Source organism: Acipenser ruthenus, chromosome 4, assembly GCF_902713425.1.
Source record: "Acipenser ruthenus chromosome 4, fAciRut3.2 maternal haplotype, whole genome shotgun sequence".
Taxonomy (NCBI): Eukaryota; Metazoa; Chordata; class Actinopteri; order Acipenseriformes; family Acipenseridae; genus Acipenser; species Acipenser ruthenus.
The window spans coordinates 68200695-68269963 of NC_081192.1; the positions used below are offsets into that span (position 1 = coordinate 68200695).

The 69269-nt window shown below is 36.5% G+C and overlaps 4 protein-coding genes across 13 annotated transcripts in view; 2 read left to right on the forward strand and 2 right to left on the reverse strand.

Moving 5' to 3' along the window:
* The window catches only part of tfap2a (transcription factor AP-2 alpha), a 16976-nt gene extending 5765 nt beyond the window's left edge, over positions 1–11211 (reverse strand). The window contains exons 1-4 of one of the 4 annotated variants that reach the window (XM_033998563.3): positions 11090–11211; positions 4398–4817; positions 2505–2556; positions 265–496 (exon numbers count right to left, since the gene is read on the reverse strand). In XM_033998563.3, coding sequence (XP_033854454.1) covers positions 265–496; positions 2505–2556; positions 4398–4817; positions 11090–11122 — 737 coding nt within the window. In that variant the 5' untranslated portion in view covers positions 11123–11211. Of the gene's footprint in view, positions 1–264; positions 497–2504; positions 2557–4397; positions 4818–5749; positions 6263–6413; positions 6889–8154; positions 8325–11089 lie in introns of those variants that run through there. The other 3 variants (XM_033998562.3, XM_033998560.3, XM_033998564.3) reach the window with 3 other exon arrangements.
* A 25256-nt stretch (positions 11212–36467) lies between these two features.
* On the reverse strand, positions 36468–49076 carry LOC117399596 (tRNA selenocysteine 1-associated protein 1-like). 5 transcript variants are annotated; one of them, XM_059022691.1, is made up of 9 exons: positions 49029–49076; positions 46835–46932; positions 46569–46668; positions 43068–43120; positions 42181–42312; positions 40022–40141; positions 39434–39641; positions 38470–38521; positions 36468–38061 (listed from the first exon to the last, which is right to left on the reverse strand). In XM_059022691.1, the coding sequence occupies exons 2-9, from the start codon at positions 46918–46920 to the stop codon at positions 37919–37921; spliced, it is 894 nt and encodes a 297-aa protein (XP_058878674.1). In that variant the 5' UTR covers positions 46921–46932; positions 49029–49076; the 3' UTR covers positions 36468–37918. The 5 variants fall into 5 exon arrangements, with proteins under 5 accessions (XP_058878674.1, XP_058878675.1, XP_033854772.1 ...); XM_059022692.1 differs by lacking the exon at positions 49029–49076 and adding an exon at positions 48435–48519; XM_033998881.3 differs by lacking the exon at positions 49029–49076 and adding an exon at positions 48269–48426.
* LOC117400575 (p21-activated protein kinase-interacting protein 1-like) lies at positions 48660–60694 on the forward strand. The gene is made up of 11 exons (XM_034000729.3): positions 48660–48810; positions 49037–49199; positions 49393–49513; positions 50076–50150; positions 50237–50289; positions 50489–50634; positions 53093–53190; positions 53846–53945; positions 54075–54201; positions 58820–58867; positions 60103–60694. Exons 1-11 carry the CDS (start codon positions 48733–48735, stop codon positions 60222–60224), a joined length of 1131 nt encoding a protein of 376 aa, XP_033856620.3. The 5' UTR covers positions 48660–48732; the 3' UTR covers positions 60225–60694.
* Positions 60695–62343: 1649 nt separating this feature from the next.
* LOC117400456 (transmembrane protein 14C-like) overlaps positions 62344–69269 on the forward strand; it is a 22644-nt gene continuing 15718 nt past the window's right edge. For 2 of the 3 annotated variants that reach the window (XM_034000466.3, XM_034000465.3), the window contains exons 1-3: positions 62426–62531; positions 62999–63048; positions 68549–68633. In XM_034000466.3, the coding sequence (XP_033856357.2) occupies positions 68558–68633 (76 nt within the window). In that variant the 5' untranslated portion in view covers positions 62426–62531; positions 62999–63048; positions 68549–68557. Of the gene's footprint in view, positions 62532–62998; positions 63049–68548; positions 68634–69269 lie in introns of all 3 variants that reach the window. The other variant, XM_034000467.3, reaches the window with a different exon arrangement.

Consider the following 69269-nt stretch of genomic DNA (forward strand, 5'->3'; position numbering starts at 1 on the left):
TTGGATTTATTATTATTATTATTATTATTATTATTATTATTAATAATAATAATAATAATAATAATAATAATAATAATAATAATAATAATAATAATAATAATACAACATTTAAAATATAGTATAAAGATCAATTGTCAAACATGGGTTTATTGGCTACTTCATGAGAAATGCTATCGTTTTCCTCATATGCTATAATTCACAAATATAAACTGCAGTGTTTATAAACTGTAATCCCAAAGGTATTGTTGTATATCTGGCTCTTACCTCCTCAGCACTCCTCCCAACAGAGAGGCGTTGAGGCACTCAGGCGGTGAGAGACGTCTTTGCACTTCCGCCACCGTGACCTTGTACTTTGATGTTGAACTGAGAAGAGACAGGCGACCCGGAACTGAACAGAACACTTCATTGGGGTTTACAACGCCGCCAAAGAGACCGTCCTTGTTGATTGGGACAGCGGACACCGCACTACTGTTGTTTTTGGATAGAGAGACGGGGCCTGCAATTCAATTAGGATTCAGTTAAAAATACATCCACTGAGTAATAAATAAATAAATAAATAAATAAAGACAGTGTCAATCAGAGCTGCACTGCAGTTGAGTGACGAGACTCCAGAAACCAGGAAGTGGGTATACAGTAGCTGCAGACAGGACGGACTGGATAATTACCAGTTTGACCAACAAATATGTAGGCCTGTTTAAACAAAAACAACCTACAAAAATACTACAATAAAAATGCATCGGAACCTCCCAAACAGTTCCAACAACCATGTGATCTCAAATATGGTTTCCTTGGGTTAAATCTAAAATACAAACATATTTGTATAGAACGATAACTGAGTAGACTCGGATTTATTTCGTTGAGCAGATGACATTTTAAAGAAATGCTATTAGTAATGCATCTACCAAAGGCACTTAGGAGTATTGTATACTACCCACTGGCGAAATAAACGTTTTGCATATATAACCATGAATTATTATACATTTATGTTCTTTTGTTTGAGTCAAATGTGCATTTACTATGAGGAAAAATGCGATGTTATTCTGCTACACATATAGCCTTTCAGTAAGCTACATTACACGTAGCCGAATCAAATAAGGAGGCATAACAAATTATGATTTCTTAGTATTTTGTCGCATCTGCTTATTAGTGGCGAAATAATAATTAAGCAAAATGGTGTTTTAGATGCAGTTTCCTCCAGATGTGTATAACTTGTTTAAGGTAAAAACAGTGACAGAAACCACACAGTCGCCAATTAACCCCAGATTCGTGTCTGTAGGGGACCTGAGATCTAACCCCTTCAAAAACGCACACACAGGCACGCCCAACTGGGGGACATGTAATTAACATTTTAAATATCTTATAAATAGGCTTTATCCCTGTATTTCGTCTGTTTAATTATTTTATTAATTCATATCAGTAAATGAGAGAATCCGACGATCTACACCTATGCTTTCGTAAACTAATATATCCATGTTATACAGCACATTTAACAATATGCGGTGTTTTCCTTTTATTCTTATTCTTATTATTATTATTATAGAAGTAATATTAGAAATCGAGGGGTTTAAGATTAGGGCCTATCTATGGATATTCTAAGACAAAGGGGCTAGTAGTTTTGGATAGATCGCTTGTGACATTAATAGCTCAGGGGAGGCTAATAGAGACAATAGGAGTTAAACGAACTCTTGAGATTACTAATATAAGAGCCAATTATCATGTCTACGTGGAAAGAGCATCTCTTAAGATGTATCCCCTGCACATCTAATTTGACTTGACAAAGGCTCCACAAGCAGAAAGGTGAAACTTTAAACCTGATCATGCATTTCTAAGCCCATCACTAAATACACAGTTTGCGATACACAGCAAATATAGACACATGTATCTGTTGTATACTACAAAGTTTACATTAACACCCCACACTGCAACAAAAATATATTTCAGAATAACATGATACACGCAACCAAGCAACTTCCCATATATTTCATATAGCCTATAGTCAAAACCCACCCTTAATAAATAATAAAAATTAAAGAAAACATTACAGTCACTGACATAAATCAGAATTCATCCACCATTTTCATCAATAGCAATAACGAAAAGCAGGCACTACACAAGAAACTTGGGTATGAAAAATATATTAATTGTCAACATGTATTTAACACCTTCAAAAACCCATACAATCCGACACTAAATAATAATAAATAAATAAATGGTAGCAATATCTTATCGTGTTATCCACTGATGTTACACGAGTGTGTCAATATTATCAGAATAAATATGCTGAGCACTGACGTTAATAATGGGAAGATAATAAACTATCTGCCGTTCTAGAAAAAAAAAAAAACTCAAAAAACCCAATTGCATGTTTGCCTTCTTGTCTACCATTTTGTGTGTATTTTGAGGCAGGTCTATAAACTTCAAATGTAAGACAAAAGTGTAGAATGTAAGCCTCGTGATCTACAGCCTGTAGAAACACGTTTGGTATTTTAAAGGAAATTACTTACCTTTCTTAATTACAGTTTGGTCTGGGATGTTAATGCCTTGATCTTCAACATGCTATAACACAATTACAAAAAAAACTGTTAAAGGGGTTGATGCAGCAATAATTAATTTATATATATATATATATATATATATATATATATATATATATATATATATATATATATATATATCACCAGTTATTGTTTTGTGAGTTATTGTTACACATAGCCCATTATATACACGTCAATTAAAGGAAATTAAAAGTATTATGGATTTTCTTGTTGTTACTGCATCTTGTAAAGCTCTTTGTGATGGTGGTCCACTATAAAAGGCGCTATATAAAATAAAGATAGATAGATAGATTGATTGATTGATATACAATCTGTTTTCATAACTGTTTTATTTTGTTATTTTTCCTGTTAATGAAAAAAGGGATGGACTTTTGATTAAAATTTATTGAGTTCTACATATCAGCAATGATGACATGGTTTTCTGCAAAAGAAAAACAATTGCAGTTTTTACGTCATTAAGGAGTCCAAATGAAATCTTGCCTTTTAATACAGAAATTGACAGGCAGTATAATATCTGACCATGATTGCAAATTAGCAAACAAAAGATGAAATTGTGTATTCTGCGGCCCTGTGGTACCTTAAAAAATCGCGGAAACATTATGTACTGTCTTAGATCTTGAATAAGAACACATTTTCCATTTTGCCTTGAATTTATGACCCTGCTAATTGTGCCTGATCTCAATGATTCCGGGTGGATTGTACTAACTTGCTTTATTACAGGTTTTATTATACTCCACGCTCACATCTGCAACTTGCCCAAAGTGCTTTTGAATCTGGGCATAAGACTTTTTTTTTTTTTTTTTTCAGAAATGACCGCCACAGCTAGTGTTTAAAATTGCATAAGGCACACGCATGTTTCCTTCATAGTTTGATGTAATTATACATACAAACAGAGCAATAGCATTTCATACGGTTATGTTTGAAATTAAGATACTGTGTTTTTAGGAAATTAACATTTGATATCGTTTTTTTGGGAGTATAATTTGCGCATCACCGTATAGGTCCCGCTGAGTAAATTGTAGCCGCGGGTATTCCATTCGGAAGAGAATAGAATACACAATGAGTATTCATTTGTAAATGAGCCAGCTCACGCTTTTATAGTATTTTACAACTAAATACATTTGCATTTCAATTATTATAATGTGCACGTATCAAAATAGACGATTCTGTTAACTTGCAGAAGTAATGTAATCAATAACCTATGCGAGTTTCTTGCATAAACATAAATAAAGAAAATGCTATTGTGTTTCTTTTGGACTTATATACCTGCATTACACTTTAAAACCCAGAGGGGTTTTCATATATTTTCACATGTCGTTTAATCGAATAATCAAACCATATAACAAAAGCTTTAAAACAATCCATTATTAGCATATGGTCCCTAAATATTAATGGCAAAAATGCTAGCCAAGATTACCACTTTTCATTAAACACATGTTTTTGAGCATGCCAATGTAAAACACACCTTATTCTTAGAGTTACAATTGAAGTTTATAGTATTCAAATAAAATGTTGCATTCCATATTTTTTTTTAGTTTTATAAGCGTGTAAAACATGTCAGAGTGTTTAAAGCACACAGTGACTAATACAATTGTAATAAAAATAATGCATATTTACATTTTTTAAAAATTGTCCCATTTCAGTATATTCCATATATTGCTTTATTAAGCGTGTGTTTACTATGAATGCTAATCGACATATGTAAAATAACACAATAAAGAAAACAGTTCTTGGAAATGTAAGCAGCATTATCCATTTTCTTTGGTTACTTCTTTGTTTCAAAATAGGCTATAGTCTTATATCTTTATATTATCGCGATTGTTAATTAATGTATTCGCTTACCTGTACATCTTCCAGAGAATGAGGTATTCCGTGGATGGATATAGAATCTAGTCCAGAATCGAGTCCATGACCTCCGGGCAGAAGAACTTCAGCTCTTCGGTAATCCCTGCACAGCTGATGGGGTAGCCCGCGATGCTGATGCAGCAAACTGGATTCCTGGCTCTGTCTTTGCCCTGGCCAGCCTGGGTGTTGAGGCTGCGGTTGTGCGTGGAGGGAATTCAGGGAGTAATGGTCGTTGACATGAGAGTAAGGGTCCTGGGACTGGGGGTAAATGGGCTGGTAAGGTGGAGGGAAGTAAGGAGGCTGGAAATCAGAATTTGGAGTATGAGACAGCGGAGGGGCGCTAGGATATGGAGACTGACCCACGGACCCCAACTGAGGTAACCTGCCTGTCCCATTGCTTGTGCCATCGTGACGATCCTAAAAAGAAGTAAATAAATTAAAGCAATTTTGAAGGAAACATCTGAATATGACAGCCCACACCCAAAATACACGAATAAAACATTACCTATTGATTAAAATATAATATTTCAAATATATACAAAGAACAGAATATTTAAATAATAAAAAAAAGATTGGACCATATAGTGCCTGACCATTTCAGCAACAAGGTTCAGACAGATACATGTTACCGTTGAATTACAATAAAATAAAATGAAACACAAAACTTTTTCCCCCTAAGATTTATTCCTGTTTAAATGAGTTATATTTAAAATCAACATTCTTATTATAGAACGTGAATCGCATAAATCCGTTTCTTGTTCAGTTATTATTATTATTATTATTATTATTATTATTATTATTATTATTATTATTATTATTATTATTATTATTATTGTAAATACCATTAAGCGCGTTGAAAACGTGATACTTTTCAATAAGAACTAAATAAACTGTATTCGTAAGTGTTTTACATAAATCATATGTTATTCACAAGCAGAAAATCAAAGTATTACGAATCTGAAAAATAAAGTGAAAATAAAAATGGATTTAAAACGATAGAAGTCAGTATAAATAAAATAAATAAATATATTTCACACAATAGATTCAATATTTTACCAATGTAACTCGATTGATATAAGAAAAGGTATACCGCTACGATATAAGAAAATGAATACCATTTTCGTTGCATTTCTAAATAATGGTAAAAGTTCACATAATTTGAAGGGGTGCTAAATTAAAGATTTTATATAATACATAAATTTGACATTTTGTTTAAGTGTAACAGGGTGTAATGTAAAACAAACAAACAAAACAAAACCAAACAAAAAAAACACTAGCCAGTAGCCAGGTACACGAAGCCTGAATACCAACAAAAATGAAATCCTAAATTATATCTAGAAGCAACTCACCATCGCTGAAAAACTGTGCACTAACATGAGTGAAGCGGTTCGAACAATCAAGACGTGAAAAATATCAGAGTTCGAGTGGAAATGAAATAAAAACCCAGCGCTATACTACTACTAAAAGATCGCAACGCCAAACATTCATATGCACCACGAAATAACAATAATCCACCAGAATCTGGTTAAATTCCTGCTGCCATTCATTTGCTTTCAAAATGCAGTATGTTTTCTCTTGCAGGGTTTATTTAAAGTTTCTTATATCCTTCTTCTGTTCTCGTTTTTCACTGAGCTGCTGCCTCGCTTGAGCTCATAATAGCAGTGATCGGCTTCTTCCCCTGGACTCCTAATAGCAGATATTCATGACTATTAATATTACACGAATACTTAATAAGGGAAGAATGGTCGGAAATCGAGCGTGAAGCGAGGAAGCAACTCAAGGCAGAGTCTGTTGTAAATGACGTCCATTGAATGGACAATCAGTGTATCTAATCAGAGATGGAGAGGGAGAGTGAGGGAGAAAGAGAGCGAGACAAAAAGAGGGGACATTCTCTTGCCTTTGACGAATCACAGATGGGGGGGGGGCATTTTAAAAGGTTCCAGGGCATGCACGAACGAAAGAGAGACAGAATGAGGAAACTGGGAGAAGGAAGAGTGAAGAAAAAATCACCACCTCAGATTCTTGTGAAAATCCGGTGTATGCCAGGGACATCTCCACTGGCACAGTTTTGCTGCTTGGAGAGAGGTTGCCTGTGCTGTTTGTCACCTTGTTTTTCATCTCAGCTTCGGAAGACACGAGTTCTGCCGTTCTTTGAGCTTCAATGATGGGCTGATCCATGGCTCAACGGGTTAAAAAGTCAGCAGATAGAGCGAATTGGTTTTAGCTTCAGAGCACAGAAAGGCTCCAAAGAGTTCATTCGTCTCCGCTCACTTTGTTAACACAGCCCACTCCCTGCTGAGCCCCCTTTCAAACTACAATCTTCGGGACTGTATTCTAAACAGTCTGGAAACTCGATTTTTTCATAAAAAAAACACCAAATCTACACTTCTTATGCGAATCAACCACAATATTTCACAACAAGGAGAAATATAAACAGAATCCAAGTTGGAGAAGAGTGAAACCAGACTAGGTTTGTTTTAGCTCCTTGTGTGCCTTCCCGGTTTCTGGCATAAACCCGTTTGACTGGCTGTACAACTCCTAAACAACTCACAAAATATTACATAATAAACTTTGCTGACTGAATAGCGTTACAATAACAACAATCACTTAGGAGTTTGCTGCTCTCAAAAATATGCGCATTCTTAGAATTACATATCCCCGTCCTGGAAACCAAATAGCCAATACATCCGAGATATTTAATCAGACGAGTTAAATGATGCAATTGCTTATATATGTTGTAGGCCTGCATCTGTTTCGTTTTTTAATATTTAATCTTTTTACAATAAAATACATATATACATGTGATTATCATTATAAGCTAAGTAAAAGGTGAACACGCAGACAAGCAAATAAGACACAAAGCTGTTTTTATAAACAAGAATACATGTTATTAAATGAATGCAAAATAATGTATGGACAACAGACTTAAAATGACAAAAATAATCACAGCGTAATGTCGATAAAATGAACAAAAGACGTTTACAAAACAAACTTCAAGGAATATTATAAATATGAGCGAAACAATTTGTTTAAATTCGAAAGAGTGACAGGAATGTATAGCTTTTTGACAACTGCCAAAACTAAGCATTTGAGAACTCGTGTCCTATGCGGGTATAACAATACCAAGGTGGCTGTACTTTAGGATAGACAAATTGCATGTTTATCCTGATAACAAAAAAGGGTGAATTAACTATCTTGATGCAAAAATGACAAGACATGTCAACATTTCAATATATTACACGTTCACATAGACAAAGAACTATGAACTTTAAAACAGAGTTATTATTAAAACGAAGTAAATGTACAGCTCAGATAGCACGATACAATAGGGGGGGGGGGGGGGGGGGGATGCAAGCCTCACAACACAAGCACGCTACTAAAATGCAATGCTTTTTAGGAAAAAAAATACAGTAATAATCTATTTAGGTATAATATATATTATGAGTATGAGTAATATATAATTTGTCTTTAGAAATGCCAAATATATTTCCAGTTTGTAACATGCTTTTAAAAATAACAATTTATTTCCTCAAACTTATTTTTTTTTGCAATATTTTTTTATTTATTTAATTAAACACGATAGCATTTTTATTGCATTGCAAAACTCTAAAAACTTAAATTGCAGTGTCAAAACGAAAAATTATTAGCAAATGTAAGATTTTCGTCCACAAGAAATGCATGCCATATCCCGATCATCTTCATTCTTACAATTGCTTTAAACAGAAAAAAGTTATGTTATTTAACATTTGCTTACCTCACAGTCCTCGTACTTAATATTATCCATTAATTTCCAAAGCATTTTCATGGGTTGTATTGAGAGCTAAGTTGTGGCTTCTCTTGTTTTACAAAGTGAATGTAGCTGAACAGCACAAAATATTTTATCTCTGAGCTCCTGTCTACGCTCTGAGATCTCCCTCTAATGGTCGAAGTAGTAGACACTGCTCTGTACTATAATAACATTCTGATACCCTCATTAGCATATCAACAGCAGTCAGATTCTCATTCAGCTAACGCCAGTGGACACAGGTACAACCCCAATATCAAGACTCTTCAAACGAGCTCTGTCGTTTAATGAAACGTTGTTATACAATTACATTTGTTGCAATGGCCCATTGGTAATGCAAAATCTAAACATGTCGGTTTAAATTCTGTATCCATGATAAAAAGGGACGAGCTTTCTGTATGGGCATCATTGCTCATAAACTATACTTGATAAAGCTGCATTTGTATTAGGTAAAACAGCAAGTTTTGACCAATAATGATTTTATAGCACATTATAGCAATCTCCATGCAGGCTACTGATTAGGATATTTAGATTCGCAGGGCTCTGTTACAGCAATAAAGCACATGCAACCCACATATGCAAACATTTTAGTGTACAAATGTATTTCAATGTTAAAGAATCCACATCTATGTTAACAATCTGTTAGCTTACAACGACCAACCGCAGTTTTATATTTTTCTTTATTGTCTTTAAAGTAAGAAAGTGAGCACTATAAGGTCGTTTTGTTTGCATGACTGCAATTTGTACACCGTGTGTGTGTGTGTGTGTTTGTGTGTGTGTGTGTGTGTGTGTGTGTGTGTGTGTGTGTGTGTGTGTAGCTTATACATTTGGCTATCTAGTACAGAGGATAATATTTTGAGGGATGCAGACATATTTATTAATTATAGGTTATGCACTATAAAAAAATGCCCCATTTCTAAGCAAGAGTCTTAATATTTTTCATTTTTCTTATGGTATCTGATATGCTCTGCATTGTTCTCTTCCACCGATACAAGATGATCCCTCTCATCTTGAAATGACACGACAGTGAACTGTTGTTTTACCCACAATGGGGTTCAAACTGCGTTTAGAATCAACCTGTCAACTGTTATGCAAAAAAACAAAACAAACCAAACAAAAAAAAGAAAACATTTGGGGGTTAGCGCCAACGCGAATTAGGTCGGACCTGATTTTTACATACATAATTAACACAACAAAATGACTTGTTACATTTGAATGCAGCATCTGAGTACAGGTGATCAGCATGTCAGCTCATTAGATGTAGCCAGCTCTCTGGACTGATTGCTGTGAAACATGTAGTAGCCTTGTCCACAAATATAGGCGTTGGTCTGGGGTAAACTTAATTGCCATTTTTGGCGGAGCAGCATGAAAACAACCAAACCTGTTTTAATTAAGGCCTAGTCAACTCAGATGATTATCTTTGTACAAAAGGTAATTCCATGAATCGTGTTAAAACGTCAATGGAACAATTTACAACTAACATTTTCTCACAAGTTCACTCATTGAAAAATATAACTTAATTCTAATAGCAATTTCATTAGAAAGGCCTAAGAATTATTATAAATAATACATTATTATACATACGTGATGATTTATATTTAAACAAATGTAGCATAAACTGTTATAAAAAATACAAATCCAGATAAATACAATTACTTTAAATATATTTTTAAAAAATTAAATATTCAACGCCGATATTTATAATTACAATAAATATGCATTTCGTTGCAATATTTGATTGATTATTTAACTGTTTAATTTAGTTAACTTAAGTTCAGTTCCATATTTGTTATGCTAGGCCAATTCAGGTTCCAATAAAGCACCCGCACGAATATCTTTTGCATAAAATCACTGATTATGTTATCACGGGTCTTTAGGCTTTCAACATCATAAATCATAAATAACGTCATAAATAATCTTAAACGGCCCTTTAACAATTAAACCTCACAGTCCCATAATATTTCTGTAGCATCCACGGGAATACCTAGCCTATATCTGCCTTATTTAATATATTTAAATATAAATTATATTTGCAATCACGTGTGCTTCCTCGCAACACTGTAGTCTGGATCAATTTATTCACACGCAGTATCGTGAACCCTTATTCTTTAACTTCCATGATTGCGTAACAGCTAAATCCATTTTAAGGCACAAATATTCTGAAAGATTGACTTGTACAGCTTGATTTGAAATACATGTACCTCTACGACTAGGATGACTACTACGACTAGTTATACAAATAATACAAAACAGTTATTAGATTTTGACTTGCATTCAGCAAGTAACAACAGGTGTGAAAGTTTTCCTGAACTTTCTGAATAGCGTTTGCTGACATTCTATTTCTGTTTCGATTTTTAGTGTAATGTGCAGTAGCCTAGACAAACGTTTATTGTTTATTGTTTATTGTTTATTTGTGCCGTTTTAGATAGAACATATTCACAAGTTGTATGCATAAGGGTAAATTAATGTACCTGAAAACATATTAGTTTGACCCAACTGTCATTGACAAGGCTGTATGATTGGTTTATTTTGCAGTGTAGGTTATTAATTAAGAAACCAATACTTTTTGGTATTTTGAATTCAGTACAACGTGCCATTTATATTAATCTAAAATTAGGCTGATGCCATGTTTATTATACAGATCCATAGCCCAAATGCGAATATAATGAATTTCGACCCTCTTTTTTAGTTATTTTGGAACTATGTATAACTGTGTTTGAGTACACCATGGACACGTCGTTAAAATATTGAACCGGCATTAATGAAGTTACTGAAAACAATGCCCATATACAAAATGTCAAACCCAGCATTATATGTAATAGTTATATGTATAGTCAGACATCAATAATTACAATGCATCTGCCTTTCAATGCTTTCATTCGAGTTTAATTGAACACATACATACCTGCCAGTCTCCCATTTTTGCAAGTATTGACATTATTTTGCCTTCCTCCTGTGGCTGATGCACAATGTGATCTCAATGATCCTCTGATCTCTTAGACAATTTCGCCGTTTACCTGAACAGGAACATCTCACCTTGTCATAAAGAGTTGGGTGCCACCTGGTTGCGCATGCGCATTTTACAAGGAATGTAAAACACCGACCCAACATTACATGTCCTAGCAAATGATGGATTTACAAGTCATCTTATTGCCCTATATGACTTCTTCCTCGCTTATCTGCATCTCAGGCGCATGAAAAAGGAATTGCATGTTGGTTTGAACTTTTGGTCAATTATTTAAGGCAAGTAGGTGGACATTAATCCTTAAATGAAAGGAAACCAGAGATCAGGAAAACGATGAAATATTATTGAAAAACTCGGAGGAAAGGATTTAAACAGAATACATTCTTCTCAAGGATACTTAATGACGTGAAGAATGAGTTCTGAAAGGTGCGCTATCACTGTTTTTTTTCAATGAATATACCAACAGTGGATGCTAAGAAAAGTTTTACTTTTGTTCATGTCTTTGCAAAATGAATCCTGTTGATTATGCATCTTTTTTGTTCCAACCATATTCACGTTTACTCTTTGTATAGTAACTCTTAAGAGCTACACTGACCATTTTTATTGTAAACGAAAACAAAGTGTTGTGCATTTTATAACACAATGCAATGGGAATATACATATTTTCTGTAATAAAAAAGCTGTTTCACTTTATTTGTGTTTTAAAAACAAATCTCACCCTCACCAACAAAATCCATTAAGTGAATAGTTTAATCCCATTAGGGATTTGTGACTTCAGGGTATCAATACTTTTTGTTAGTTTCTGACTTTCTCGGAAATTCCTTGGGATCATCTTCCTAATCTCTACCCCATTTTCATTTTTCTAACGGCGTATTCTTTTTTTCCCCCGTTGGAACCAGGAAAGAAACTGAACTTTCTTGCCCAAACAATAAATTATTTGCAAATAAAGAAACTGCACCAATATATAGTAATTACATATATTGCAGTTTGTAATATAGATTAGCATTAGTGTTTAAGCAAAACATTCCTTTTTGTCATACCAATGCAAGCCCGTAAACAAGATCGGTTTTTAAATGGTAATGTTATGCTCAATTGTATACATAAAAAATATTGTAAGATCGAATACTACTGTGGTGTAAACTAAACTATATTATTATTATTATTATTATTATTATTATTATTATTATTATTATTATTATTATTATTATTATTATTACAGTTAATAGCAAATTTGGCCTCGACATTGCGCCATAAAATGAATTGTATGAATTAATAAAGCCAAAGAAATAGCTCGCATTTGTGGATAATATAGGCTATCTGTTTCTATAATTACTTTGATTGTCTGTTTTGTACTAAATGCATTGTATTTGCCTGAAAATGATAATAAGCAGAACACTGTGCAAAAATATTGACATTCTTCTTTGGTATTTTGAGCTGCATAGGTACACAGAGGGAGGTGCTGTTTTGTGTAATGAAGCATGAAATGTACAATTCACACTTCATAAACCCACGCTCAAGTAACTTTATACATTTAGATTCAAATTACACATTTAGCATGACCATATAAATACGTACATCCAATGCACAAAGCATAACAGATAGCATACTGTAGGCCTACTGTATATACCGCACTATGCAAACTACAATATATTAATATTTTTGCGCAACATATTGCAATGTTTTTGAAAGTGTCGCTTCCAGATTATTAAACAGCAATTCCTGAAAACGCTTTTATGGCAATATATTGAAACTAATGAAATACATTAAATCTTCTCCTTGAGGCTAAACATATTATACATGTATATAATATACAAAAGGGTAATTATATTTAACAAAATAATAATTTGAGCTACTTTTCAATTAGTTTATGTATTATTGAAATTCGGAAAAAAAGGTCTAAATGTTGTTTAAATGTAGCCATGCTCATTGTTATTTAGATATTGAGTAACCTTCTACTGTGTTTAATGCAGACAACTAAATGGGTATTGCAAAAAAAAAAAAAAAAAAGAAAGCGAAAGGTGTAGTTAAACGTATAGCCTGCATGGGGACAACTTTGTAGACGATTGCATGCATCATAAACAGTGTCCTGGCGTTTGTTTAATTGAACAGCACGTAGTGTTCAGATTTTTTAACACGTGGATTAATGTATTGAGACACATGTATTAATTATGTACAATTAGTAGCCTAATATTTAAACAAAGCTTTTTTTTTTTTTTTTTTTTTGTAAATGAGCAGCCGAAAGTGGTTGGCCTCTGTGAACTATACAATTTCTTTAAAAACTTGCTCCAGTGTGCTGATCTTAATTTGCCCTGAAGTGAACTAATGAAATCCACACAAACACGGTAGGCTATTAATGTGCTGATTTTTTTTGTTTGTTTGTATAACCTATCTTTATACAAAGTCGGCTTGTCAATGGCTTGGTTTCCCCTCTCAGTGATAATTAACTTATTAGGGCCTACTGTAAACTCATGGAATGGAAATTAAAACATCCATCAGATAGTTTTAAAAACAAATATATATTTTTGTTTATTAGTTTAATACCATACACTTTGAGTTTACAAATCAGTAATACTTAATGCAGGTACAGCCTCGTTTACAATCAGTTCCCACAATTTAGTCACCAGCCCATAGGGACATTTAAAAGCTGTGGAGAACTATTAGAAAAATATAGTACTCTGGTAAGCTATAAAATATAAAGGATCTTTGCTCTGTATGGAATGTGTATTACTTAAAACTGAAAACCGCGAGAAAATACCGGCAAAAACTATTCCTAAAATGGAGGCCTCTACGTAGTTTGAAGAATTCCAGCAACGCAATAAGAACCAAACATGGTTAAAATAGTATTAGCTATATGTTGCATTATGCAGCTTTGCAGCATTTTAGATAATGTGACGTGCGAAAACTGTGTTGAGAACGATCCAGGTAATTTTTTGAGAGTCTGCTCAGTTTCTATAAAGTTTCACAAATTATGCCGCGTAAACAAACTTAAAAACTAAACAAATGTAGATCCTTATGACAGCCCACACATTTCAAACATAACTAAAATGGTAAACGTTTGTACGATGTAACAGTTGTACCCCAATCCACAATAAACCCGTTCACAAAATATAGCACACATAGACTGAATGTAATTTCAATGTAAGATTTATGATATAACGTGATCTGGCTATTATACCGAACATTGCAAATAACGTATTCACTTCTAAAGTAGATTTTTTTTTTATTGAAAAGAATAACTATAACACATTTTTTGTCAATGTTATTGTTAATCACCTGCAAAACCGCAAAAATAGCATTTTTGAGAAAACAATATTAATTTTGGTAAATGCCACTGTGTTTTGGAAATCCTTCAAATAATGCGAGCTTTAGTGTAATTTTCATATTGGTTTTAATGTAATTGATTTTTGTTATAATTATAGTGACTCCTACAACCTTTAGAACAATCTTTGGTGTTATAAAAGTAAAAATACAATGGTTTAAATTAGCTGTAGTGGTAGAAATGTTTTTGAGTTGATAACTATAAAGAATGGATATTGAAATTAAATAAATCAGACACGTAGGGCCGAGAAACCCGTTTGAGCAGGTGTGGTAGAAGGTATGTCATTTGCATAAGCTATTATTTCTACCTCTGCAATTATTTGACATCTGTAAGTCCAATTTTTGAAAATGAATACAGGACCAAGCACATTTGTCTTGCGAGTTTTAATGTTGATTCATTACTATGCTGGAACATGGTGTACTATTTATTTGTTCCAGACTTGGCAGTAGGCAAAACTGATTGTTACGTATTTTCTCAAAATATGTTTCCCTGCCACCCGTTTTCTGTCCTTAAATCAACATTTTACCAAAAAGCCTGTAGCTGCAGTCGTTAGTGCATTGTTAGTCCTCTGGCGCCATCATGTGCTTAATTTAGTTTAATATTCTACAAAGAAGCCAGATCATGTGCATTCATAAAATCATCAAATACACTAACTGAAGTATATGCATTTGGGGTAGAAAGGTTTATTTGCAGAAAATGTATTGTTTGTATGCAGAAGCTAGGTTAGCAGAATTGTAATTGGTGAGCAGCTTGTGGAGAGAGGTGGTGGGTGCGCCAAAAAGCAATCTACAATCATTTTAGCTGAAGAAGAATCTAATTGCACACAACCCTTCAAACGTGCAGTGTGCTCTTTTTTTACAATCGTTAATCACCACCATCATCATTAATAATAATAACAACATCAACAACAATATATATATATATATATATATATATATATATATATATATATATATATATATATATATATATATATATATATATATATATATATTAAACAAACATAAATCATTTATTTTGACCAGCAAAGAGCTGGGATATGGAACAAATATATATTGACCTCTTTTTGGTCAGTCAGCAGGTTTATACAGTCCTAGAAAATATTTGATTTAGTGTCGACAACAAATAGTTGGCTTTACAACTTTACAAATATAAACCAGCAAACCACCAGATCTGACCTGCAACGACCAGCGCTAGTGATTGCAGGAATTTTCATAAGGGTGTGTGTGAACTATGCTTCTTTATTTTTACATGTATTCGTGTTAATTTTTTTCTAAACAAACCAGTGCTTCAAACAGGCCTTTTTGAAGTATAACCCTGTTGTTTTCAAACACAACTGGCTCCTCTCTGAGTAATATTAAAGTCTTTTATGCAGTGGATGAATAAAAAATCTTCCACTTTTAGTTTACAGTATAATAAATATTAATACAATTCACAGTGGATGTGTAATTCTCAGCCATTCTTTTGCTAATGAATAGCTTTATATTAGGCATTTCAAAAGTCATGGTGCATTGTAGAGTGTACGTTAGATTATCACCAGCAAAGACAAATGAAACACAAAAATAAAAACTTGTAATAGTCTCTTTGCTGCATCCTAATCTTTGATTTTGGAATATGTTTGATGTTTTTTTCCATTTTGACTTTACCTGCGAGAAATCGCTTTTTATCTAATTGTGTTGCCTTTATATTTGAACTTTGGAAAGCTCCACATTGCTGGTAGTCTGGTGCCATCCACTGGACAGATTCTGCAGTGAATTCTATAAGCTTCTCAGACATCTGTTTTTGTAAAAAAAATAAAAAAAATACCTCTCACACTTTAGCTAAGGCAGAATAGATTTAGTATTAAAATAATAATTCTGTTTGTTACTATTTTTTTCTTTTTTCTGTTTTAATTACATTAAAAATCACACACTGCAATGGTAAGTGATTTTCACTTTACTTACTCATCTGATAATACTGTAGAAAGAGACCTAACACGTGTATTTATTTTTTCAAGAAAATACTGTTGATGTACAGAAAAGGAAATCAAATATAAAAACTGATATCACAGATGGTATCTGGCTTGCTTCCCCATCGACAGGGTGGTCCCATATAGCACACCACTGCTTAGAAAACAACTGCATTGGAAAAACACAAATAAAACACACAGCGAAAACAACTGTGTAGAAAAACACACACAAACACACACAACATTAAATGCCTGTAAGAAAAATACTACTAAAATAATAATTATATATATATATATATATATATATATATATATATATATATATATATATATATATATATATATATATATATATTTATATATATATAGTGCATGCATACTTTCTGACTATGACTAAGAACTGTGCGGTGGGGGTAATGTGTTTTGTGCAAATATTTGAGTATATTGGTCTACATACAATTTCTGTAGACATTTTCATGCATCACCAAGTGAACAGTCTTAACTTAAATGGCTCATTCAGCCAGATGAGTTTGACACCCCTGCACTATTGGAAGTGTGCGGCCAAACCAGGGTCTGGATTTAAAAGGTGGGTAAATCACCTTCTTGTGCTAAAAAGCAGTGAAGATCCCGTTTGTGATGTAACCTTGCGCAACTTTCTACTATAACTAAAGGCCACGAGTTCTGCTGAAAGTAGCCCTGACTAGCTCTTTGACCAATAAAAAATAGCATACAATACAAGGGGTTTAGTGACCTCTTCATTCAGTATTTAGTATGTGACACCAGTTATTCAACATTTCAAATTATTGCCATTTGAGTCATAAAATGACAGTGCTTTATAATTTAGTTTTATAAGCAAGGATATAAAAAAAAAATACTGAAGCTACCATGAATTAAAAAAACACAGCCCTTTGCAATAAATAAATAAATAAATAAATAAATAGACACTGTTTGCAATGCACAGAAATATATATTTACACTTTTATTATCTAGTCTTTTCTGTCCCTTAGCAATAAAATTAATTGTATGTAGCATCTATCATGGGTACCTACCAAGGGCCATAAAAGTCACGTTTGTATCCGAGAAATGTATTAAATTAGCATAACTGGGAATTGAAGCCAGTGACACAAGTGAGGTGGGAAGTGAAGCATTTACAAATCAGTCAGCAATTCTTCTGTCTTTTTATCATAAGACCATAAGACATAAGAAAAGTTTGATAACGAGAGAAGGCCATTCAGCCCATCAAGGCTCATCCCTTGTTAGCACACCATTTTCTCTTACATATTGCTGCACTGAGCTCCAGGATATAATTAGACTGTCTTTATTATTATTATTTTTTTTTTTAACTTTTAATGAACAGTGGCTCTCATTCCTCTCCTCTCAACAAACTCAACCTCTGTTAACTCTTGAGTCTCCCGCCACCAGCTCCCGCTTCTCTCTTTCAAACTGTCATCACCACACCCTCCCCCTTCCTCACTCATTGGTCCAACACTCCCTATCTATGACTGCTCATGTCAGACCTGCTCCCACCCCCCTCAGTGACGCACTCACACACAGGCTGTCCTTCAGCTGTAGTCAAACAAGCATGAAAACACACAGAGAACACTAACAGATCTGAACAAGAATAACAGTTTACACACATTATTTACAGAGTACTCTCATCCCTTTCCCCAGTCCATAATCAGGTCCATTCCCACATTGTCCCCAGCTTTTTGAAGCAACATTGTATTGTTTGCTCACTGACAGAGTTCCAAGCATGCTTTAGCAAGCACATAGCATCTAACAGAGACATTTTATTTACACTGAATTTTCGTGCTGATGCTCATCACTTGTCTTTTTCCAGCCATGCTTGCTTGCTGTTGCAGTCAGTGCTGTTTTTTCAAACTGTAAATAAACCTGACACTGCGACACTGTCGTTTCATGTGATTAACCTCTCACTGGAACGGATCATTCATTCATTCATTCATTCATTCATTCATTCATTCATTTGTATCTATCAAGTGCAGCTGGTTAAAGTATCAGTTCACAATGAGTGAGAAGCGAAAAATGAAACAATCGACAATGTTTGATTTCTGTGTGAAACTGTAAGTTGTTTATTATTGTTTTTGTTCACTGAGTTAGTTCTGTATAATGTACATTTCTGAACTTTTGCTATTTAAGCCGCCAAATTAGACAGAGCCAGTAACTAAAAGTATAGTCAACAGTTTGTGGTTGGATTGTTTTCGTAAAAATAACGTTGTACTTATTTTAATAATTCTTATTTCAATTAAACTATACAAGTTGTACCAAGTTTGTACAGTACTGTATACTGTAATTGATTCATTTACTGCAGTTCTTAAAAACTCTTTTCATAAGGACATTTAACTAAAAATAAACTTGTAAATACTGTAAACGTGTGAGTTCTGTTACTTATATGCATGTTAATGCCATGGCTCATGTGCACCCGTGGTTAACGCGATACCTTGGATAAGTCAACACTAAATGGCATCCTTGCGGGGTGCTGAATTAACCGAGGGTGACTGTATATTAAAACTAGGGCTGTCACTCAATTAAACATTTTGATCGGTTAATTTATGGGCATTCTTTGATTAATTGGTAGATTGATCCGTGCACATTTTCAATAAAGGTAACAATCTTATAGCAGCTGTCCTGCATAGTAATACTAAAAAAATCTATAGAATCTAAAATATATATAAAAAATAAGCCCAATGGGAATTTGGTCTTTTTAAAAGCATTATTATTATTTTTTTTTATTTTTGTAAATGTAACACATTTTCACAGAACTGTTCTTTCTGGCCACTGTCAGTAACATACTAGTACCTGAAAACACAGGTACTAGTATGTGAAAACACATCGGTTGTTTAATCTACCATTACAGCTACGTACTTCCTGTACTTCTGCATCTAGCAGAACCTGAGGCACCGAAGGGATTAAGCCGTTTGGAATCTTGTTACAGGTACCTGAGAATACTGTGGCTATTGACAAGTGATTGCTTAACATGCTGTCATAGTCAGAAATCAGAGAAAGTAATTCCACATAATTACCTCTATTTGAGGAATTGGTGCCTTCATCAGTGTTTTCACGTTTTTCTTTCTTAGCTATAAACAAGTTATTGTGTCATGTTTTGTTTCTGTGAAAATGTCTCTGCCCTTTAAAAATTAAATGCCAGTCTCAGTGACATCACATAAAAAAAAACAAGCAGGCAGTGAAATTCAATCCCCCATCCAATTATATGCGTTAACAAGCTGTACTGCAAAGTATGATGGCCCAGTAAGTCTGTGACAGAGTGGTTTGCCGTGCGCAGGTGGTGACGTCACGGACCAGGAACACAAACCAAAACAAGTAATGGCGGGTGAAAACTGAAGCGCAACGGCGCTCAGCACTTTATTAAATAATAAAACAAAAACAAAAGATTTAAACAAAACAAAAGACATAAACAAAAGGGCACGTTGGCTAAACAAACAAATAAGTATTGTGCTGGTGTATAAACCAACACGCTTAGCAGTTGTTTATATTTTAATCCTTTTACCTCCTAACTCCTCACTCATTCTCTACTCTTGAACACCCTCTCCCTGAGCGCAGACAGCTGCAGGCTTTTATATTCTGGCCGAGGGGTTAACTAGCTATTAATTAATTATCCTATTACCCCTCGGCCATAGTCTACACGAGTTTAATAAGGATGCGTGACTGTCAGCTAGTGAAATAATCAGTAGCTGATCAGTCACGCATCCTCACAAGGTTTTAAAATCAAAACACAAAACAATAACAAAGAATATTGGCTTTCGCCATCATATAAATATATATATCGTAATATAAATAAATAATAAACAAAGGGGCGGGACACTCCGCCACACAGTCAAAGAAACAAAGTGCATTTTTTATCGCATTTACCTGATCACAGGCCCAGAATGACACTTCAGTATGATCGTGTTTACACCATCACGGCCCTTAAAGGGTTATGGTGACAACTTCGGTTTTTCTTTTGTCCCAGGGGTCCTCAGCGATGCCATTGTAGTTAGTAGTGTACTGAAAACACATTTTGTTTGTATAGCTTTAACAACAAGGGGTGTTTCAAATCTTCAGATGTGGCTGTTTATGTGGGTTGCATTTACAACGGCTATGGAACTAGGTACCAGCTCCAATTACTTGGTAATATTTTTCCACACTGGTGAGCTGACGTGGATATTCTGAGAGAGATTGAATAAAATAATGTTTTGGTTATCACAGGAAAAGTATTGACATTTTATAATTGCATAATAATAATAATAATAATAATAATAATAATAATAATAATAATAACGAACTGCCAGACAGTTTTACAGCACCCAAGCCCCAGTACCAGTACCAAACACTTAAGCAACTACTGGAAGAAGCGGGTTTAGTTCTTGATATGACAAGTTTGAAATCAGTAACTTCACCAGTTCTCCAGAAGAAGATTTTGAAAGTTTTTTCCAAAAAATGCGTCAGGCGGCCATCTTTGTTCACGCACAAACACCATTTTTGAAAAAGTTAATTGTACTGACACAGGCATGATGTTTTTCAGGTTTAGACTTAATCAAGTAAACCGTTTTTAAACTGAAGCAGTTTTAAATTTAATTTGAAAATGTAGGTCCGGCAGCCATCTTGTTTAACAAAACAACACCATTTTGCAATATTTGAATTATATTGTCACCGGGATGATGCCTACCAAGTTTGGAGTAAGTTGGTTAAATGGTTTTCGAGCAGAAGCAGTTTGTTGTTTGGTGCGCATTTTGGTGAATTTGGTGGCAGACAGTTTGATAGTAAAATTTATCGCAGCAACTTCTGCTTCGCAAAGTTGAAGCATGTTTGGTTGCTGATGATATATGCCAAGTGTCAGATCAATCACTTCACCGATTCCCAAGAAGAAGATTTCAAAAGGTTTCTAAAAAAAATGCGTCAGACGGTCATTTGGGGTAGGTCAACACCATTGTTTTAAGAGTCAGTTGTATTGATACAGTGACAGGGATGATGCTTGTGAAATTTGGAGTTGGTCAAGTAAACAGTTTGTCAACTGAGGCAGTTTTAAATTTAAGACGTAAATGTCACCATGTTGACATACTTGTATTCCATTTTTACTAGGGTGATGCCTACCAAGTTTGGAGTTTGTTGGTCAAGCGGCTTTCAAATAAACACAGTTTGCTGTTAGGGGTGCGCATTGGTAAAATTTGTGGCAGCCATTTTGATAGTAAAATTTATCACAGCAACTTCTGCTTCGCAAACTTGAAGTGGGTTTGGTTGCTGATGACATATGCAAAGTTTCAGATCAATCGGTTCACCAGTTCCCAAGAAGAAGATTTTGAAAGGTTTTTCCAAAGAATGCATCAAGCCGCCATCTTGGTTGATGCAGGAGTGCAATTATTTTTGCATCTGAACTGTAATCAACATGGGATGATACCTACCAAGTTTCATGTTGATTGGTTACACCGCGTGATAACAGGAGCAGTTTGAAGTTGATGGAAGAATAATAATAACTAGAGTTGCCAGCAACTTTACGGCTTCCAGGACCAGTACCAGTAACAGAACCAGCACCAAACACTTTAGCAAATAGTGCAGAATGCCAGGACCAGTACCAAACACTTTAGCAAATAGTGAAGAATGCTAGGACCAGTATCAGTACCAAACACTTTAGCAAATAGTGCAGAATGGCATTTTTACATAGTAACCATGACCCTATTTGTACTCTATAAGGAGTTATTAGCCAGTTTTGTATATTGATGATGTCATCCAACGTGGTCGCCATGTTTTTTATTGTAGCAACTTCCCTTGAACAACCTTTAAAGACAACCACACTAGGATCATGTGTGCCAATTTTTGGTTCAATCGGACTAGCGATTTCAGAGACGAAGGTTGTTGTAGTCAGTTTTGTATGTTGATGATGTCATCCAATGTGGCCGCCATATTTTTGATTGTAGCAACTTCCCTTTAAAGACAACCACACTACAATCATATGTGACATTGGGTTTGTTTCAATCAGACTAGCAGTTTGGGAGAAGATCTTTGTGGTTTGTGATTATGATGTCTGTACTGTGCGATTTTGACATCATGCAGCGTGGCCGCCATAACACATAACCTATCAGCTTCTTACGAACACCAGTTAATCTTGGACTATCCCTCAACAACTATACCAAGTTTCAGCACTCTGCAATAAGTCGTTTTCGAAAGACAAATTTTTACATTTAGGCAAAATGTTTTTTTTCTATCCAATATGGCGGCCAAACCATGTGACTTACGACATAAGTTCTTTAGCATTTTCCATCTTCCCATAAGCATCCACCAACCTACCGAATCTGGTGAGTTTTCAAGCAACTCTGGTGGAAAGAAAAATAATAAGAAGAAGAAGAAGAAGAAGAAGAAGAAGAAGAATCCCAGCACTAACTAAAGATGGAGAAAGTGTGTGTGTGTGGGTGTGCGTGCGTGCGTGACCTTAATCCTGCACCTTGTCAGCAAGTAATTCACAGTTAGAGAGACATGCTTGCTACTTGGACACCCAGACTCATTTTTAACATGTATTAAAAAAATAACTCTATAGAAAATATACATCGTCCCAGTATACCAGTGACTAGGACTAGCATCTACTATAGTACAGTCTAATTGGTGTAATAATATTACACAATATCAACGTGAGCTACAAGGCAAGGGTAGATCAAATGAACCATTACATACACATGCAGTCATCCAATGTGGGAATACTGAAATATAATAAAGCAAAATCATAATGATTTTATGAAGAAACCGAGGTTGATGCTCGCTCAGGCAAGATGTAGTTTGACCGCAAACAGCAAAACTTTAGACCCTATTTTGTAGGTAGAATGTGGGACTTAATACGTTTCTTTTTTCCTTTCCCTCTCAAGGTGCCAGAAATCCTAGTGTTCATTGTAATTCAGAACAGGAGCTACTGGTCCATCTTTTAGCAGTTGTTAATTAATTATCTGTCAATGTGTTGACACCAAAGACTCCTACATTAATAAATTACATTTTTTTTTTCACAGGGCACTACGTAAGAGACATCTGCATCTATGGTTCTGGGGATTTGAATTGGCTGATTAAAAGAAAGAGCATGTTTGCAACAGGTTTGAATTTAAAAGCTACCTGTAGCCAGTTGTAGAATGTCTGGAGCAAAGAGTGAGAGAGAAAGCACTAAATCGAAGTGAGACCACGCTAGAGTCAAGCTGGTACTTCTAATTCAATGCATTTTAAAATGGTAGATGCTTAGTGTGGCAGGGCAAAAGCCCTGCAGATGTAGATAGTGTGTGGGGGAATGTAAGGTTGGCAGGGATGGGGTTAAAACCGTCATCTGCCAACAATCACAGATGTGGCCATTCCCCAAATAGTTAATAACTGAGTGATAATTGGGGAATGGTCACGTGTATAAAATAAATCCTTTGTTTGGTCGAGGAGTTTAGATGAGTTTGTGTGTGCTGTTTTTGTAACTGTAGTGAAAGCGAATACCCAGCCTTCAACAGTATATTATTTAGTTTGAACCTTTTATTTTGGCCCCTGTGCTCTTGTTTATTTGTTTTACTGTTTCTGTGTTTAATAAATGTGCACAAACAGCACTTAAATTGCAACTTTCTGTCTCTGTCTCTAATTCCTGCCGGTAACAGCTTGGGCCGTGACGCTATCCTGCCACATATGGTGTCAGCAGTAGGAGTGGAACTGCAGTTAAAAAATAAATAAATAAATAAATAAATAAATAAAACGAAGACTGGAACAAGGAACAACGGTGGCGAGAAGCTGAAGCTGGGGAGTTTGGGCACCTCAGGGAAAAATGTCCCTTCGAAGACCCGTGCTTTATGGAGGCTTGTGTGAGGGATGAGGTGGAATCCCGGGCGACTGGCACTGCCTAAAGGCCCAGGAGAAGAGGAGTTTCCACCTGCCCGAAAAGAAGAGGAGGGGCAGCCGCTCCCGGAGGCAAGCAAACGAGGAGCCCATGCTGTCTTCAGTACTAGAGGGAGAAGCCCTGTGGTCTCCAGAGCCGGAAGGGGAAGAGCCGTTGCCAGAGCCGTAGCCAGTGCCAATGATGGAAGAGCTTCTGCTGGATCCAGACTCGAAGGGCCAACCGCTGGGCCACCTGCCATTTTTAACCATTTAATTTCAGTTTAGTTTAAAAATATGACTTTATTGACGTTTTTAAACGGTAATTTCAAAATCCCATATACCATGGGAAACCCAATTAAAAATCTGGTACGGTTTTTCAAAACAGAAACCAGGTTATAGCACACAGAGCAATTGCACAATACAAGCTGAATCAAAAACCTGTTGATTTTAAAAATAAATAAAATAATCATTACATAACTGATGTAAGGGTGCCATGCTAGGCTTTGCCTAGAGCGGCAAGTTGCCTAGCACCGGCCCTGCTTGAGGGCCAGGGATATAAAATGTGTTATAAAAAAAACCAACTATATGCCTACATGCCAAAGTCTTAGTCATGTATTCATTTATGCACTATGAATGCACTTTCAATTTCCATGTATGCTTTCACACAAGGCTACTTTATTTAACATTTTTCAAAGTGCAATAGTTAGATATAACTGTGCATTTCAGCACTTTCTGTCTTCTGTCAATCTGAATGAATTGTAACCGTTTGAGTGATCCAGGGGGCAGGGGCAGGGGCAGGAGCAAGGGCAGGGGCAGGGGCAGGAGCAGGAGCAGGGGCAGGGGCAGGGGCAGGAGCAAGGGCTCCTCCACCTTCAGTCGTAAAATTACTGCAGTACTGATTTATTTCATTAGCCTCATCTCCTCATTACCAGGTCTTTATAAACCCCAAAAGAAACAGCATCTGTTTCAACATTGCATACAGGTCTTGGAAAGATCTACAAAGGTAGTGAGCTGGGGGGGACCCCAGCTATAAAAAAAAATGTGCATAAGGTAATCAGTCCATGAGAACAAGCCAATCTATTACTTCAGATACTGCTCCTGTCCAGTGAATTAAGCTTTAACATAACCCATATCCGACAGCATCAACAATGAACAAATAAATTGTAGTTTCGAAAACAATTTTAAAGCATGATGTATGTTACAAATATACATGTTGGGACCAATTTTGATAAATGTTAAAAAAAATATATATATTAAATGTGACACAAGTTGTGCTTATAATGAATCAGTTTGGAATGAATTCACACAGGTTTGAAGAATGAGTTCTATATTTAAACACTGTTTTGTTTGACTGGAAGTTATCATTTACAGTTATCATCTCCAACCAGATTATCGGGCAGCAGTGTGGAGTAGTGGTTAGGGCTCTGGACTCTTGACCGGAGGGTCATGGGTTCAATCCCCGGTGGGGACACTGCTGCTGTACCCTTGAGCAAGGTACTTTACCTAGATTGCTCCAGTAAAAACCCAACTGTATAAATGGGTAATTGTATGTAAAAATAATGTGATATCTTGTAAGTCGCCCTGGATAAGGGCGTCTGCTAAGAAATAAATTATTATTTATCATACAGAGCCTTGTATGTACAGTACAAGGCCGCTAGCCTGCAGATGTGGGGGCATGTCAAAAGCTGTATTGCAGACATACATTTGAACTTGTAAGATACAGACCAAATTATTTTGACAGTTTTTTGTCTGGCTTGTTTTGTTGATGCAGTTATTACATTAATGTCCAATTTTTCGGAATGTCTGTGCATATTAAACCTGACACAAATAATAATTGGACATGTGCCAGTTTCTCAAATATTAGTATAGGACTGAGACCTGTCAAACAGCAGCTGTGTCTTTTTTCTCCAAGCTTGTTAATGGTTTTAGAACACTAATAACATGTCCGGTACTGGGTGACAGCACGTCAAACATGATAAGCAAATGTTATAAGCTCCAGCCCACTTACAAGATGATTACTGCTGGATAAAGGCATTGTAAAAACTACAAATGTAATCTAAACAGAATTTCCAGAAAACTACCAGGGGAGTGTGTGTGTAGAAAAGACACATTCATTTTTATATCTCACTTTCATTCATTTTCCTGATGATTTGGTAAATAACCAGTTACATATAACCTCTCAAACTGTTAAATATTTGTTGATGTATTTATGCTTGTACACAGCATTGACAATGGAAATATCTTCAAACTGAAATCTGTCATGTCAAAAATAAAATGTCAGTATTGCAACGAAATCTTATATTATTATTTTACACATACATGCTACATTCAACTATTTAACAAAGAGCATAACATTTTTCATCATACAATTGACAATTTTTTTTAAAAATTAAAACAAATAATGAATTGCTTTAACACCACTTGTTAGTTTTCTCTACTTTGGTCTCTTTAGTTTTATTTCTCCCAAGCTGCATACAGTATTTATTGTGTTAGCATCGCAAATGTTAGGATCGCAAATATTTGTTGTGTCTTAAAAATCATTTAGGTTTAAATGATAATGAGGTCACTCCCCAAACTGATACCTGGTGTAACATCACCCAGTACAACGAATTACTAATTTAAAAACAGATTTTCAAAGGAAGATGGATCTGTAGGGGAGGTCTGTAAAGATGAGGAGTGTGTCTGCGTACGAGTACAAATAAGTATTGGTAATGAGTAATGCAATTTTTTCCAAGTATGAGTCAAACACAAGTAATTTTACTATTACTTGTCATGCTCAGAAAAAAAAAAATGTTACAAGAGGAGATGTTGTTTTTGTATTGTTTTTCTATTTTATTTGGTGATATGTTTTGTATTTCTTTAAATCAATGTAAAGGCAAGCTTGTAGAAAGTTACTGATAAGCAGGGATCCTCGGAATCAGTTTGTTGTGGAATAATGCTGATTTTCTATGTCGGAAAATGTTTTGTTTTACACTTGAGGCTTTTTTTAATATATAATCATCAACACAGGCAATTTTGCTTTAAATTTACGTAAACATTTACGTTCAATAAAACTGCTTCTGGTGTACAGAGGTCAAAGGTTGAACAAGGCAAGTCACATTCATGTTGAAACGTAATTGCAGTTTACTTCAGTATCCAGTGCGTTATTACTAAAGTGCTGAAAACAATACAAATCACCCCTAATGATCCGATCAATGAGTTTAGCAATAGCCACCAGATGACAAAGTAACGTGGAGATAAACCAGTGCTTAATTTGTAAATCGGGAGGTCCTGGAACACATAGTGAGCGCGAGAGGGGGGGTGTTCCGGGGGGCTCTGAGGTACCGGAACGCATGAGAAAAAAAGTAACAAACACAATGTAGCCAGACAATGTAACTATAACATGTGTTAAGGTGTCATCTTTAGCCTTGGCTACAATGCTTGCTGCCGCTAAATGGGCCTTGGTTTGGGCATGTTCAAAAACCTTTTTTCTGAGGGCTTTTTGTTGTTTTTTTACGTTGGAGGCAGAGGATGTTACTGTACATTCCACCCACCAGTCTTTTCCGGACCAAAGCTCCCTACCTTTTTGCATGTTGTACAGCCCAGCTTTGAATTTTGCATGACAAGCCAGGGGTTATACGTTTGCTTTTTCTTGAACTGAGCCTCCGTCCAAACTGCACCTGCTCCGGGCACTTCGTCGGTGGATGCACTGTCCTCCCTAGTGATGTGCAGTTCGCGAACGAATCGTTCTTTTTGAACGACTCACTAAGGTGAACGATGGGAATCGGATCAGAGTCCCCATTGAATCGGTTCTTTTGATTCACCCCATGAACAAGCTGCGTGACCATAGCTATATGATCCAGACGGTGTGTACTTTCTAGAGTGCTGCTTCACGCTGTCAGAAACTCAGATTACAGGTTTGTGCACCGTAATTTTATTTTTTATTTTTCTTACAGTTCTTCTTAGTTTACTATGTACGTAACCTTGTGTAAGTCTGCCAAACAAAGAAATAATAAAATGAATCACTACTAGTTGTAGCCTATGTGTGTTTGTTATTTTTTATACACATACAAAATTAATCATATCTATAGTTAACTATTTTGCACAAATTATGATTAATACTTCTAAGTCATCTTGAGTAGTCAGCCAAATTACTAAATAATAATAATAATAATAATAATAATAATAATAATAATAATAATTGAGATATACACCTCATTTCCAAAATAAATAAATACAAAAATCTACTGGTATTGTAACGTTATTGTACCCAAGGCTTAATTATATAACTTGTGATTAAATATTTGACCTTGAGGAATGAATGTATTTTATACATGACAATTTACAACTACGGTTAAATATTTTATAATTTTAATAATGACGGCAATTCACCTAGTCCACAAGGTGAAACGTAGTATCAGCTACGATACAACAACCTTTTAGGAGGATATTGAACATTCTAATGGATGACGTTCTTAAACGTCTATTATATTTTACACGCACATTAAATATACATTTTCTAAATGTTATTTTACTGTGTTAAACACTAAAAAATACTAAATATATACACGTTTAAACTTTGTTTATATAAAATGTACATGTTGCGGTCATGAGTGTGCGTCAACGTGTGATTGATTACATGACTAATCCCAAAGGTTTACTGGATAGAAGAGGAACTGGGCAAACAGCGTTTAGCTATGTGCTGAATAAATACCACTCGTTCGAGCCTCTCTTTTTTGTTGTTGTAAAAAACAATGGGTGACTCCAAATGTATAGAAAAAAACACGTAAGAAATGCAATTGACTATTTTTATTTTTTTAAAGATTAAATTAAATTGAATTAGATTGATACTGATGGCTAAACAATGCTAATGGTTCAAACTGTTATGCTATCTCCAGTATTCTAAATATATATATTATTATTATTTTTGTCAAATTATATTTAATTTAATGTTTATGAACCCAGTCAACCAAATATAGATTCCCCCTAGCCTTTGTGATGTGCAGTTCGTGAACGACTCGTTCTTTCTGGTTCAAATAAACCTACGTAAACAATCTTAATGCGGTCTACATTTATTGGTTTTGTGTCATTGAATCAGTGAATCAAATGAACAAAATGAATCGAATCACCAAACTGAACTGAATCAAATGAATCGAGTCACTAAAAATAATCAAACTGCCCATCACTAGTCCTCTCCGACCCCGTCCCCCTCTCCCGCCAAGTCTGACTCACTAGTGGCCTGCTAGCTAGTGGAGGATGTGCCGGTGGTGATGCTGAACTGGCGGGATTAGCAGCGCAGACAGCACTGCTAGCTAAGGCATCGTCATCAGGAGCAGTTTCCCCCTCATTTTTGATTTGGCTTTCCTTTCCCACGACACGTTTCAAATTCAGTAGCGAAGACTAGGCTACGTGACGTGATTACGTAGGGACCTCTCGCTAGCTCACCACCACTGTTTCAAGATCAGTTACTTACCTCGCCGGCCCACCCCATAACCTCTATGTACAAATAAGAGAGCAGGTCTGGAATCGGTGTGACGGGATAGGATGCGCTTTTACGGGGGGGGGGGGGGGGGGGAGCAACTTTAACTCTGTTCGCTTTTAGTAGAATGTTTACAGTGCAAACAGTGGAAAAAATAATAAATCATGCCGCGAGAGGTACCGGATCCGAGCAAATTAGGTGCTGGAACGAAAAAAGTCACATCTGAGAGGTGCCGGATCCTGTTCCGGCAGGATCCGGCTCAAATTAAGCACTGAGATAAACTATGAATACTGTTTTTTGGTTTTTATTGTTACTACACTTCTGTAAAGTGAAATGGTGAGTTTGCTTATATTATTGATTGATGGCACTGGTGAACTTGTAACTTCTTTAGAATTTAAAAGTGTACAATAAATACTTCCTGTGTTAACTGTTATTCAATAGTTCTGTTTGTGTATATTATAATGTATAGGGGGACTCAATTTTAGTCTTTTATTTTAGTTGCAGAATAACGCAGATTTTTTTTATTATTGAGAATTTTGTTTTTTTATAGCGGAAAACTAGGGACACATTCCTTATTTGGGCATGTCCTCTAATCTACCAATGCCTGTCTTGCAATCTCTGTGTACCACAACACATCCAGAAACAAACACAACACGGCATACTCACTGTGACTGGGTCCGTGTTGTATGTGTTGTTCCTCTGTCAGGAGGTATTTGTAATCCTCAGTGATCCTCTGTTCTATGTAGCAGACGTGAGCCGAGTGCAGCGTCTCGCTCTCGTCTGGTATTAAACGTGCGCTCCTTACGCTCACCTTTGACAGGTTGTAAACTCAGGTTGAGTGCAGCGTCCCGTTCTCGTTTGATATTTTAATTTCGCCCGTAGTATTACCACTCTCCTCTCCCTCTCTCCTACCTAGCAGCCTTTTAAAGTCATTGCCGTTGCCCATCATGCACTGCCTGGTTTCCTGGTGGTCGTTGGGAAATGTAGTTTCTGGTCCTTCTATGTAGGTATTTAATCCCTTAAAAACCTCACTCCCATCACTATATATATATATATATATATATATATATATATATATATATATATATATATATATTTAGCAGGGTATGTGTGTCAATGCATGGATTGTAAGTGTTTATCTTAGGAAATTAGGAATGACGAAGAGAGAAAAGATAAACAGGAGGATACCAATCTGTACTGGAGAACAGCTACAAAAAGAAAGAAGTGTTGAAGAATGATGTAACCAGGAAGAGAAGACTGCTACACTCTGCGTCTCCACAATTGGTAAATATGCCTTTTCATATATTCAGGGCCAATGTCAGCATCCCGGCAAGCACCCAGGGCCCCAACGCCATATGAGTAAATGTACTATTTCTGTGCCAGCTAGACTACTCAAGCAGCCTTTAGGGCTAGAAATGTTTAGTTTTCACTAAACTGAACTAAACTGAACTGAATGCGTGCACTGCAGTGAAACTTTTCAGATCTCCCCTTTTTTCTTTTCTCTTTTCCTGCTTGCATCCTGTTCCCTTAGTCCCGCCTCTTCTCACTCCCTATTGGCTTCCGTCATCCCCAGTACTTTGTAAAGCTGAAAGCTATTGGCTGATCTCGACATACAATTATACAAATGTGCCAATTAAAGACATTCTGTAATTGGCACATTTCAGCCATACTTTGCAACAATCAAGACTTTCATTTGACAAGCGTTTCGTTGAGTCTCATTATCACAACGTCTGTTATTATCATAACGCCTAAACCCCTCAATAACCTCTGGAACCTCCAAATTAAAAGAAACAGAAATCTGGATGTCAAAAATGGAAGAAAAAGACTCCAAAAAAAAAGAAAATCTAAAAAAACTATAAGCACACTGTCAAATTAGTCTATGTAAATTAAAAAAATGATTATTTATGTAAAGTGTGTGTTCTGTTTTCTGTTAATTGTGTACTAAGTAGGCTACAGTAAAAAAGAAAATGTGCTAAAATCATTTAATTTTAACAGTAATGTGTAAAATGCAGCAGCAAGATTTATTTTGTGTTACAAGTAGGCTAAAGTATAAAGAAAGTGTGCTGCAGGTATTAATTTGATTTTACTACTGTATAGGTACGGAGGCCCATTGCTCAGGGCCCACAAAAACATGTTGCTCTGTAAGTCTATTAAAGCATTAGTATTAAACTGACTAATTGTTGTATTGAGCCAGTCATTCTGGGTTAAGACAGTTATCATATGTAAAAAATGCATTGAATCAGCTCGTGGCTCCAATAGTCTAGAGATAGAGAGGGGTGAAGGAGGAAGATATATTACTTTCACTTTGAAAAAGAGATTTACACACAACTTTTCTAAAAGAATATAATTTTTTAAGATATCATTTTTTTAAGTACACTTTTTGTTTAGTTTATATTGAGTAACTTGTGGATTTTAGCTGTTTTCAAGGCTAGTCCTTTAATTGCATAAATGTTTTAAAGAAAAAAAAATACTAGTGTATAATTTATTTGAAGGTGTTATTGTGTTGGATTTTATCTTCTTTGTGTCTACTGTCTAAAAGCTTTATTATTTTCTTTACACACAAAGTAAAACTTTTACTATACATCTATTTTAATATACATATTGAAAAGCAAAGCCTTTATATATCAGCTTGTAAGAATTAAGATTTCTTGTGCTGTTAAAACATTCTTTTTTACTTGCAATATCTTTAAATTCCTTTTCTTGTTTTAATTAAATGAAAATAATATGCATTAGAGAGATTTTTTTGTTTGTTTTTGTATTATTTTATTTAACAGCACTGTACTGTGATCTGTATTATTATACACAGTAGCCACTTCCTAAGTTAAATGTGTGTTAAATAAATCATAATTTAGCTTTTTTGCACACACAAATCTTGTCAGTTTTGTTGATAAGTAGTAGCCTTGAGTAGGGCAGTTTTTTTTATTTTGACATATTTTCTGGGTTTTTTTTTCACTCGTTGTGTTCTCTGCTTAAAGGGAAACACATTTAATTTTGACCAAAAATGTTTTTTTTTTAATCAGACATGCATATCTTAACAAAGTAAAGATATTCTTCGAGTTCTGTTCTGTTAAAAAAAAAGTTAAAACATTTTTGTTGCGAGATGTGTCTCTGATACAGCATCTATTTTGTGTCTTGTAAACACTTCAGCCTGATTTTTTTTTGCTCACAAGAAACTACTGATTCTGTTGAAAAGAAAAGCAATACATTCTGTTGGAAAGAAAAAGCAATAGTTTATCATCCTGTAGGCTAAATCAAGGCTTTTGATTTAACAAAGGTAAGATATATTTTGAGTTGCTTGTGATTACTGCATTTAATCCTGTACTTCAGAATACTGTAATCTGCCAAGTGTTTAACCTGTAGTACTTTATATTTAATCATATCCTGATGTAACTATCACTATTATCTGCTGTATTATTGAATTGTGGTTTGTCACACTTGTACTTTGCTTGAACAAAAGTTATTGTATTTCTTGCTCTTATTGTATTACTTGTATTGTAACACTTGAAATGTATTTGCTTACGATTGTAAGTCGCCCTGGATAAGGGCGTCTGCTAAGAAATAAATAATAATAATAATAATAATAATGTAGAAAAATAGTTATTGTGCTGCGGTGTCTTTAAATTCAGTCTTCCTGCCCTTGTTTTAGTTTATTCTCTGCATTTTTTAGACCCAATGTTTCGCTGTGATTTTTGTATTCAGACCTACTCTTCTTTGGAGTAATAACCATGCGGCAGCTTGCATCCGATCTATATTGCCTTCAGATTATATCCAAATTTAGCATGAGGGTGGTGATTGCGGCACTTTTCGTACAAAATTCAAACCTGCTTTCGATTCTTTTTTCACAATGAATTTCCCATTTTTTCCACAGCAATTACTCTCAAGTATGAAAGGTAGTATTTCAACTCCATAGGTTCTATTTTTTTTACTGTAGAAAACGTGGTGAATAAACACTATAGTGTGAATAGCCCTTAATCCTTTTCAAGGCGTTTGGTTAGGGGTGTGTCCAATTAAGAGTACAAACGGGTATTCTTAATGAATATGGCCATCTTTTGTGGTTAGTGTACCCTTTTTGTATAAAAGACAGCACTTTTAAAGAGCTTGAAATGTTCACATGCCTTCCCGAAACAGTACTGCAGAGAACAGTGATGTCACTTTTGTCAGTTCAAGATATAGGAAAAGTGGTCCTGTTAGAACATGTTTCATTCACACAATGCTCGGGAAGAGAAGAATTTAAAAGGCAATGGAGTCCACAAGCTAAGGTTTTTTTTTTTTCTTAGTGTACTTTATGTTTAAAACGTGGGCATATTAACCCTTAGCGGTACATTTATTTAGCGCGTGTCAGGTCCAATTTATTTTCACACACGCAGTTTATTTTAGACACGCTGTTTAAAAGTATTTTTTTTCAAAGTAAAACAGGTTTAAAAGGCACTACATATCAACAGGACACTCAGTACTGCATCTCCAGCCCCGCCCCACCCCTTGTTCGCTATATTTTTCAAATGCCTCTTAATAATAGTACATACCGATAAATCATCTCGTTTTTATCACCAAACTCCTCAATAATGCGATCCAAGTCGTTATTTTATTACTATAACATCTAAAAAAAGCTCTGCAAATGTCTGTGATGTTCTTTGAGCGCTGGATGCGGAAGCAGCTATCTTTTTTGTTTATGTCCGTGTTGTCTATGTGGTGTCGGGTCTATCAGTATTCATGAGATACGCCCTTTTTTTCGGCTTCTCTCAGCTCCTATCGGTCTCACTCGGCCATTGAATGGTTTTCTCGGCTTTTTCCGGAGAAAAAACAACTAGAGACCTGTTTTTTGTGTCTTTTTGACATTGGACCGGAAAGGGAAAATTGCGATGTCAGACCAGGTCCGACATAGGACCGCAAAGGGTTAAGCTCCTTTCTGATGAAATCTGTTTACCAATAAAACATACCAGACCATCATTGGCAATAATTTCAATAGCAAATATTATTCAGTACCACTTTCCATTAAAATGAAAATAATGTTAATTGTTCAATGTCAGACTTTTTTTTTTTTTTGTTATTCAGTTTTCCCAGTACAAACAATTTAAACTGGTTATTTATAACTGTTTTTTGAAATGCTACTCCTTCCGTCACTGCCCTCTGTAGATCAACTACTGTGTTGAATTTGTTGGTGGAATATATCCTATTTGTTATGGGGACAGGGGGCTCGTCCTAGTTGATTGTGCAAGTCTGTGCATACAACTGTTATGTTGCTTGCATTTGAAGGTAGAAAGCTATTTTAGAATACCACACATTCTTTCAATACGCACTCTTTGTTTTTTTGTGGCTCATATTGTAAAACAGTTCATCTGGACTTTTAAGGTTAGCCATACTACTGATCTCAAAGAAGCACAATTCAAAAGTACTGAACTACATACAGTGGAGGAAGTGGCATGGTCATATAGTGTGATAATAGGGGCGATGGGTATTTTTGGAAAATCCTAATCAACATTAATAGATTAACATATACACTGCTCCCTCGCCATAGGGCTCTCGGTTATAACACTTCTCGAATGTAACGCTCCTACAGCATGTCCCCCAATTCCCTATACTAGTGATTCATGCAATATTTCTACAGTAAATACAGTACTGCTTCTCATGCTAACTTCCGCTTCTGTCTCTCCTTTTTGATACAGTATCTGAACTGAAAAACAGCTGCGCTGGCACTTTCTAACACAGACATCTTATTCAGCATTTGTTTTATAACTAAATAAATATTAGGCCTATTACGTGGTTATCTTTCCTAATGTATTTACTTTTTTGCTGCGAGGAGCTGTGGCTTTCTCCAGGAGACGAGATGCTTCGCTTCAGCCCCGCCCTGGCAGCCGAACCTGGGGCGAGCCCATTCCCTCTTCCCCTCTCCCGACCCGCTCTCCTTCTCGCACTTGATTTGCTTGTCTATCGCTTTTAACTGAACTCCCGACTGCCGTTTAGCCAGACTATTTATAGTTTAAAAACTGCTACTTAAAATTATCTACAAGTGGGAATGTTTTATTTTTTTATTTTTTTTTGTAAAAAATAGTGATTACATGCTGCTTTATGCATGGTTAATTCATGGAAAGTTACGTTTTTGCTTCACTGTATGTGCATTATAGAGAGGGAGTTATTTTATTTTGTATTTTAGTCAGACGTGTGTTATGTGCCCCGTGGCACCCCCCACTCCCTCCCCCGTTTATAACGCTCTTCGGTTACAACGCTCATATTGTGTGTCCCCCGAGACCCGCATTACAGCGAGGGAGCACTGTAGTATTAAAATATAATAAGATGCCTACATTACAAAATAAAGAACCAATAATAAAAGTTATAATCACTTTATCAAATCTTAAAACGGTTCTCCAGATTAAACACAGATTTAGTTTGTTTATTTCATCTGAGATTATTTTACCTTTCTTTTATCTGTTTCAATACAATTCATTTAGATTTCACTGCATGAATTGTGGGATTGGAGTCTTGGGCAAAATTGTACCTACAAAAAATACATCTCCCAGTATACAGTGGTAGATAATTCAGCTGGACAAAGAAAACTGAACAAAGTAACATCATTAATTATTAATACAAAGAAATATCAAACCTCAGGGTTGGTTTCTCCATTGTCAATGTGGCAGTATCTGAATTACAAATACACTTTACTCTAAAAACGGACCATATTATTAGGTATTTTATGCACTCATCACTGTGCCCTGAATGTATACTTACTTACAATGGTTTATTAGAATGGTGGTGTTTTAAAAAAAAAAAAAATTATTACGTATTTATTAAATTTGCAGGCATAGGGTTACTCCCTTTTCTTTATTAAATTAACATACAACCTTCCTGACTATATGCTGGTGAACATTAAGACAATTATGAAACCGTTGAGAAAACTTAAATCATCCTGAGAATGTGACCGAGGCTAAGGTCCTGATTGGAGGAAAACATTAATTAGTTAATTGGCTAAACTCACCTGCAAAGGCAAGGCTATAAAAGGAGCCGAGAAAGCCAGACAGGTGTTAGAGCAGAAAGGACAGAGGGTTGGTAGCTGTATAGTTACCAGCAAAATATTACTTTTGTTTAGATTTATATTACCTAAGCTGGTGGACTGTGGAGGATTCAGCATGAATCAATCAATTTTGTTTAGTGTTTTACTTTAACAATTAATTAAAAATAAAAGCTTGCTCACCAGAGCGCTTAACAGCATCCCTGCCTCTAACAGGTTTTTAGTATAATGTGTGTGCTACCAGGGGATTTTACCAAAAGAGCTGAAGAGAAGGAGATGTGATAACTTTTATTGGACTAACTAAACAATAATTAATCACAAGCTTTCAAGAGCTCAAGGTCTCGTCTTCAGATGAAAAAGTAGATTTTGCTACTTTCATCGGAAGAAGAGACCTTTGAGGTCCTGGAAGCCTGTGATTCCAGATCAAAGTATATTTCAGGTGGGAAAGCATGACGGTCAACAGAGGAAGTAGCTGGTTGGTTATTGACAAGAAAGAAGAACTAGCTGAAAGCAATGCTTGTAAACAGACATTTTAAACTAGTGTAACATACATCATGTTCTAAAATGACGCTAAAAATATATAATTAAAGTATTTCTTTCAAAACTACACATTTGCGACCCATATAGCGAATGGAAGTTATTTTGTTAGGTACAACCACTTTAAGAATGGGCTGTAACAGAATCAGCGAGTAAACTTGCTACTAAAACAGAAATACATTTCAAACATTAAATAAAAGAAAAAATCATTTACTTGTAAGTTATCCTATCATACTGACCTTTTAAACAGTACATTATACAAAAAGAAAAATAAATTAGGTAAGATCACTAATATTCTACACCCATTCCAAGTTGCTTTAATGGCTTCGGTTTGAGAGAGATAAGACATTACCTCAGGTTACCCTTTTTGGCTGATCTTTTTTGTTTTACAGATTTTACTTTGGCTCTAGTGAAGGCCACTTTTCACACTAGAAGTAGTACAGTAGTGCCTCCCACAACCTTTTTTTTTTTTTTTTTTACCTTGTAACAAAGAGCGACTGTTCAAAGAAATAAGCCTAGAAAACAAAAAAGATCAACAATAAAAATGAACTTGTGAATGTTTTTAGGTAACATTTACAGGCATGGTCTGTGACAACAAATTTTTACTTTTGGGGGGCGGGGAGGCTCTGTAAATCTGTCCCCTTTGGCTGATCGTCTTCTCTGTACCCTTAAAAGTTTGCCACAGTGGGGATTTCAGATGTAACACTGTCCAGTGGCTGCCAATGACAGTTCATGAGGGAGTCATACAGCTCTTCGCTTCTCTCCATAAATTGTCTGTTCATTGTGTCAATATCAGGTTGAGGATCTGGATCTATTATTAAGAAAATAATTAAAAACAAAAAAAAAAGTATTAGATATATTTCCCTTCAATGATAAATAACTCAGCCAATCAAGTTTCAGGACATACAGCCTTTGGAATAACTTAAATTAATTCACCACTGTTAACTAGTTTGCAAATGTTTTGGAGGGATACATGAATATTCCTAATATTTCTAGCCATCATAGAATCTGGATGTTTAAACTTTTGTATAAAATATTAACTCTATATTAGAAAACACCTCACAACTAATCACCAGCAATCAGTCCTTACCTATCTGATCAGTTATCTGGCCTATTATGACTGAAACTGACTTGCAACAGAGCTTTCACATATTACAACATACATAGACAAATAAATTTGTCAGTGCTTTTTTTATTTTATTTTTTATGTCACACGTACCTTCAACTGCCTCTTCATCAGTATCTTCTGTAGCCCCCAATGACTGCTGGAACTAGGACATTAAAATATAAATAACAGGTGACTGAACTGATTTACATAGACAGTATTTTCAATCTATTTTTGTAGCATAATGCCCTTGCAAAGTTGGATAAATTTTAAACTGTGCATGGATACATTATATTACAAGAAGTTGTTACATGTTGCCAGCAGCAGCACAGTTTTAACACCAAACTGCTAAATGTTCACGACTTTAGCATAGATAAATGTGCTTTGCTGGGCATGGATGACCGATGGAACAACACTGCAAGGCTCAGCTGAGGATAACAGGAGGGTGTTTTGCCAAAGTTGTAGGGATGCATCAAAATAAACCTCTACTATTAGCATGTATCCACCCTAGCTAGCAGTATCCAGCTCTGCGGTTTCACATTCAACAAACTGATGGAGACACCCTGTGGCAGGGCTGAGGCCCTGCACGTTTAAATAACATGTTTTTGTTTTGTTTGTAAAGAAAATTTCATTTGTAAATTTTTGCAAAACAAAGTTTGTGTTAGATATGGCAGGGCTGGGAGGATTGAAGAAATAGTTGTCTGCTTTTCTCCACTTAGAGCATCAGCCAAATCAGAAAGAGGACTCGGAACCTTCAATCAAGTCTCACAGATACTGATGTCAGAATCCCTGGGCATCAAGTGCCAGCTTGGCAAGCTTCAGCAAAAAAATATCATATGGTTGACAGGTGTACTTCACTGCGCGTCATGACCAGGTGCTTGGCATTAGCAATACAGGGGTGTTATTTGCACCTCTGCCTTAGGTAGTCCAAGATTAGCGCTAATTGGGGTCTGTCAACCAGCCGCTAGTGAAAGAGATATTGAATTAGCCACAGCTTACCTCTAATGAAGGCATTAGCCAAATGTTTCTTCTAAGTTTTTAAAAGCATAACTTATGTTTTAAGTTATGGATGAATTACCTCTGATGTAGCCTGGGTCTCTGTTGAAGCTGAACTGGTTGTAGTAGGAGGAGCCATCCCTGGAGCTGTCGTTGCAGCGCCATAGGGTCCATATCCATAGTTATAGCTGCTGTAAGGGTCATATCCCCACTGTGAATAGTAGTTCTGATACTGTTGGTAATACTGGGAGTAGTTGTAATTTTGATTTTGTTGATAACTGGTTTTATTACTGAAATAAAGGAAAATGTTTCGGTTAACAACAGTTTTGAACAGAAAATGTAAAATGTTTAAAAGTCCAGCAGGTCTATTCAATTGATCTAAAAGTTGGTTTGATCTTAATACCACCATTGTTTAGTCACTAATACAAGGCTCATTGGGCAGCAAGGTTATGCATATCTAACTGAGCATGGGAGTCTCTTTAATGTTTTCCTGTCAGAAAGAAATATATATATTTTGGAAGCAATCTGAAAAATCGTCAAAGATATTTTTGTCACAGAAATTTAACGTTGGTTCCAGCTGCAATAAGCACAAATCTGCTAAAAAATAAGTGATAAAATAGACAGACAGTCACCTGGGCTTACAACAGTAAGCAAGATAAGAAAATTTTACCTTTTAGCAATTGCTATGCTTATTCTGATTGGTTTTCCACCAAGTCCATTTGCATTTTGACACTCTTCCATCGCTGCCTTCTGCTCATTCTCATCACTGAACTTAACAAACCCATAGCCCCTAGGGAATACATCATTCATACATATCAACAACGTTATCCTTAGGTATCAGGGCTCCAAACACTTTTTGCATTAGCAGTAATGGCTCCTAGGCCAAAATAAAACTGGTCACCTTATCCAATTGTTGGTTGCTACCATATTCAACTGCTTTTCATACAATAACTTGCTAAGACACTAAAGTGATACTAGAACAGTAACTTAATGTCTGTACTCACTTGTCTGTTGCCTCATTGAATGAATGGTTATTCTATGCTGCTGATGACTTCATTGAACACATCAGGTTTATATTTTAGATATTTTGCAAGTGCTGTGTATGGAATTGGTGACTGCACCTTTAATTGTGTACAGCTGTAATACGGGAAATAGCATGCTGCAGCTCGCATACTCATGTTAGTTAGTGAAGTCCTGATCTGAGAGCATGCAATACAGCCAGCTCTTATATTTACGTTACATTTATTTTTTCAGTAAAAACAAGTTTGTTTCAGTGAGTTTGTTCTGTTATTTACGATAAATACCTCACAGCAAGCACATTGTCATACATTTGAGACGTGTCCAAACCATTCTTTTTCATTACCACAATCGTTTTTTTTACCCCCTTCACTTCACGCCATTTCCACGTTTTATTTGAAGTGCTTAAAGTTAAATTTCAGTTTTCGTTTGCTTGTTCAGCTACAAAAAGGCACAAGTAAACCTCATGTTATTACTTTGTGAAAACGTGTCGATGGCTGCTGTTTACTGTGAAGAAACAGCAATGGCAAGGAATGAAAAAAATAAATAAATAAAATGCGTTGTCAACTTTATGTACTATTTATTTCGGGATTAAACAAAACAATGTTTAACTTGAACTGCTATTTGGCATCCTTTGTTTTTTAGTTAATTCACTGGGGTAAAGTTGAGTCCTATACAACTTATTCTTTACTCCTGGGATATTTTTCTATATTAACGTGTTACATATTGTAAGGTCTTGCTGTAAATTAAAGGCACACACACACACACAGTGGCCACAGCCACGCCCCCTGCTTCTTCTGCTATGCTGTCTCTGTCTGCGTTCAGAGCAATGTATTGGCTTTTATTACTTTTTGAAAAAAGAACAAATATCCAAACAAATATTTAAATGAGCGAATATCCCAACAAGCAAACAAAAATAATATTATCATTATTCAGACAGTTAACGATAAAATTATGTAATTACAATCATTTTTTTTAACATATTCTAGGGCAGTGGTTCTCAAGCCAAAATATGTGGTGTCTTCAGTTATAGTTAGCAATGCAACTGAAAGGTTGATTGTGGGCTTACTAGGCGGTCTCTATTGGCCACACAAAATCACCCTGGTGGTCGCACTTGGGAGTTTGGATCATCAAGGAATACTTCTGGCACAATGGGGTGCATCCAGTTTTTTCATCCAAACAGCTTTTTTATACAACAAAGAAAAATGCTCAATTGACGAGCTACCGAGGGACCTGAAATCCAGCACCTCCGTTTACAGAGGGAAATCACACTGTACCAATGGGTTTTCTGAGCTACTGCCAAAATATGTTGTAGAATGGATTTGTCATTCTTTAAAACGTAATTAGAAATTCTTAGGTAACCCTATAATAAGATAAACTGCTAATTTAAGTACAAGAGTAATGGAAGTTACATTCCTGTTACAGATAACAGGACCCAACCTGAGCCTTCTGCTTCACATATAAATCTATGAGAAGTCCTATTACCTGTAACACATTCAGTCAATGGAGAGAGGAAAGTAGCTGATACTGTGTCACTATACAGGGGCTTTACCTTAAAAAGAAAAGTCTGAAAAACAAGACTAAGAGCAGAGGAATAACAGATCTGTAGTAATGTTGTTACACTAATAAGTAAAATATACTTTTAAAGCCTTCAACCTACCCTATATATGAAATCAATGTGCTTAATTCATACGATGTGAATAAAAAAAAAAAAAAAAATAAAGAAAGAGAACTATTTAAACTAAATGCTTGAAAACACAGTAACAATTTGAAGTTTACAATTGTTTCCCATGGAAAGTCCTTATACTGTACCTGGAATTTCCAAAAGGGTCTGTAACCACTTTGCCACCTTTGCAAGAAGCATATTTCTTCACAAAAAATTCATAGAGCTGTAAGTCATCAATTTCAGGGGTGAGGTCTCCAACAAAAACCGAATACTCAGGGCTGCAAAAAAAAAAAAAGGTTGTCAAAGGGTTAATATTAAAGATTTGTTTGCCACATAGCTTGTAAATGAAAGCTACAGAAAAGTAAAGCAAACATATTAATCTTGTGGGACTTGCTCATGGCAAAGTACATTTTATATCAGTTTGAGATGAAAGAGCAGTTGCATACTGTAATTACATTTTAAAATATGACCATTACATTACATTACATTACATGTATCAATGGGAAGCCAAAAAAAAATGACTCAATAGTAGTTATGCATATTCTCAGGTCATAATAAAAACATGCATCAAATTACATCAGCTCAGTTTTGAAAATAATTTGTGCTCTTGAAACAACCCATGTCTATTATAAATACTTACTGTTTGGTAATAAAAACGTTCTAGATATTGAGCGAAAGACGGGAACCCCAAAACATGCTTTCTGAAAGACTACTAAATTGGTATTTATTTGATATAAATCAGTGCACAAGCATGGATCAGTCAACAGGTACCACCTAACCATTCATCTTCTAACCTCACGAAATACAAAACAACAAAAATTAAAATGGAACGCATCCCAGTTTAAATTGGGTTTTCTGGTTTTGACAACAGAATCTGAGGCGCTTTAGATAATTTAAAAAACGGACTCACTCAAGGGGTCAGCTTTGCCTATCCCTGTTAATAGAATGGTACCAGTATAGTACATGCCAATTCCTTCAATGTAACATGTGATGTTTCTGACTTATTAAAATGAAGGAAATTAAAAACACTCACCCTGTATCTGGCCTTTTCCCATAGGTAGCATAATTTAACTTAAACTTTCTTGGCTGTTATATATTAAAAAAAAACAAAACAAACAAAAAAAAAAAAACAGGCAATTAGTTGGTTTAAAAAAAGTATACATTTGCCCACCTCCCCACCCTAAAATTGCTTCTATAAAAGTTTCTGTATATTTAATAGTGTCTGATTCAAATGATGTTAGTACTATAGCTAAATTGAATGATGGAGGCTTTTTACCTAGATAGATGTCCAACTTAAAGGCTTTTAATGAAGTAACTTTCCCCGACTGGCCAAAAAGTAAGAGAATGTAACTCAATTGGAATATCCCCTAGTTGAGTTGCAACTATTCAGTAACAGTCATGACAAGAGTAGTTGCAACAGCTAAGGTGTCCATCAAGACATTCCCACAACATTAGAAGAAAACCACCAATAGGTTTGGTGGTCCAGCGATTAAAGAAAAGGGCTTGATACCTGGAGGTCTCTGGTTCAAATCCCAGCTCAGCCACTGACTCACTGTGTGTTACCCTGAGCAAGTCACTTAACGTTAGGTTATTATCCTAACCCTGGTTCCCTGAAATAGAAATGTAACCATTACCGTATGGGTAATTACTCCTTAAAAGACCCGAACCCTGAATAAGATATATCAAAGCTGCTCGACGAGCCTGTGACAGAGGACAGACCTCAGCATAATTTTTCTTTCAAGCCTGCTGATATCATGGACGCAGCGACCTTGAAGGTTAACCCTTTGCGGTCCATTTATTCAGCACGTCAGGCGTGTCAGGTCCGATTTATTTTCAAACGAGCAGTTCATTTTAGACGTGCTGTTTAAAAGTATTTTTTTTCACAGTAAAACAGGTTTAAAAGGCACTGCATATCAACAGGACACTCAGTACTGCATCTCCAGCACCGTCACACCCCTCGTTCGCTATATTTTAACTCGTAATAATAGTACATACCGATAAATCATCTCTTGATCACTCGTTTTATCACCAAACTCCTCAATAATACGATCCAAGTCGTTATTTTATTACTATAACATCTCAAAAAGCTCTGCAAATGTCTGTGATATTCTCTGAGCGCTGGATGCGGAAGCAGCTATCTTGTTTGTTTATGTCCGTGTTATCTATGTGGTGTCGGGTCTATCAGTATTCATGAGATATGCCCCCTTTTATTTATTTTTTTTTCGGCTTCTCTCGGTCTCACTCGGCCATTGAATGGTTTTCTCGGCTTTCCGGAGAAGAAACGACTAGAGACCTGTTTTTTGCTTCTTTTTGATGATGTCGGACAGGGTCCGACATTGGACCGGAAAGGAAAAATTGCGATGTCGGACCACAAAGGGTTAATGGTTACATTTCTATTTCAGGGAACCAGGGTTATGATAATAACCTAACATTCCCTTTCAAGTATGAAATGTAATCATTAACGCATTGGTAAGTGTACCAAAGTCGTTGCAAGGGCAATATTGCAGAACGACTGGAATGCTACAAGGCTAAGCCGAGAGGCTGCCTTATGCGTTATCATGCAGAACACCAGTAACCAGTAGCTCTATGCCTGTGTTGTAAGGGTCGACTGAGAAGCCACCCATAACACTAGTTCCAAAACCAGGGTTTTGAGGATTCATGACATTAAGTCTGTAGAACTTTGTAAAGGTGTGGAGAGTAGCCCACACCGCTGCATTGCAAATGTCCTTGACAGATGCACCCTAGAATAAAGCCCATGAAGTTGCCATGCCCCTGGTGGAATGGCCAGTGAGCTTTTCTGGAGGGGACAAGTTGGCTCACTCATAGGCAGTCCTGACTGTGTCTGCTATCCATTTGGACAGCCTCTGCTTAGACAGGGCTTGAACATGACTTCGCCATAGCAGACAAAAGAGCCCCTTTTAAAAATTGTCCCGTCAGGAAGTGAGCTCCTGGGGAAACAGAGTCAATTTTAACATGGCAAGCCGAAATGGCTGATAGACCTTTAACATGAAGGGGGATTTCCCCTCGTCAAAAAGGTCCTGCAAAAATTGTAGTATAACTGCCATGGGACAGGTCAAACCCACGAGGCAGACAACACGTCTGAAAACACCCCACTTGTATGCATACTGGGAATGCATGGATGGTGCTCTGGCATTCTGCAGGGTGACAATGACCCTATTAGAAAGCCCCAGACGGCTCAAATGCAGCCGTTGAGGGGCCAGACCCAGAACTGCAGGCCTGTTGGGTCAGGATGCCAATAAGTCCTCGTGCCTGCCTGACATGCACTTCAATAAGGCACTGGGAGCTAGGAAGAAGCAAATGGCAAGACCCAGAACTCGTACGCTGTTCCCTGAAAAACGAACCGCAGATACTTCCTGTGCACTAGTTTTATGGGGATGTGGAAATAGGCATATTTGAGGTCCACCATGGTGAACCAGTTGCCTAGCCTGATTGACTGCAACAGCTGTTGCATATTCAACACTTTTAACCTCCTTTGACATGTCTGAGGCCACCATCCTGCTTGGACACTAGGAAGTGGCTGAAGTACATTCCTTCCTCCAACTGGAGGGGGTCTATCATGCGAACAGCCCGTTTTGGCAGCTGCTACCTCCTGAGACACCACCACAGAGTCCTGTGGGTCCAATAACTGATGTTACATTCATGCCCAGAAAGGCAGGGCGACCATGCTTGAACTGCAGTGAGTAGCCGGTCTGAACAGTAGTAAGCACCCAGATGTCCATGGTGCATTAACGCCAATACTCCAGATGGCTCCATGAAAAGGGGCCCTGGGCCTGTGGCAGCAAACCCTTAGGGCTGCTGCACGGCTTGTGGCTTAGCCTGAGGCTTCTGTCTCCGCGCTGGGTGGCAGAACCTATTAAAGCCTCGGTTGTGAACACCACCTCTGGGTGCCAGTTTGCCACTGGTTTGTGCACTGGACGTGGTCGCTTGGGGAGCAAGCGAACCAGATCCTTCATGGATTCCCACGTGCGGTGAGAGTACTGCAGCATCTCGTCCACCGCAGGACCAAACGTATGCCCTATTGTAATAGCGGTGCTTTGTTCCTGCCTACAGCCTGCCTGTTAAGTTTTTACTCACGGAGCAGGTTCTTATTAACCAGGCACAGCTCCTCCAGGGCTGGTAGGCTACCAGAATACTATTACAGTTGCCCAGCCGTGCGGCAAAATACACTAGCTGAATAGGCACGCTTGAGGATCAACCCCGAGACCCGGCACTGCTGTTGGGATATACCTTTTTCAGGGTTTGAGTCTTTAACAGGTAAATACCCATATGGTAATTGTTACATTTCATACTAGAAATGGAACCTCCTTGTGCTCCCTCCTTTGGATAAGACGTAAAAAGAGTTCCTATTGTAAGTGACTCTGCAGCATAGATGCCTAGTTCACCCCCTAGTCTCTGTAAGTCCCTTTGGATAAGTGTCTGCTAAATGACTAATTAATTAATTAATTAATTAATTAATTAATTAATTAATTAATTAATCATAACAATAACAATAACAATACTAATAAATACTTACTGGGTTTGACCCTGGAACCAGCTTTCCGTTGAGCCTAAGTACACATCGGTCAACACCAGCTTCGTCTGCTAATTCCACAAAGCAATACCCTGCAGATCCACTATTGAATAAAGTAAAACAAATGTTAAAGATGTGCATATTCTATTGACAATGAATAAAACGTAGGGTGTTCCTGTTCTTTAAAGAGATGTGTCATTGACTTAAAAGACCCTCATTTATACTTTAAAAATGATTATTGTATTAAATTGTTAAAGAAGTACACTTACCCCGTCACTCTGTGGCAAATAATTTTAACGCCATATGTTGTCTCTCCCATTGTACTAAACGCTTGCTTTATAAAATTTTCATCCATGTATGGATCCAGCTAGATACAAATGTCAATAATTCAGCATTTTGTTACAGAGAATATACTGATGTACAGTTGTATAACACATTATTTCAGTTAAGTTTCTTTTCTGCATCATTTTGTTCTAATAACTGTTGTTTTGCTATTGTGTGTATATTTGTTTTCATGAACGCTACTGCCTCCCATGACACCCTTCTAAATGAGATGTTGTGTCGCCAGAGAATCCTGGTGAAAACACATTTAAAATCTGTAGTAGCTATTTCACTGGGGAATTTAAATAAACGACTATTTATTTTTTAAAAAAATAATAAAAAAAGAACAGGACTAGGTCATATTTTGGGCAACGCAAACCTTAAGAATTTAAAACTTCAAGCTTGTTTATTTTTGCAATACAGTCCCTTTAAAAGGTGACTTTGGCTCTCACTTTCAAATTAATTATGAAGATTATCTGAATCAAAGGAAATAAAATGTTTTTTTTAGTAAAACAGAACATTGAAACAACACGATAGGTTTATCGAAAGTTACACACATTACATTTGTCACACTCAAATAAATAAGGTAGGGTTTGGTAAATATGACTTATGCGCAACAACTGGGATAAACTATTAGCAATCTTTCAATTATATTAAGTGTATCAATAATAAAAACGACATATGACCCGCCCAGTTTATCTGGAGCCGTTATGTTCACAATAGTAGCCTATATACTATATGTATGAATTCAAAACCCTTAAAGTTTCAGTATCTATACCAACAAATACTAAACCAACTTTGTACCAGTGTAGTGTTATAAAGTGGTACATCGTCACAATGTGGTACGCATACCAAAACTTGACCCGTGTAGTTAGAAAGTGGTACGCTGTCACGTTGAAAGTGGTATGCTGTGAGATTTTGATACTGGTGCAATCAACTGACGTACATTTACATTAATTAATTTTTTTTAAAAAACATTTTTGCAAACTTAAACTGGAAACAATCAATTTCTCTAAAAAGAAAAAAACTATTCACGATGAAGAGTTGTACAAGTAAAAAAAAAATGTACAAGTCTCAATATTTTGCATATGATAAGTATTCCCATACTATTTTCTTAATGGTGTAAAAAATATTATAAATTAAATGTAAAAAAGTTTAAAAAGACCGAAAACAGCATAACATACCAGATTTGAATGGGCACTTCAGTGCTTTCTAAGCGGAAGTTGTTTAGGCATGCGCGAGCAAACGCAGTGCACTGCGTACCACTTTTTATCCGTGTCTGAAAATAACACTACACCGGTACTGTGTGGCTGTTGCTATAAAAATATAAACACAGTGAAAACTGTAGCACAAAAATAAACGTAAAAGTAAAAGATACTAACATCACCCATCCACAAGCTTGCCATTCTATTAAACATTCTTTTTTTTTTTTTCAAAATATGAAATCAGACCTAACTTCTAAAAACAATTAACCTTAACACGTACATACAGGTCTTCCTACCACTGCTCTGCAGTGCAAAGTTTTTCTTGTTTTTTTTTTGCAAATACCTCAAACGTTCATCCGTACCGTCCTTCTTAATGCCTGTCTCAATTTTCATGGAAAAATGCATTATTTGTTTTTAAAAAAATGTGCATAACATATGTAAATAAATGTATAAAATGAATAAAATAATACTCGTCCTAATATTTTGTATTATATTGCCAAGCAGTAAAAATAAAGACGTTTTAATTTGGAGGCATCATTTTGGTTAACTTTAGCGCCGACTATGCTCATCGGTAGGTGAAAGGACCCGTCATGGGGACACGTGGTTTTATGCAACCAAAGATATAGTTTATTTGGTGCAGCATGGCGCAACAATTGGAATTGATAGCTGGTTGTTACGAGCAGATTGTGTTTGGATATCGAGTGCAGACAGGAGAAAAGGTGAGTTAGGATTTTAACAATGGAAGCACTACTTTTTAATTTGGTGTATTTGTTGTTCATGTTATTAGGTAAGCGTGCGCGTTAATATGACATAAACACGTTTTACAGAGGCATACTTGGATTACGAGTGGTTTATGTTTCAGATCTAGTGTAATGCTAGTTTATTTAATGCATATTATCCATTGCAACCTTATGATTTAAATCCCTAACATTCTTACCTTTGTAGAAATGGACTTCAGATGCCGACTTTTCCCATCATGCACACACTGCCTCTTTATCTGCAGTGGCTGTAAATGACAGGTATATAGCTACAGGTAGCAAAGATGAAACTATTCAGCTGTATGATATAAAAAAGAGGGTGGAATACGGCTCCCTGTTGCATCATGATGGTAAGTTTTTTTATTATTATTATTATTATTATTATTATTATTATTCAGTTTTATAGAGAAGAGCGGAATAACACAGTGATCCCAATATTTGCGTAAAGAACAGTTTTAGTAGTCGGATGTATTGGTACAACCACGTTAAAGGTTATCAACACAGGGTTGTTGTTTAATACAGATGTCTTTCTTCTGTTGAAAGGTACAATATCTTGTCTGGAGTTCTATGGAAAAACACATTTACTGAGTGGGGGTGAGGACGGTCTCATTTGTGTTTGGAGCACAAAGAAGTGGGAGTGTCTGAAATCGTTTAGAGCACACAAGTAAGTTTAAAGATTCCTTTCTCGATTAAAAAAATAAAAAAATAAATAAACTTATGAAACAATCTGCTGTACCTGTTATCTGTCCGATCCAAAAGTATTCTGCCATCAGCACATTGCTAAACACGGACATTTACAATATAGACTCGACTTCTCTTGTTAGCAGCAGTGTGGAGTAGTGGTTAGGGCTCTGGACTCTTGACTGGAGTGTCGTGGGTTCAATCCCAGCTAGGGGACACTGCTGCTGTACCCTTGAGCAAGGTACTTTACCTAGATTGCTCCAGTAAAATCCCAACTGTATAAATGGGTGATTGTATGTAAAAAAAATAATGTGATATCTTGTAACAATTGTAAGTCGCCCTGGATAAGGTCGTCTGCTAAGAAATAAATAATAATAGACTTGTATTTTGGCAAGCTTCACCTTTTGAAGGCCCAGAAAGTTTGTGAAGGCATGTCAAATAAAGTACAACTTGGAGCAGACTGGAGATGGATAATGAAATTATAGTATGTCCAGACTTTTGTAGAGGTCAAGAAAAGTTAACTATTCCTTTATTTTATTTTTCAGAGGTCATGTGACATCACTTTCAGTGCATCCATCTGGTAAAATAGTTTTGTCCGTGGGGACAGATAAAACACTTAGGTATGATTGTATTTATTGTTTTTTATTAATATCAGTATACTATCTTAACATTTTGGAAGCAAAAATAATTCTTTTTGTTTTCCTAGAACATGGAATCTAATAGATGGAAGGTCAGCATTTATCAAAAACATTAAACAAAGTAAGTACCTCCTGAGGAAAAAGTTCTGATGACATGTAGGCATTATTTTGTATGATTGCTGTAATATTCAGTTCTGTAACAAAGCGCAAAAAAAAACGCTTTTTGTGCAGTTGCACTCTTCTTGTGCAGACCCTGCCTAGCATGAGTGCTTGTGCGTTAACAGCTTCAGTAATACCATGTTTTTTTTTTTTTTAAAAAGATGCCCATATAGTGATGTGGTCCCCTACTGGAGAGAGATATGTTGTGGTTGTGAATGAAAAAATGGATATCTACAACCTTGAGACTGCAACAGTCACTGGAACGATCTCAAACAAAAAAAGGATATCCTCCATTAGATTTATAACTGTAAGTACTGTAATTCTAAGGTGTTCCAGTGATCTGGCATTACTGGTTGAGTTATTGTTGTTATTGTTATTTATTATTATTATTATTATTATTATTATTATTATTATTATTATTATTAATTTACTAAACATATGTTTTAGTGTTTTGTGATGGAGAAAGCCTTTGTAATACAGGATATCTAAAACATACATTGCAGGAGCTCTGACTACTTCAGCATCAAGGTTCCTTGCCTTTAAATTAGTTTGAAGCTGACCCTTTGTATTGTTACAAACATAGCCATACTGAATTGGAGTGTTTTAATGAATTTCGGTGCACTGATGAATATCCATACTTTGATACATGATCAAAAGCACTACATAGCTACTTGTAGTCCACCAATTGTTTTTTTTTTAACCCTAAGCTGCAGTCTATCAGGAAGCGCTCGATTCGTTACAATTCAGACTATCCTGCAGTCTTTCATTCGTACTGACCTCCATCCTGCTCACAGGAGCGTACCCAGTTTGTGTGCTACTTTTAGTTCTTTGCAGTTGACCCTGTGTGTCAGATCAAGTGTTTATCCGAGTTGAATTTATTTATGCCTTTCTATTTAGAACTATAAATGAGTAATTATCAGTTCCTCCAACCAAAGAAAAGCTTTCCACATTTAAAAAGGGAGAAAGAATAAAAATTAGATTAAGCTATAGAATGTATAGAAGTATTACTACACTTATTGGGAGCAGTTATCAAGAAATTAACTTTTTGCCCACAGAGTAAAATCAAAATATAGTATCACAGTGGGTATCACCAATATATATAGATATAGATATAATATATTAGTGCACTCTGTTTAAGAATCACTGATATAATAATCAACCGCATATAATGATCAAAACCACTGGGACAAAATCATTCCTATACTAACCATGCTAAAATAATTGTAAGAATCAAGCAATCCGCTTATAAGAATCATTTTGGGGCAAACTGACTACATGTAATACGGTACTTGATCAAGTGCAATGACGTGTACAGCCAATAAAGCTGTTTTTTAATTTGAATTTCATCACATCTTGTGTGATTAGGCACGTACGCAGCGTTGATCGTGCAATGATGCAGGGAACACTGCATGGTTTGTAATCAAACATGACTGCGCCACTGCATTGTGCAGGTATGTTTTTCTGTGTTCCCTATTAGGGAAAATGTGTATTCAATAAATTGAATACACATTCATTCAATACATACCGAGTACAGCAGTGTTATTGTGTGATATGCATGTAGAGGGAGTGGGATTGCGGTGTGAGGAGGAGGGAAAAACTCTGAGCTTTGCACCGCAACTGAAAAAAAAGCAAGCCACAGATGCTTAAATGCAGTGGCAGTCCTGACAAATACTGTAATGTCATTTTAACTCAAAGACCTTGCACGTAACATCGCACGGCAGTTAAACTAGGCACCCTCATGAGACGATCACTTCTCGAAATAGGATTCTGCAGTGTACACATAATCGTGATCATATAACAAGCTTCTGATGTATTGTCCTCAGTGATTGAGCACCATTGACATCTGTATACTGTATATAGTGGTTAAAGAAACGGGCTTGGAACCAGGAGGTCCCCGGTTCAAATCCCAGCTCGGCCACTGACTCGTTGTGTGACCCTGAGCAAGTCACTTAACCTCCTTGTGCTCCGTCTTTCGGGTGAGACATTGTTGTAAGTGAATCTGCAGCTGATGCATAGTTCACACACCCTAGTCTCGTTTCTTGTAAAGTGCTTTGTGATGGTGGTCCACTATGAAAGGCGCTATATAAAAATAGATTATTATTATTTAAACTGCTGATGGCACAAAATTTGCTAATCGTAATGTGACGAGTGGCTGAGGACAATGTAAATTATTAGGCTGGAGTCTTGATTTACAGTTTTAAACCGGTGTTGGTTTTATTTTTCTTACACTGCGGTGGAGAAACAACCGCTAATAAAACAAACAAAATAAACCTAGCTTTCAGCTGGAGCACAAACCAACAGTACTTCGTGTGGAACAAACACTAGATCTCTTACTCGCGTTTTGGTTTCTTTTTGTTGCTTCTGCTTCCTTATGCCCATCACAAAGCTGTCGGCTAAGCCATTTCTATCAAGGTGTCGTTAACTTTAACAAGCAGTTAATCAATTGACTATTATCCATAATTCATTAAGGAAAAGCATGTGTGAATTTTTCGTGGGCATGCATACATGCGGGAACTTGTGACCTCTAGTGGTCAACCCATTACACTGCAGCCAGGGAACAAGCTCTTACATTCTCATACTAAGTTTGATTCTGCACCACAGTAATCATATCGGTCCACTTTTAAGACTCATCCGTTTAGAAGAATCAAAACACCCGGGACAGATGTGATTCTTAAACGGAGTGCACTGTGTGTGTGTGTGTGTGTGTGTTGTGAAGTGCATATCGTTCTGTTGTATCCTTACTAATAATAAATGTCATATTTCAGAATACTATTGTTGTGGTAGCAGGCGATGAAGAAACTGTGAGGCTGTATGACACTGACTCACTGAAGTGCCTTTGCGAGTTTAAAGCCCATGAGAACAGGTACAGTGTCCTTCAGTATTTAGACCAAAGTTTGTTAGTATCGTCAGTCATGCTTGCTGAGTTGCAACAAACTTGCATTCAGTCCCAAGTTCTATAATAAGTTGAGTACTAGCTAGTATGATGCTATCTGTGGATCATCTCCAGCTCTGTACTATCATAGTACCAATTGCAATGAGAAAACCAAGGGAACATACATTTGCGGATCATCTTATGATCTTGTATAGGGGACAACGGCAGTGAGTGGGGCAGGCACAGGAGAGTAAGATGAGTGCTGCACTGTACTATATATTTCAACTATTATTTTAAAGATCTTATATTGGACGTTTTCATACATTTTTAATTCTAATTTGTATACAATAGTATACTTAATATGAGAATTTAATATTTTACAGCCCATTTTCAAATAAAACATTTTAAAAGATGGTATTAAGTTACCCATTCCGCAATCACTTTCTAACACTCAGAGCTCAAAGTGAAGATATTCTGCCGTACCTGAAGCTGAAAATAATTTGGCAAAAAAAAGTGGGGAAAAGCAATACAAATTGTATTAAGCTATAGAATAAGTATGACTAGACTTACTGGGAGCAGTTATCAAGAAACTATAACTTTTATGGATTTTTAAATGGCTGTTTTTATTTCTTTTTTATGCCCACAGAGTAAAAGCAATATATAGTATCACAGTGGGAGAAACCCTTGTCCTTGTAACTGCATCGAGTGATGGATATATTAAAATGTGGAAGCTTGATCTTGAAAAGGTATGGTAGCAATCTTTATTTAATGTCTTGGCAAGCTAACCTGTAAATGGGTATGTTTATAAGCAGGTATTTCTGATTTATATTTTTTTACAGCAGAAGTGTAGTAGTTTGCAATTCTCCTTTTTACAGATTCAGGACACTCCAGCTCTACTTGGTGAAGTGAATACCTCTGCCAGACTGACATGTTTGGGTGTGTGGCAGGCTAGCCCAGTGGAAAGCTCACAGCAAGTGGAAGCAGAGGCGGCTTGTTCCCAAGGTATTAATAAATGCAGTTAAGATGCAGAAGTGATTTTTATATTTCAGTGGAAAGATTCCCTGGACTATGATTGGCTGAGCTACAGTGATATAATCCCTAGTATATGCCCTTAGAATGTTTGTAACTGCATCACAAACACCAAAATGTAGTTTTGAAGAAAATGTAAACCTTTTTGAAATACATTTGTGTAAAGGTCCCCAGGCATGACACACACACACACACACACCTGCTACATATTAAATACCATATTTAAAAAACAGTATATTAAAAAAGAAAAAGAGAAAAAAAATGTCAAGCAGACATTTTAAAGTTACAGTAAAATCCACTAAGATAAGAAAGCCGTTTTATAAAAGTATCAGTCTTGACTTAAACTGTAACAGTCCCAGCTTCCCTGATGAAAGTAGGGAGGGCATTCCATCATTTAGGGGCGCTGCATGAAAAAGCCCTTCCTCCCATGTTAATTTTGTTGACCCTAGGAATAATAGGTAGCCCCGTATTCTGTGATCTAAGAGTGTGATTTGGATGATACAGGCTCAGTAACTCCTGCAAATAATTAGGTGCTAATCCATTTAGGGCTTTATAGGTTAACAGCAACATCTTAAAATGTATTCTATACTGCACAGGGAGCCAGTGTAAGGAGGCTAAAACGGGGGTAATATGTTCACTTTTCCTGGTTTAGTCAGAATTCTGGCGGCAGTGTTCTGAATGAGCTGTAAGCGAGACACCACACCTTTTGGAATACCAGAGAAAAGTGCATTACAGTAAGAGGTCCCCGGTTCAAATCCACCTCAGCCACTGGCTCATTGTGTGACCCTGAGCAAGTCACTTAACCTCCTTGTGCTCCGTCTTTTGGGTGAGACGTAATTGTAAGTGACTCTGCAGCTGATGCATAGTTCACACACCCTAGTCTCTGTAAGTCGCCTTGGATAAAGGCGTCTGCTAAATAAACTAATAACTAATCAATTCTAGATGAAACAAAGGCATGCATTAGTCTCTCGGCATCAGATACAGAAATAATTGGTTTAAGGTATGTTTCTCAAATGGTAGAAATATACTTTTGTAACTTCCCTAAAATAAGTCTTAAATGGTCGAGCCCATGTAATCCCACATTTTGTAGTTGGTTCTGAGAGCCCACTAGCATAACCTCTGTTTTTATCTGAATTTAGCATTAAATAATTCCTTGACATCCAACACTTGATGTATGCTAGAGTGCTGCATCGGGTCGGGTACCCGCGGGTGACCCGCAGGAGCGGGTCGGGCTCGGGTCAGAATTAGAACTTTTACGCGGTTTGCCGTTCGGGTGCGGGTCAATAAAAAACAAAATAAATAAATAAATAAAAATTTCGGGTCTGAATTTTGAATCACCAAAAACATTTTCTGTCCTTTCAGCGTACTCGTCTGTAACCCTTTCCAAATAGCGTATTAGAAGGTAAATGTACCAATATTTCCTGCACTAAAGCAGGAGGCGATTAGGGAGGAGTTAGCTGACTAAGCAGTGTTGTTCTCGCTTGTTTGATACGTTGCAAGATCTTTTTATCATGTCTGCTTGGTGATATTAAAAATGTTTGTGAACGAGGTTTATATCATGTAGAGGATAATAGTTTGAGAGGTAGATCAGAAGTGTCAAATTATTTGGGAATCCTAGCGAATTAAAATAATGAATGTGACTGGATTCGTAAAACCTGTCATGCTTTTGTGAATGGCAGCCACAAAACTGGTGCATCATCTCTGCGAAAGCACAGGTGTAGCTCCCATTCAACTAGTGGCATGAAAGGAATAGACAGGTATTATAGTAAAGTAAGTAGAGATAGTTAATATGTTAGTGTTAAAATATATGTAGTGGTAGTGCATATAGAATGATTTCAATAGAAAACATGTGGCTGAAAACTTCTGACACAATTCAAAGCCAATTTCCGATATAAAAGCATTAAAACAACGTGAAGCTTCTGTGCATTGGGGCTCATGTGGTGCACAGGATAGGACGTCGGGTTGTTGATTTCTCTGTCTTCAAACACTGCTAGTCTATAGCTGCAGCTAACAAAATTTGCGACAGCATTTACCAGATTTTATTGTGGGTGAAAAGTCAAATAGAAGGGTACTTCTATTGATATGAAGCGTTGAGGTCGGGCTACCCCAGTTTAACTTTGTCAGGCAATGATAGTGAATATTTAGACTAAGATAACGAGTCTGCAACCTAGCCTAATCCAAGAAGGTACCAAATACTTGATGCATTTGTAGTAAGTGACCTTTGCAGAAATTTTAAAATCTTTATGGAAAAACTGCTGTAATAACTTTTGTCTGTCAATTATTTTTATACAAAACCTCCATACCATGCACATTTAAAGTATAAACACTCTAGATTTATACATCAAGGTACATAGAAGCCTACACAGAACACAGCACTGTACTGTAACCGGTTGAATCGTCCGACACAGTTGTCAATTTTATTATTTATTTCTTAGCAGACGCCCTTATCCCAGGGCGACTTACAATTGTTATATCACATTATTTTTACATACAATTACCCATTTATACAGTCGGGTTTTTACTGGAGCAATCTAGGTAAAATACCTTGCTCATGGGTACAGCAGCAGTGTCCCCCACCGGGGGATTGAACCCACGACCCTCCGGTTAAGAGCCCAGAGCCCTAACCACTACTCCACACTGCTGCAGTTTACAGCCCTATACATTCTATTAGAACTCTGAGTTTATAGCCTTATTACTTAGTAAGATTTATAAGGTTTATTATCCTGAAACTAAGAAAGGGACAGGTACCAGCCTAAAAGAGAAAGGAGGAAACACACAAACAGGCAGTTTCAACCTAAAAATGCAGTAATTGTAATCGGTAAAAAAAAATTACAAAAAACACTAGTTTCTATACAACAGATAAATAACGAGCAATAATATCACTCCAGCCAGAGTAAACTGGCAGCAGAGAGAAATTATATAATTTCTAGACAGGAGAGTGAAAACAGCATGCGAGGTTACTGAGGGCCACAAGGGGATTATACAGCAACACTCGCTAGAAAATAACACGCATGTGAAAACAGTGATAAACTGACGCGTAACCATTTCCAAACTGGAAAACGATAATAAAGAAAGCAGACTAAAGCTGACGTTTTCTTGTTGTGGGCAAATATTGTTGGCTCCTGTCATAAAGTAGAGTGGACTTGTGACCAAGAGAGGTGATAGAGGTGAATGACGCAGATGACCAAGATGTGACAATGAGCAGTGAAGTTTTATTAAAAGACACACAAGTTCCAGAGCCTGGACAGTGTGGACAGTGTAAACAGTTCAGTTTTAGTGTGCCAAAGAGAATTTTTTTCCAAAATTCACACAAAAAAAACAGGTTGTATAGCAAAACAGCACTCCCAGAACAATGCCAAGCTCAATCTCCTTTCAGTCTTGCATACTCACAACAGCACTTTACATACTCACAACACCCCAAAAAAATAAATTAATAAGCAGTTCACATAACTGAGTTAAACTCTTTAAGAGCTCTTTGGTATAGCGATCAGCAACAAGCGACCGAAAGGCTTAAACTCCCTCTCCAGACTGAACACAGGATGGACTTTTAAAGCCGTCACCCTCATTAAACGCCACCTTTCAGGAGAAACCACCACTACATACAACAGGTAGGTATGAAATCATGACTTCACACAAAAAAACAACAGTATAATAAATGGCCATAAAAACATTTCTGTTTCTTAAACAGAGAGCTCTCATACATTTTAACTAGGGCCTCTGATTTTCGATTGTAACCGATTTTAAGTCGCTCCCGATACAAAAAAATGAAATCGGTGGATTGCCAGTAAACGCCGGAAAAACAAAAATAATAATAAATACATTTCCCAGTGCTGCTGGGCAATGTCCCGCCTTCCTGATTTGTATCTATCATTGATTCGTTCTGAATACTTTTAAACTTGCCCCAACTACTGAATGACAGCACATTCCTACATTTCTATTGGAGACGCCGCTTACGAGATTTAAAATTAGATTACAATCAGGAATTGAGGCTTGTTAGCGGGATTTAAAGCTGTATTACAGTTAAGATATGGAGGACTTAAAAAAGAATTGTGGCAAAATGTACAAAAATGCCTACACACACAAACCCCAGAAGAATGTGCCCATGACCATAGGGTTCATTGTGGAAGACAGCAAAGGAAAGACGGTACAACTTAAGTGTGCAAGTACTGTCGAGTTACTATACATTTTGACAGAAAAAAAGTAACCGAAAACACTAATTTCATACAGTATATCAAAAACGAAAGCCCCGAAAAAAAGGATTTACATAAAACTCGAAAATAGCGAAAAAAAAATAAGCGCCGAAAAATACAATTAATCAAAATGGAAAAACAGAAGCCCTAAATATAACATCGGGGTAGTAATACCTCATTAACATTCTAAGGAACAAATCTATAATGTTAACTCCCCCATTGACTAACATTGGGCGCGCTTCCATTTAGCACGCACTCTGCTTTCTACAAAGAAAATACTGTCTATATAGATGAACAAACTCTTTGAAAACAGATGTGTGCACTCATCTCATCTCATAAAAGAATTGCCATAACTATTATTAAAAACATAACATGATGTTTTTTTTGTTTTTTCCTTTCAGCGCAACCCAGCAGAGAAGAAACCCAGCAGGAACGCAAAGACCACACAAGTAAGTTTAAACATTATTATTTGTTTCCACAGTTACTTTAATTGCCCAAACAGTATAAATGTTTTTAACAGAAATGTCTGAAGTCATGGCTGAACCGCATCATCACAGCATCACAGCATCACATTGGCTTTCAGGGGCAGCAGTGTGGAGTAGTGGTTAGGGCTCTGGACTCTTGACCAGAGGGTCATGGGTTCAATCCCTGGTGGGGACACTACTGCTGTACCCTTGAGCAAGGTACTTTACCTAGATTGCTCCAGTAAAAACCCAACTGTATAAATGGGTGATTGTATGCAAAAATAATGTGATATTGTAAGTCGCCCTGGATAAGGGCGTCTGCTAAGAAATAAATAATAATAATAATAATAATAATAATGCAGCTTAGTTACTGTGTAATGGTTTGCAATCAATGAAATGAGTCTCGTTAATATGAATTAAGGGGCCAGCACAAAAAAAGAAAATAATTCAGTAATTTGTATCAGGAGTCTAAGCCAACTGCATATTGTCAGTTGTTATTGAAGTTACAGTAACACTGAAATCCATTTCAATTACAGAACAATGAAAAGTATTATACATTTACAAGTATCAGGGGTGGATCCAGACTTTTGTGACAGGGGTGGGGGGGTCAAGACTGTCATGAAGGGGGGGATACCTGATACGAAAAACATACCGTTAAAGTAAACAATATTTTGACATTTTTACCGAAAGGGGGGGACGGGGACGGAGGACAGCAGTAAGTTAACTTTTGTCATGAGCAAATATTTGAAATAGCTTAATTTTGTTTTTTGTTTTGTTTTTATGGCTTGTTAAACTACCAGAAATGTTGTCATTTGGTCTTTGTCATATTAATTAGTGGCTAATGTTCACTACATGCTTTTATTTTAACATGTTTTCTTGAATGATCTTATATTAAATGTAGGTTACCAATACTTTTGTCTGCGACTGTCTAAAGCTGCTGTAGTGCAGATCCCTCTCCACTGTTCGTTATCGTACAGTTATTAGTGATATCAGTAAGGGGAGTATATATCGCCTCTGGGGAGGAAAGCACCAGTGTGATTGTTCCATGGTTGTTTCTATATCATTAATATGGCAGACCCCTTCAGTTTTAGTACCGGTCACCAATTAAAGTGTTTAAAAATGTATTTCAACATCATATCATTTTTCTGTACTGTGTTAAGAAATTATAAATCAGTTGTGTGTCTTCATTTGAGACGTGCATGTTTTGGTCATTTTTGCAGCTGAAGAAGATTCTATCAAACTTGTCAGGACCAAAAAGGTGGAATTTGCTGAAGGCAAGATCGCAACCAAGAAAAGAAAAGCAGAAGAAACAAAGAAGAAAAAGAAGCTCAAATCTGAATAAAAGACTGCTGAATGTTATTTACACTTGGAATCCACCTACACAATAAATGTATTTTATCCTCACCTAAAGAAAATTAAGTGAAATACTGAATTATGTATTTAAAAATTAAATACAAAAAACAAACATATCAACAATGTAATTTGTTTTGAATGGCCTAGGATTTGTTGCTTGCCATACAGTATCCTTGAATGGTGTATATTTAAGCTTTGATACATTTTTCTTTAGTGAGGCTGTAATTGCTTCTTGTCAAGTACACATTTTACATCTCACTTACTTTCAAGGTTTACCTGCAAATTCTGAAATTGTTTACACCTATTTGTGATATTGTTCAATCTAGGGTGCACAAATGCTATGATAAATGTATGTTTGTGTAATTAAACAGTTAATGCTAGTACAGAGTAGTACTGAATATCTATCCCATACTGTACTTCTAAATAAATAGCCATTTGTTAAAATGGTATACAAATGTCTCAGTACTGTCCTATTTATGCTTGAACTGTTGCAATTACAAATAGTTTAAAAAAAATATTTTTTAGAAAAATATACTGACCAACAAAAGTAACCAAACAGATACTCCTACACTCGTTCTTACTACACAGAGATACTAAGCAATGTATTTCTAATAATTCTTAAATTACTATCAATTAAATTAGGGCTGTTCGTTTCTAGGGATTGGAATTTTAAACATTTAAACGTTCAAATTCTGTGTTTATGCTGTAGTAGGCGTGGTATAGTATCCAGTCCACGGGGTAGTAATGTTAATGACAAGCTTTTTTTCTGAAATTTGTCATTTTTAGTAAACTGGCATTTCTAAACAAATATAGGATATATAGTGAAAAGTGTTGAATTTAAATCAAGGGAAGTAATGTTAAAACTTTACAATGCATTAGTAAGACCTCATCTAGAATATTGTGTTCAGTTCTGGTCACCTCGCTACAAAAAGGATATTGCTGCTCTAGAAAGAGTGCAAAGAAGAGCGACCAGAATTATTCCTGGTTTAAAAGGCATGTCATATGCAGACAGGCTTAATGAATTGAATGTATTCAGGCTTGAACAAAGAAGACGCGGCGATCTGATTCAAGCATTCAACATTCTAAAAGGTATTGACAATGTTGACCCAAGGGACTTTTTCGACCTGAAAAAAGAAACAAGGACCAGGGGTCACAAATGGAGATTAGATAAAAGGGGCTTTCAGAACAGACAATAGGAAGCACCATTTTACACAGAGAATTGTGAGAGTCTGGAACCAACTCCCAGTAATGTTGTTGAAACTGACACCGTGGGATCCTTCAAGAAGCTGCTTGACGAGATTCTGGGATCAATAAGCTACTAACAACCAAACGAGCAAGATGGGCTGAATGACCTATTGTTTGTAAACTTTCTTATGTTCTTATAATCTTCAGGCTCAACTGCCCTGCCGTTACAGTATGAAATGCATTGTAGTTAAAATAGTATTTGTTGATACTGAATATGAAGAACAATTTTAGGTGGCTATTTTGTTATAAATATACAATTTGTAATGCAGCAGTAGTATACATATGGTTAGCTAAGGAAACACTTAAATTTACGTTTTGTAACAGTGGTAGATAGCTCTTTTTAACTGTAGGCAAATAATGCAAAGCTTCTAGTACTTATTTTAAGTGACAGCAATAGCAGTACATCGGGTCTAGAGTGTTAATGCATAAGCAAAGAACTTTGGACAGTTTTTGTTTCTTCCAAATGGAGAGCATGAAGGTAGCAATAAGGAAATGACTGTTATTTAGAAGAGCCAGGTCACAGGCCTTTAGCAGGTGAAGAAGACAGCACTGTACATGCAGCTCAGTCCTCCAGAAGACCTAGGAATGGAAATTGATCGGCCGAAGCAACCGACTCTATCCACAAGTCCAGCAATGAAAAGTCAGAATAGCTCTTTCTGCAGCAAATTATTATTCCAACAATTTGGACTTGAACTTGGCTTGACCAGCAACAGTTTTATAACAAGCTACTGGACAACAAAGCAACTCTAGAGTTGATAACATGTCAACTATGGGTTTGTTTTACAAAGTTCACATCAACTTCCACCTTGTCTTTTAAAAAGAAGGAGATCCACCTTATCTGTGGGTCAGCGATTATTTTAAAATTCACTTAGTCATTTCCTCTTCTGCGCCAATTCTGGGAATTAATGTATCCACTTTGGTAACCCCATACTGTAGTCTGAAACACAAAACTCTGTGTAAGTTGTTAGTTGTTCTTTTTATTCTTGTTGCCATTTGTACCTGCAGCCTGCACAGAGACAGCCTTGACTTTGCAATACGCTGCTTTGACACTGTAAGTAAAATCGAATTATTTGTCTGTGAAATATATGTATTAGTACTTCCTACAATATGGAACGGTAATTTATTTGAAAGTGAAAAAGCAGAGAGATAAAAAATGCAAGTGTTGTTAAACGCTACTTTCTAATTAACCTAAAGGAATTGACAACAAAATGTGCTCTTTTTGTCAAAGTACAGCGTTACTTACATTGCAATAGATAATTTAGATAAACTGACATCTTCTGGCGGATTTCATGTCAATGTCTTTTGTAGTGTTTTTTTTTTCATTTATTTATTTTAGGAAATGTATAGTCGAAACTGTTATTGTTACGGTTGTTACACATACTAATGCAGTACATCATGTAAAACATTGTATTGTAAAATTGCAATTAAATTATAAGATTTCAGCAAAAAGATAAGGTCCATATGTAAAATTATTTGTATTGACCAACTGTTTATTTATTTATTTATTTATTTTTACAGTGAAAGTTATAACCTAGCGATCGGCAAGCAAAAGTTCCAATAGATTTAAAGTAAGTTATTTACCAATTTGTTTTCTGCATTTTTGCCCCCTTTGGAGAGATGAGTTGACTGCGTCCAATTGTACTGTAATGATTGTAATAGCAGCGCATTTGAAAACGTTTTGAAATACTTTTTCACGGCACTGTATATAATATGCATTATATACAAAAGTTAAGCATAAGAGATTTATATTGGTAATACTAACATATTGTATACGATAACATATTACAAACAATATAATTTGCATGATATTACCAAATATGTTAGTGTTTTTTTTTTTCCCCCCCCGAATGTAAAAATAAATAAATAAATAAAGTGTTTGACAAGAAAACCTGGACAGAAGTTTGAGGGAGACAGCAATTTAGATCTATTGTTCACAAACAACTCGGACATGCTATGTAATATAGAAGTAGTAGAACCAGGTAAGCCTGAAGACCTTTTTATACAGCAACAATATTATAGGGGATAGTTGGTATGGGTTCAGAAGAGGGAGGCCAGGCTTAACTAACCTACTAGACTTTTTTGAGGATGTTACAGCTAATGTAGATGATGGCAATGCTTATGATATAATTTATCTTGATTTACAAAAAGACTTTGACAAAGACCCACATAAAATACATAAATTGAAACCAGCAGGAATACAGAGGACATGTAATTTGATACAGAACTGGTTAAAAAACAGAAAGCAGAGAGTAATTGTGAGCGGTGTACAATCGGATTGGGGGGATGTACTTAGTAGGGTATTTGGACCCTTACTGTTCATCATTTATATAAATGACTTGGACCTAAATAAACATTGTAAGATTGGTATCATCTGCAAATTTCACAAACTTGGGGAGTAGTTGACTAATACTGAATCCACAGCCCAACTAATTCAAAGGGATTTGGACCTTCTCTGTACTGGGCAAATTTGTGGCAAATTAATTTTAATGTTATCTTTGTCAAAAATGTGTTTTTAATTGAAGCATCCGTAAAAAAAAAAAAAAAAAAAAAAAAAAAAATTGCAATATACACATGTAACAGGGCAGAAAAGAGCCCTGACTGTAATTAGTGGGGCAGGGCTTTGCCCTGCTTGTAAAAAAATCTATTGTGGTTTTGGATGTATTGTTTGGGGATTTGTTTGGGAACAGGTGAAATAATGTATTGTTGTATAGTTAAATGTGGTATAGCAGAGGCGATGTTAGAAGCTCGTCTCTCCAGTTCTCTCGTCTGAACACCCACCCCGACCAGCAATAGCTGCAGGTTTTTATACATGTGACCATCTCCGGATTAGCAATAAATGAATCAATCAGGAGATGGTCACATTCTATACGACAGTTTTTTAGTTTGTGTGGCCAACAGTCGATTTGTCAATAATCACTAACTGCCGACCACACATTCTCATGAGCTGTCTTGCAAAAGTATTCATACCCTGACAAGGAAAATGAAATTAATAGCTAGTTGAGGCACATTTATCAATAATAACCTATTTTAAACGATTAGGATATTTTGTTAATGAGCTTTTGGCATGATTCTGGTGATTTTTGACTGTTCTTCAACGCAAAATTGTTCCAGTTCATTCAAATTCCGAGGAATTGTTGCTTATATCTGTATATATTTCGCATTTTGTGTTTTTACACATTTTGTATGTGATAATTTAACAAATCGTTGTAATAGTTTTTCTGTTGTTGCGTATTTGTGTGCACTATAGCCTGTTGCTAGTTACGTCCCGCTGCGGCCTTGTGCTCCACGTGAAGCCAGTGGCTCAAGTTGCTCCTTCTCAGGGACCCATCAACATAAGTCTGCTGACTTTGTGCTCTCCCCCCAGGCTGCATAGCTCTGGCTGGAGCTTATTTCTTTCTTGTTTTTGCTAATTAGCACCATACAAGATGTTTTATATTATTTATGTAATTGTTATATTACTGATTTTTGTTGAGAAATGTTCGTATTGTGTTATTTCTGAGTTTTACAGATACCATGTGCAGGCCTGTTTGTAACGTGGTGTTTGGCATGCATGCAGTAAGAGGAGATGCTGGGCTTAGCAGCATAATGCAGGACAGAGATACTCGCTTCAGCTTGTTATTGCTTGCAATAACAACCACAGTATCTCGATGCTGTTTTGGTGACCAGCTATTTTAGCATCACCATTGCGACGACTGTTAGTTCATTAGTTAGTACATGTGGCCAGTGGCTTTTACTGGTGGGTATCCCTGTACGTTGCCACCTATGGTGACTGCGACTTGGTGGACCCATACCGAACCGGTACTGAGGTCACTGACCCGATACTGACCCCGTACCGAACTGGGACCGAGGTTACCGCACCGGTACCTGGTGCCGAACTGACCGGTAACTGCGACCTGGTGAACCTGTACCGAACCGGTACTGAGGTCACTGACCCACGTCTGATCCCAACCTGGTGCCGAACTGGAACCGAACAGGTCCCAAACCGGTACTGCCACCGGTGTTAAGTACACCGACCAGGTGCTTAAGCCACCGAATCGGTACTGACCGGGTTCCAAACTAGGGATGTAAATATTGTTTAATTAGGTATTTGATTATACTCTTGTTACTTTGGTAGTTTAAACGTTTAAATGCTAACAAAAAGTGACACTGGCATATACAGTACATCTATGCCGTACACAATCAATTTGTTGCTTATGTTATTGTACTTACCAAGAATCATTTATCCAGGGGAGAAGTTACTAAGAACAGTAAACAACTGCAGTGCAACCAAAGCTCCAGAACAAAAATCTATTTGAAGATCACAAATCCAGGAATATTCAAAACATTCTCATTTCATTTTGAAAAAAAATAAAAATTTCTGCTTCATTCAAAAATCCTTATTTGAAAAAAAGGAAATAAAAGTTCAATTTTAATCTTAGTTTACAGTAACTGCGTCTTATTTTAATTTTAATCTTTTTTTTCTACTGTGCTTGAGGTCCCCAACCAGAATCTTTTTGTCTCAACCAGAGTCAGCTGCTGCTCCTCTCTGCTGCTTCAGATAAGTTCTTTACTATGCATTGCAAATCTTGACCATTGAATCCAATGTCTCTGAGAAACCGGGTTGTGGAGTGTGCCACAAATCCTCGGCAACCCACCTCCAATGGGTAAACCTGGACTCTCCATCCTCGCTGTTCTGCTTCAGCAGCTAGTTGAGCGTAGCGAAGTTTCATCCTTTCATACGCCTCATCCACAGCATCGTTCCATGGCACTGTTAAGTCTACCAGGTGAACAAGGCGTGCTGATCCAGACTACAAGACAGTATCAGGTCGAAGGTTAGTAGTAGTGGCAATCTCAGGTGGGAAAATAAGCCGTTGTCCAACATCGGCCAGCATTTTCCAGTCTCTAGCAGCTTTCAGTTGTCCTAGATGAGTTTTGATTTTAATACCTTTTCTTGGAGGTTGCTCCCCTGGATGGAGGAATGTTGTTCTTCATGTGTTATATGTTGCTGGCATTGGTGGCAACCTATTCCAATGCTAAGCCAAACATCACAGCACCTGGTCATGATGCCAAGTAAACCGTCCTTGTCTAAGACCCACCTTACATCTTGTCAAAATGTGTCTTGATGTAGCTTGCGATTGAATACAAAGGACACCACAGATCCTCTCCTACCCATAGATTTAGGTGGTGATCTGTGGTGATGGGAGAAGATCATATGTTGACCTGATGAGGAAACTGATCCTGCTCTGTTTCATTGACCATAGGTCTTGCCAGCCAATCTTGCGTTGTTCCATACTCTCTCATCTCATCCATTCTCCCTGCTTGGCCTGGGAAACTGCCTTTACGCACTTCATCCTCTCATCCTGCTTTTACACCTTGTTGACTACCAGCTTCCTCCGTTGAGCTGAGGCTGCTTTGTGCCATGTAGGAGGAGCTGAACTGAGACCAAGGCCTCCTCTTCCATGCTGTACTTGTCCCATGATATCACTGATATGAAGGGCAGCCTTTGCATCTTCCACAGCTTTGCCACTCACTTTTTTCCAGTTTTCAACACAGGTGCTGCCTCCCTCACACATTCGTCGTATCCCTTTACCATACAGCCCCATTCTGCTGAGGCAGCGTGGAACTCCTAACCGTTTCCTGACGTATGAACTAATTAACGCTTCCAGTTTCTCTACTGTTGTCAAGGAAACCTCATACACAGTGAGTGGCCACAGAAGTCTTGGCAGTAGACCAAACTGAAAGTGCCAGAGTTGCCCGGTTATCCATTACTTTACCTTTAATTATAGACATGCTCCTAGACTTTGTTGGCTTGAATTGAATTCTTGCCCATTCAATGTTATTGATTAGTTTGCCCAATAACCGATTAGTGCAGGCTACTATTATAGTCATGATTGTCATGTCATCCATGTATGCACTAATTGGTGGCAGTTGCATTCCAGAAGCCAAGCTTTTTCCTCCCACTACCCATTTTGATGCCCTAATATTATTATTATTATTATTTATTTCTTAGCAGACGCCCTTCCCAGGGCGACTTACAATCGTAAGCAAATACATTGCCATGGTAAAAGCCAGTGGAGAAATGGTGCACCCTGCCATTATTCCAGTTTCTAGACATTGCCATGTAGTGGTGAATTTTGAAGTTAAAAAACAAAATTGCAAATCTCCGAAGTATGCTTTCACTAAGTTTGTTATTGTCCTCGGTACACTGAAAAAATCAAATGCTGCCCAAAGAAGTTCATGTGGTACTGAACCGTATGCATTAGTTAAATCCAGGAATGTCACATGGAGCTCCTTCCTCTCCTTTTCAGCTGTTTGAATTTGCTGCCAGATCACACTGATGTGCTCTAAGCATCCTGGAAAACCTGGAATACCTTATTTACATGACATGCAGCAAGGTATAAGCATATACAGCGATGCGGCACAACAGGGACGGGTAACCTGCAGTCAGTTTTGCCTGCTCACAATTTCCAAAATAAATCCTTCAGCCTATTGACATGCTAGAAAACGGCCCTCAAATCCAATAATAAAAACTCTTACATTACTAATTTCTTCAATACCAGTAGCAACCGTTACAACAACGTGAATCAGATGAGCCGGGATATTCATGCATAGCAGTTCTGGTTTCTGATTAAGTTTAATGTCCCAGACAAATTTTGCCATATAGGAAGCAGAATCTGTGCAAGTTGAGGCCACATTTTCCCAAGTTATCTGGTACTTTGTGAATGTTTGGGCAATCGCTGTGCTGACAGAAATAGTATCTACAGAAGGTATGAACATGACATCAGTACAAAACAAGGCAGGTTTATTCACCTTAAAATCATAAAAAGAAAAGAAAATAGACAGAACTGGACAGCCCAAGGCATCGTGAGACTTGTCAAAAATCATACTGGACACAATATTTCCATCAATGCATGCCATAAGCTGACCAACTAAAGCATCACCATTTTCTGTCAAATATTTGCAAGTTTTTATTCTTGTAATAGGTAATATTGCAGTAGTGATCAAGATTGCGTATAGTCTTTTTGAAATAAAAGTCACAGTTCCATAATTTATTGCAGAATGTTTTATTTTTCTCTTTGTATATTTCAGGTTACCAAGATGTCTGTGGAGTGGATTGGGTTTGGCTATGCAGCTCTGGTTGCGTCAGGAGGCATTATTGGTTATGTGAAAGCAGGTACAGTAATCTGACTACAAACAGGATTGACCATTGCAATGACAAAGCAGCTGCAATGCACTATTTGTGTTTTGAAATTATATAGTTTATTTATATATATACAGTATATATACTTTGCAAAAAACTTAGTTAATACATCAGTTAAGGTTGATATAACGACAAAAGTAGGGAAATGCAATGTTAGGGTTTTTAACCTTAACTCTGCATTCCCTTCCACCCCTTTACAAGTAGTGGAAGGGGCAAGGCAACACAAGCAACCACAGACAGCCATCATCAGTTAAGATGAGCAACATACAACTCTCTGCAGATAACACAAGAGATCAATCTGCACTGCATAAGGATGGATGTTTACAGAACGCATGTGTGTGCTATCTGCCAACGTAGTCCTAAAAAACTTGGGAATACAGAACATACTGGTATTATAGCACAACGTACACAGCCCAACTGTGACGGTGAGGCCATCCATCCCATTAAACTGTATTCTGTTGCTCATCCAGTATGACACTGAAAAACTCTTGGTTGATGCGTGTTGTTGGTGCTGCCCTCTCAAACTGATATGACACAGCACATTCCACTCACCCATCTAAACACAGTTTCATAACAGTGTACCTGATACGTATCCATTTTTGCAGGTGA

Coding starts and splice junctions, on each gene's coding strand:
- LOC117400575 (XM_034000729.3), top strand. CDS start 48,733: ATGGCGCAACAATTGGAATTGATAGCTGGTTGTTACGAGCAGATTGTG. Junction 48,811..49,036: donor GAGTGCAGACAGGAGAAAAG/GTGAGTTAGGAT, acceptor TTACCTTTGTAG/AAATGGACTTCAGATGCCGA. Junction 49,200..49,392: donor CTCCCTGTTGCATCATGATG/GTAAGTTTTTTT, acceptor TTCTGTTGAAAG/GTACAATATCTTGTCTGGAG.
- LOC117399596 (XM_033998881.3), bottom strand. CDS start 48,304: ATGTTTAATAGAATGGCAAGCTTGTGGATGGGTGAT. Junction 42,313..43,067: donor GGGAAAAGGCCAGATACAGG/GTGAGTGTTTTT, acceptor TTTTTTTTGCAG/CCCTGAGTATTCGGTTTTTG. Junction 38,062..38,469: donor TGATGAAGAGGCAGTTGAAG/GTACGTGTGACA, acceptor TCTTAATAATAG/ATCCAGATCCTCAACCTGAT.